This window comes from Physella acuta, unplaced genomic scaffold (genome assembly GCF_028476545.2).
Source record: "Physella acuta isolate Inbredline_101_S28 unplaced genomic scaffold, ASM2847654v3 ptg000488l, whole genome shotgun sequence".
NCBI lineage: Eukaryota > Metazoa > Mollusca > Gastropoda > Physidae > Physella > Physella acuta.
In genome coordinates this window covers 89,346-161,434 of record NW_026732007.1, presented here as the reverse complement: position 1 = coordinate 161,434, position 72,089 = coordinate 89,346, and the positions used below count along the sequence as shown (strand labels likewise).

Here is a 72,089-nt window from a genome sequence, read left to right as displayed (position 1 = left end):
AAACTTATTATTGACAAATAATCAGCATGTTTTCATCCCTTTAAACTGTTTCTATTTGTGTGTGTTATTACACGAAACACGTTTTTTGCTTAGTTTATAGATATCTTAAGAACCTAAACAAGGACACACAGACACACAGACATACACACACACACACACACACACATATATATATATATATATATGTATATATGTATAAATGTATATATATTAACACACTAAGCCACCCCCATATGACGTGTACAACACCTACACATCTATCTTCCACAGTGCCGCCAGACCCTGCACTAGCCGGCTCCAACATTCAATTAGAGGTGACGGAGACAGTGAAGGCCTTGCTCAATGAAAGTAAGGGATTTATTCATTAAAATTGTATCCGCTTATAACAGACTCTAGAACTTGAATTTTACCCACTAATAAGAGGTTCTACATTGACATTTACCGACTTATAAGAGATTCTACCACTTAAACTTGACCCATTTATAAAGGATTCTACCATTGAAATTTTATCCATTTATAAGAGATTCGACCATTGAAATTTTACCCATTTATAAAAAATTCTACAATTGAAATTTACCCACTTAAAAGATATTCTACCATTGCAATTTATCCATTTTAAGAGATTTTACCATTGAAAATTATCCATTTTAAGAGATTTTACCATTGAAATTTACCTTCATAAGAGATTCTACCATTAAAATGTACTACTTTATTACTGATTCTACCATTGAAATTTGCCCATTTATAAGAGATTTTACCATTGAAATTTGCGCCCATTTATAAGAGATTCTAGCAATTGAATTTTATGAGCTAACATGGTTGTCCATTTGCTTAGATTTAAACATATTTTAAAAATACCTTTAAGAATGCACTAACAATAGTTACTTTCCCATATTCGAAAAATGTAGGCCTACTATTCCACAATAGTCGCAACTAAATATAACTTTCAAGAGATGTATTTTACATTTGCATTGCTATTTTAATTAGAAATTAAATGAGTAGGTGCATTGACATTATTTATGTACAAAATAAAGTTGCTATCAATATTTTAGTTCTATAATTATATTCACCGTAGGCTATGAGTAAACTCTAAACTAGTTTGTAAACTTAATATTATTAAGAATCACAAAATGTGTGGTATAAAATAATGGTCTATTTTTATTGCCGTATCCAATGAACAACTAAATTTATTTAGCTTTGAGTTCATAAGCGTATGATATTGTTGTATAAGGGGTCATCCATAAATGACGTCACACTCGTAGGTGGGAAGGGGGGTCCGTAATTTTGTGTCGAATTGTGCTGAGGGGAGAGGGGGAGGGGTTCAGATGTTGCGACGTCACATTTTTGCATTATAAAAAAGCAACGTTAGAAAACGAATTTAGACTTTATTTCGCGTTTTAGATAACTGTTTTAATAAATTGTAATAGTTTAGACACGGTTTTGGAAAAATATCGATGTTTAAAAAAAATTCAACTGCAATTTTGAGGGGGGTTGTAGGTTGAGGTGTGACGTCATTTTAGTGAGGGGGGGTGGCTTATTGTTACGTCGTGTGACGGAGGGGAGGGGGGAGGTAAAAATCGTCCAAAAAAGCGTGACGTCATTTATGGATAAACCCTAATGCCCACGAATGAATTTTAGTTTCGGAATTGAAAACGGAAATAATCCACAGGATTTGATAGTATAACATGGTTTACTGTCTTTACGAAAATATACGCAAGAATAAGAGTAGAATCATTTTCAGTAAAGTACAAGTTACACTTCATACCACTTTACCAAAACAAAGCTTAATATACCCATTAACCATAAGCCACATAACCTCACACATATAAATCACCAGCTGACTTCCCTACTTATAAACCATCAACTGTGTTTCATTATTATAAGCCTTCAATCAGCATACCCACATACAAGCCCCATATCGACTTAATCTTATACACATTACAAACTGATTTTACAACATATAAGCCATTAACTGATTTCTAAAATACTTACCTCCTACTCGTGTATCAACCACCAATTGATCTTTCAACATATATATTCACCAACAGACATCCCAACATATAAAACCACCAACAGACGTACCAACATATAAAACCACCAACAGACCTCCCAACATATAAAACCACCAACAGACGTGCCAACATATAAAACCACCAACAGACGTGCCAACATATAAAACCACCAACAGACCTCCCAACATATAAAACCACCAACAGACGTGCCAACATATAAAACCACCAACAGACGTGCCAACATATAAAACCACCAACAGACCTCCCAACATATAAAACCACCAACAGACCTCCAAACATATAAAACCACCAACAGACATCCCAACATATAAATTCACCAACATACATATCGACGCATCAACCACCAATCCAACTACAGACAGATAAAACCATTATACAAATCCGTAACTTTTTCCAACACAACCTACCTACCCACATATAAAACACCAACTGACCAACCCCCAACTAAACCACCAACAGACCTCCCTACATAAAATACCACTAACTGACCTATGGACACATAAACCACCAACAGACATAGACCTTCCAATAAATAAATCACCAACCTAACCATATATATATATATATATATATATATATATATATATATATATATATATGCATAAATATGTATATATAACATAACCTGATCTACCCATATACAAACCACTAATTTCCCACTTTTGAAATTCCCACCTAACAGCTGGGTACGCTGGCTCCACCAACGACGCGAACGTCCAAGTGATCGTCAAGATGTTAATGAACGGCACGGTACCTACCGACGCTGACCTGATCCGTCTGGGCATTCTCCCCGCCCCATCTCCTTCAGCCTCTGTGGCCATTGAAACTACAAGTAAGTGTTTCGTCACAGGAGAGCACGTTCTAGAAAGTTTGTATAAGAAGGTCACTAACTATAGGTGAAGTAGAGTTCATGTGTACATCTGATCTCCACATAAAAAAAAAAAAAAAAAAAAAAACAACAACAAACAAAGAGCGTCATAGTCTGATATAAAGTAAGTTTCATGATTGCGCCTTGAAAACGACACACAGGAGAGCACGTTCTAGAAAGTTTGTATAAGAAGGTCACTAACTATAGGTGAAGTAGAGTTCATGTGTACATCTGATCTCCACATAAAAAAAAAAAAACAACAAACAAAGAGCGTCATAGTCTGATATAAAGAAAGTTTCATGATTGCGCCTTGTAAAAAATTTCGCAAAGGATTGGCAGTATGTTGAGAAGAGCCAGATGTTTCACGTGTATCAGGCACCAATGTCCACAAAGCTTATGAGCCCCAGTGAGACAGCGTCACCTATATAATCGGCATCAGCATTGTCGCAGGAACTGTCGAAAGGAAACCCAGAGTTAGTCCTCCTATCGCCTAAGGGGCTCTACACCTGTTATAGTTAGAAGTTTTCTCCCCTAGAATTATTACTACCGACCACCACACATGCGAGTGGTGGCGTTGCCTAGCGGTAGAGCGCTAGACTGCTAACCCGAGAGTCGCAAGTTTGAATCCTGGGTTCAACTCATTAGAATATCCCTTATTCCACCCAGCTCAGATGGGTACCTAACTCACGTTGGGAAAAGTAAAGGCGGCAGGGCATAATGCTGACCACAGTATCCCTTCATATGCCGAGGTCAAGAGTTATATGAATTCTACTATATCATACTTATGTATCGCTAGACCTGAAGAGATATCTTTACCTCACACGAAGTTGAATAAATTCGACCTAAACGCTCAACTCTCTATTCTCAAGCTGTTATGTTGACAGCATTAACTCTATCACTCGACCAGAGAGGGTATATGTCAAGCTGACACTCGAAATCTATAACCTATAATAAAACATTTACTTGTAGGACGGAGTGGTCGTGAGGAATGCGCACAGCATCAAATCCTAAAACTGCTAGTTCGGATCCACCCAGCTCCTATAGTTAACAAACCCATAGTGGTTAAAACAATCAGTTCTTAGAACCTTACCACGTTATCCCTTAATGGGTCGAAACGCCTGAAACAGTAACGCGCATCAAAAGTGTGATTCCTAATTGTTTCGGTTTTTTTTTATCCTACAATGAAAACGAAAAACAACGTTTTAAATTTATATTTTCCAGCCTGCTGTTTATTTAAATAAGTTCACTAGCTATACTAGCTTGCTTCAAGTACAAAGACAGCAATAAAAACAAAAAGAAAAAAAAACTTACAAAATTATGTTAAAATCATACTACAAAAATTCATCCTTATCCGTCACATACGATATATAAAAGTGATTAAAAATAATCTCATTTATTACCAAGCAGTCTACACTTTGAGTTCGGATTGTAATGTTTTTTAAATTTCTTGGTTTTAATTATTTCATTCTAATGTTTATACACACACTAGGTCGTAGTATTTCTTCTATTATATGAGCGGATTTATTCAGTTTTTTTATTCACATACCTGCCAAGTCTACAAGTAGATTATCTACTACGAGCCGACCCGCGGCATATCATACGCCTCTTTTTAGTTGTTGTTTTTCTACTTTTCAGTAATTCATAATTTGTGAATTCGACAGTACCAACGCTGCCACTGAAAATATTTCTTTAAAACACTATAAGTAGCTCGTTAAGGACGATAACCCCCCTCCGTTAAAGTAAACTCCACTTAGTTACGCCCCCTCCCTCCCCCATATGTTTAAAATCGTTTCAAACTAAATTATCTGCCCCTAATAGCCGTCACTAAACCCGGCTCTGCTTGTAAACATTTAGCGTGAACCACAGCTCACCAGACCATGTAGGGGTGGGGGTGATAGGGAGCGCGTTTACAGCTTGTTTTCTAGCGTCTCCCAGAAGATATAACTAAGGCTATATAACTTAATAATCTGACGAGTGTATGATTGCGCCTTAGATAATCAACACCACTTGTGCAGCCAGATGTTGCCCATATATCAAAACTAATATCTCCATACAGCTGATGGACCCAAGAGATATGGCTTATATATAATATATATGTATATATATATATATATATATATATATATATATATATATATATATATATATATATATATATATATATATATATATATATATATATATATATATATATATATATATATATATATATATATATATATATATGAATATATACAATTTAATATTAGCTATGTTACAGGAAGTACCCATAGGAAAGAGTTGGTAATCCTGTCGTCTAAGGGGTTCCACTCCTGTTTGTATTACGATTTATTTTTTAGAGAGGATGCTGTCTGCATCTTACAAGCCTCATCTGCCCTGAGAATTGAACTCGGAATGTTCTTCGTGTTCGTAACCTTGCGCGTTAACTCACCACCACGCCCCTCTACCCCAATCTAGCAGACTCCACCCATTTTGTGAGCTGCTATTTATCATGGAATATTTTTGTATTTCAGCCCCACCCCCGTACACCTTTCCTGTCGCCCCCGGCACAGGGACTGGCATTGATTTGATCGGTCTTGGAACTGGAGGAACTGGGTCACAAGCTATCCCCTCATGTAAGATCATCTTTACCAAACGCCAATTTGTGACGTAATAACAATCATTGATGAGTATAATGTTAACTTTATGTACACATAATAGGCCTATATACAGGTAAATGTACCATAGAATATTTGATATAGAATATTTTATTGCTTTATAAAAAGAAAATTAAAGGCGTTTTCATTCTATTTTATCACAAACTATTTCTTTTCAAAAACATAATTTTCTCATTCTAATTACCTACGCATATATACTTAATACTTAAGTAATTAGAGCACAAATTTATAGTGCTCTTATCTCTTTTGTGGAGGTATGTTTGTGATTAGTTTTCGTTTACATTTTGCATTAAACAAATTTGATCTGAATCCTTATATCTAACACGTAATTTTCTTTCTCCAGCGCCTACCCCGGCTCCATTTAACCCTATGATTCCCCCAAGTAAGTTAAACTACAACGCTTACAGACGTAATTCAAATCAATATTATACAATGTAATCTTTAGTATGTATATATAAATAGTTATTCTTTTCAATATAAATTTATATATTTTGGTATTATTTCTATAAAGATGTAGACCTATATTCTGTATCATTCCATATTACATATCTTTAGTAGTAGTTTACTCTTACATTTGTAGCGTTTTATACATATATTTATATATTATTATAAATGCACATAATAGTTTTAGATGGAATGGATGTATATGATATGGGTCATAATCAATGGCGTAAGTATAAGTCCAGTGTACCCTTTAGTTGTGCTTAAGGAGGTACATGATTCAGTGGCGTAGGCAGGGGGGGTTAGGGGGGGGGGGTCATAACCCCACCCCATAGACCCCTCGGTATAGATATATAAAGTATGACGGGGGTGTAAATCGAAAGTTTGAGGGGTGGGGTGCAAATCGAAAGTTTGAGGGGGGGGGGGGGTGCAAATCCAAAGTTTGTCCCCGGGTAAAAATTGGAACCCCCCCTTGAGACGATTCTGGCTACGCCACTGACATGATTGTTCCATTAAGAGAGAGCATCATCTCGTTAAAACCGTACCCCTCCATCACCTTAAAGATACGCCACTGATTATAATCTTTACAATATCATACCATCAAACATATTGCCTTTATTCATTTATTCAATGTATTCGCATTTAACCACAGCAAAAAGAAATTTGCTGCTGTTTGTTTCAGCCTTGTACTTTTGTTTACCCATAGATGCCACTATTTTTTCAGCTTTTAATTTCCCAAATTTCGCCCCTTTTGGAACCACTCCTAAGCCGGTAGACCCTATGGCAAACATAGCCAATCAGATGCCTTCATGTATGTTTATGTTCATGTACTCAAATATAAGAGAATTAAAGTGTACGCACGCACGCACAGACACACACACATTCACAAACACATACTATATATGTATATATATATATATATATATATATATATATATATATATATATATATATATATATATATATATAGGCCTACTTATGTAATATAAAAAAATATGAACATAAAATAAAACAAATATATAAATACATATTTATTATATATTTTGTAATGTCAAGCATTTAGATCAAGCTTGAGGTAACTGTTGCTGTCAGTCCCAAATATATACATGCATTTATGTTTTCAAATTTCTTTCTTAAGATAATTAAAGTTTCATGAAACATTGGCACACAAGTTGCTTCCTACATCGTTAACTCGTATAATTTGACATTAAATATTAATACGTTAAATAGAGTATTTAAACTACAGCATTTATTTAAATTACTAAGTTTACAATACATTGATTTAAAATTGAGCTAATATGTTTTTTTTATAAATTTAATTTTAACGCTGCAAAAATGAAATAAAAACATAATGTTAATTTATGTAAGATTTGTCAACGTATTTCAAAAAGTTGAATTAAATATTTGAATTTCAAAAATATTTGATTTTTTTTAAAAAGTATCAATATATATCTATTGTATTAATAAATAAATAAATATATAAATTTAGATATATATCTCAACATATAATATACAAGTATATATATAAATATAATATATATATATATATATATATATATATATATATATATATATATATATATATATATATATATATATATATATATATATATATATATATATATATATATATATGTGTGTGTGTGTGTGTGTGTGTGTGTGTATGTATTATTTTTTTTTATTTTTATACTCACCATACATATATATATATATCTATATATATCTATATCTATATCTATATCTATATCTATATCTATCTATATATATATATATATATATATATATATATATATATATATATATATATATATATATATATATGTGTGTGTGTGTGTGTTTGTATTATTTTTTTATATTTATACTCACCATACAGCACCCAACAACGCCTTACTGCCTAAACCCGGTAACCCCACCCTCCCACCAATGACCGACCTGATGAACATGCTAAACCCTAACGGCATGCCCGGGGGTATGCCCGGGGGTATGCAAGGCATGGGGCCGGGACCAGCCATGCCACAGACTCCATCTAATGGTGAGTATTCGATACTCTAAGGGTCAAGGTTAATTATATCGTTCCATTTTGAGTAGTGTTGTAAAGTTGTATTTCGATTAGTCGATTGCACCACTAAATATAGGTACTTAGATAATGAGTAGTTGATTATACAATAAAGGATGATTTTAGAGTAGTCGATTACACTATCAATCTACATAGTCTCTTTAAAGCATTACCAATTTACACCACAATTTACATATTCTCTTTACCCAATAATCTTAATGTACTAGCATTTAACACCACCGTTTAAAATTAAATCTTCACTAAATCTCTTTACAGCATGTCTTCATACTTGACACTTTACTACATGATCTCTTTACACCAGTACTTTACACGATCGCTTTACTACAATATCGCTTTTCACTAGCTCTTTACATGACCTCTTTAACTACACCATCTCTGAAAACGCAACTCTTTTAATCATCCCTTTACATCAAGAATTCACATGATCTCTTTACTAAATGATCTCTTTATATCAGCATGTTACGTTAACTCTTTACTACATGATCTCTTTACACCTCCAAGTTACACGATCTTTTTACTAAATCATCTATTTACAACAGACTTTACACATCTTCACACTGTGTCCAAACCTACCTGCCCGATGCTCCACTATATAAAACAACATCATTTAACCCTACAGGAATCCTCGACCAGGCTTATCAGCAACAACAACAACAGCAACATCAGCGACAACAGGGAGGCATGAACCCAATGATGATGATGATGATGTTTAACCGTAAGTTAAACCCATGATGTGTCGATATAAAATGATGTTTTATTGAATCATCATATAAAATATTTTTTAACGCAATACAAAGAGTCAATATGTATTTTAGCTGTTATAGAGTAAACTCATAATTTTGACAAAATTAAGGTAGGTAGGAATGTTTTTTAACGGTTCTTTTAAGAATAACTTTAACGGAAGGTAAAATTGTACAAAGTGGACGGCGTGGCATAGCAGTAGAGCGCTAGACTACTAAACCGAAAGTCTCGGGTTCGAATCCGGGTTCTAGTCAGTAGGACGTCCATAAGTTCACCATGCTCCGATAAGTACCTCACTCATTTTCGGGAGAGTAAAATCAGCTGGACATAGTGGTGATTACATTATCTATTCATATACTATGGTCAAGAGACATATGAACTCTACTTCATGTTCCTCGTGGATCACTAGGTCAAAAAAAAGGAATCTTTACATTTTTTTTTAAAATTTTATAAAACTATATTTTTTTTCTTCTACTTCCCTCTTAATTTTAGTGTTGAAATGATTTCCCTCCAAGACAATTAAGTATTACGTGTTAACTTGTTATGCGCCATTAAGGCCGTTGACTCCGATTTCAGCCTGCTTTTCTTTTTGGATTTGCTTCCATAGCCTTTGTCCAATCAAGAACAAATTACAAGGCAGCAGTTGTTTGAGTTTGGAGTTAAACTATTTCAATACATAGTAAAGTAAAGTTACTGTTATAATACATTTTTTTTTGTTTTCGTCTCCTAGCCGAGTTGATGGATCAAATGATGAGTGGTGAAAATCCTTTCCTGACCATGATGATGATGCAGGCTATGCAACCACGTAAGGAATTACCAACATCAACAACATCAACAACATCAACAACATCAACAACATCAACAACATCAACAGCATCAACAACATCAACAACATCAACAACATCAACAACATCAACAACATCAACAACATCAACAACATCAGCAACATTAACAACATCAACAACATCAACAACATCAACAACATCAACAACATCAACAACAACATCAACAACATCAACAACATCAACAACATCAACAATATCAACAACATCAACAACATCAACAACATCAACTACATCAACTACATCAACAACACCAACAACATCAACAACATATATAACATCAACATCATCAACGTCATTAACAGTGACTTAACTCTTACAACACACTATACAACACATCACTACTGCCATTGTACAACAATGACAGTAACGTTAAGTCAAACTACACGTCTTCATAATCAGGGGTGATCATCCCCAGTCACCACAACCCAAGATAAACATACATCACCAATAATTAAACTCTGCAGTTAAAAATTTACATTCAGAAGATATATTTAACCATCCAAACAACCAGTATCTCTGGTTTAAAAATAAAATAAGATAACTGAATATCTAATAAACAACCCGTCGTGAATAGAAGAGTTATTTCCCCTTCATCTTAAAATGCTGGCGTGTTTTATATATATATATATATATATATATATATATATATATATATATATATATATATATATATATATATATATATATATATATATATAATTTCACCTATTTTGAGTTGTTTTTTTTTAATATTAGAGAGCTGGTTGTACACCCATAGTGTTTTTCGTTTTTCCTTTTTACCGCATACTCAATTACCACATACTCAATATACGTATACAAATAAAGAGGATCATCCATATAATATGACGTCCACATGAAGGGGAAAGAGGTTCAGAAAAATTGACTTCTGTGAACAAGTGTGGATGTGGGTGTTGGAGGAATTTAGAATCCATGTGTTCGTCCACATGTTAAATTTAACATCGATGTACTAAATTTTGTTTAGGTGTAGGGGGTTTTGAAGCAGGCATTGCTAATGAAATGACAACTGTAAACATAGAGTATTGCCCCACGAGAAATGGCACTGCCATTGCCAGACTCGCATCCCGTCCGGCTGAATATTGCTCTGTTTACTTGAATTTTATTACATACCTATGTCTACCTTCGGCATTGCACTACTACTCTATGTTTACATTTGTTATATCATTATTAAAATAACTTGAAATTTCTACCTAAATGAACGAGGTAAAAGAGAGTCTGTTGCTGGTGTTTTTTAAAAAAAAAACCAGTTCAACGTGTAAACATATAGGGGAATTTATAACTAGACAAGGTTTACCCATATCATAAGCGACATCATGATTTTTAACAATTTTCACCCCCACCCCAGAGTTTCTTCCAGGCATCTCTTCGGAGCCCCCCGAAAAAAGTCTACCGCCCCCCCCCCCCCCAACGAAATGGAATTTATATAGAAAATATATACATTTAACAGTGTCCGCCACCCCCCCCCCTTGACAATTTCAAGTGCCCCCCCCCCCCCCGGAGAAAAAAGACTGGAAGAAACACTGCGCCCCCCCCCCCCCTCCAAACAGCACACATCGCAAATATCCAGGACCCAACACATAAAATGACGTCACCAGTCTACCAACACTCTCAAGACTTTTATTTTTAAGAAAATGTATAAAAATAATATTCACTCAGTACTGTCAAAATTGAATGGGACTACATTCTTTATTCTACTTTTAAAATTTAGACCTAATAACAGCTTAACAAGTCATGCTATTAAAATTGTAAATTTAACTTAAGTTTGTAGTCGTCCAAATTGGGAGGGGGTGGGTTCATCGATAGTAGACGCATTTGGACAGGGTAATTGGAGTATAAAAAAAATAATATTGAGGACGTTAAAAATAGAAGACCCTTACCTGTATTGTTGAATTCCACTTATTTCTTGGTTTTTGAATGTTCCAGAACAAAGAAGACCCCAAACACCCGTCACATCTCCCATTGGCGTCCCACCAGGTAGGTGCTGTAGAGATTATTGTTGAGGACAGGGGCGTCGCGAGGTTGGGGATGAGGGGGGTATACTATTTAGTAGGTGTAACCAAGACAAAAGCTATAATTAGGTTCTGTAGAGATTAATGTATTGTTGAGGTCAGGGGCGTCGCGAGGTTGGGGTGAGGGTGTAATACCATTTAGTAGGTGACACCAAGACAAAAGTTACGATCGGGTATCACTCAGGTGGAGCGGGGAGTGACACCATCAGGTGCCACACTAGGTGACACCCAACCTAATTATAGCTTCATGCGCTATTTTTTTTATTTACTTTGTAACCAAGCCATTATTGTGTCAATTTCCGTTTTTAACGTAATTTTGTTTAATATATTTTGAACTTTGATATTTTTTTAATAATAGACTTTAGTTTGTGTTTAGATTTAACGATACATTTTGTTTCAAATTGTTTATTAATAATATATTTGTCTAATTATTTGATTATGTCTGAAGTTTGGTTTATATTGTATCTTTACTTAGAATGAAGTTAAATCTTGACAACAATAAAAAAAAATTCAACATCTTTCTTTGCTACTGACTATTTGTGTATGCTAGCTCGAAGATAAATATCGCTAGAATTAACTCAGATCTAATTACGAATTCATGAAGTAAATATCTAACATTAGTACAACTAAACACGAATCAATGGAGTACATGTTAACATTAAGTTAGATCTAGTACAACTAATCACGAATCAATGAAGTACATGTCTAACATTAAGTTAGATGTAATACATCTAATCACGAATCAATAACTTTAAGTTGGATCTAGTTCAACACAGCACGAATAAATCAAGTGCGTGTCTAACAGTAAGTTAGATATAGTACCACTAATCTCTTCAAGCTTATCTTACAACACTAAGTCGTATCACTGAGTGTTGCTGTTACTCTTCAGGTATGGGAAATCTCGGTGGAATGCCGTCTCAGCCGTCTGCGGGATCCGGCGGTCTCATGGACTTGATGAACTCCGGCATGCCGGGAGGTATGCCACCCCCAGGGGGCGCCACGGACCTTATGAGTATGATGAGTGAGTCCCTTCATAAACCGTTGTACAAGGAGTTAGACTATAACACCTTAAGACGACATTCGTAGTATGCTTTACTAATCATTACACAAACATCGCTCTAATATCATTCATTCATCATTCATACATTACTCATTAATTTCTCATGCATCATTCACCCTTGGTCATACACCAATCATACGTCACTTTTACACCTATCACACATCATTCAAAGATGTCTCGTACATCATTTAATGATTATTCATACATCACTCATATACCAATCACACATTACTTACCATACTAACCATCACTCAAACATCACTCATGCATCATTAATAGATCACTCTTACTTATACATCATTTATGCATGACTCGTACGTGACTCATGCAACACTCTATACTACCAATAATTTAATCATACAACACTCATAGATTATTCATACATCATTCATGCATGGCATATACATCCCTTGTACATTACTAACACATCCCTTAAACATAACGCATGCATCAGTTTTTAAATCGAATAGGCCTACATACACCAAACATGATTAATACATGGCCCATGCATACCTCATGCATCATCCATAGGGGTCGGCGTGATCGAGTCGGTAAAGCTCGGTTCGCTAAACCAAAAAGTCTCGAGTTCGAACCCTCGGGAAGATGAGGCTCGTTAGCTGGGGACAGCCACTCTTCTAGGAGAGACAACTCCAAAATCGAACAACTGCTGCCTTGTAGTTTGGTCTTGGTTAGACAAAGGCTATAGAAACAAATCCAAAAAAGAAAAGCAGGCTGAAATCGGAGTCAATGGCGCATAACCAGTTGACACGTATACTTAATTGTGTTAGAGAGGATCCCTTCCAACACCCACAAAAATTAAGAACGAAGAAAAACAACATCCATAGCTAGTTATTTGTTTTTGAAATATACGTTACTTATCATTACGTTCTGATTGACCTTCTACATCATTCATACATGCCACATACATGACTCACACATCACTAACATATCACTAACACATTCCTTAAACATAACTCACACATCACTAACACATTCCTTAAACATAACTCACACATCACTAACACATTCCTTAAACATAACTCAGACATCACTAACACATTCCTTAAACATAACTCACACATCACTAACACATTCCTTAAACATAACTCACACATCACTAACACATTCCTTAAACATAACTCTTGCATTCACAGCCGGTGCAGCACCAGGTTCGGGGCCGATGACAAACATGGTCAACCCTACCCCAGGTAAGACAAATAAGACGTTGATTAAAAATAAAACATGCGTTTTACACACCCCAAATTTTAAATATAACATAAGTAATGATAAAAAATATAAACTCAAACTGCGAGTGTGCAATATAATTCAACACAGATATTTAAAAAAATACACATTTAAAAATTTCAAGAGGTTTTATACGTATATATATATATATATATATATATATATATATATATATATATATATATATATATATATATATATACATATATATATATATATATATATATATATACATATATATATATATATATATATATATATATATATATATATATATATATATATATATATATATATATATATATATATATATATATATATATATATAATATAATTACACACACATATATATATATATATATATATATATATATATATATATATATATATATATATATATATATATATATGGCTACAGGACATTACCCCCCGGAAATTACCCCCCCCCCCCCGGACATTTTCCCCCCGCATTTACCCCCCGGAGCAATTACCCCCCTGTCAATTACCCCCCTCTCAAATACCCCCCGGGGAATTTCCCCCCCCCCCCTCCCCTCTCAAGTTAGAATCCTAACTCTAACTAGAATTCTATACCTATATACTACTTTAATCCACACCTTAAGAAAAAGACCAAAACCTAAGCATTCATCTTAGCCTAAAACTTCAAACAAAACCAAAACCAACGCGAAACACAACCCTAACCCTAACCCTAGCTCTTACACTAACTCTAGCCCTAGCCCTAACCCTAACCCTAACCTTAACCCTAGCGCTAACCCTAGCCCTAGCCCTAGCCCTAACCCTAACCCTAACCCTAACCCTAACCCTAACCCTAACCCTAACCCTAACCCTAACCCTAACCCTAACCCTAACCCTAACCCTAACCCTAACCCTAACCCTAGCCCTAGCCTTAACCCTAGCCCTAGCCTTAGCCCTAACCCTAACCCTAGCCCTAGCCCTAGCCCTAGCCCTAGCCCTAGCCCTAGCCCTAGCCCTAGCCCTAACCCTAACCCTAACCCTAACCCTAGCCCTAACCCTAACCCTAACCCTAACCCTAGCCCTAAACCTAGCCCTAACCCTAACCCCAACCCTAACCCTAACTCTGCCCCTGTCCGGGGGGGGGGGGGGGTAATGTCCTACTGGGCGGGGGGTAATTGACAGGGGGTAATTGACAGGGGGGGGGTAATTGCTCCGGGGGGTAAATACGGGGGGGGGGAAATATCCGGGGGGTAATTGACGGGGGGGTAATGTCCTGTTCCCATATATATATATATATATATATATATATATATATATATATATATATATATATATATATATATATATATATATATATATATATATATATATATATATATATATATATTCATTATATATATATATAACAAATAACATCAATATGCCATTTCAATTTAAAATATTGCTTTCAAAACACCGCGGGAAAACGCTATTCAAAAGCCACCTAAAATATAACCTTCCTGCTGCATAACATCTAGACTACATCGTTTTCAAATTGTAAATAATTTAAACAAAATATTTCTTCTTACATTACATCAAAATTAAAATATTTTCCTGTAAATTCATAGTCCTATGACATTTATAATTTTAATTGTTCCTATAATAAATAAAAACAAAGTTATTGTTTTTTTTATCCACAGGTGGTTTCCCCGCCCCCGCACCAGGAGGTAGGTCTATGTTAGGTCTTTGCTTTAGGTCATTGCTTTAGGTCATTGCTTTAGGTCTTCTTAAATCAAACTATTTGAATACGTATGTTAACAGTGGGAATTTATTCTAACATAGGCCTACTTTATTTTACATGTGAATGTGAACATGTTTCTAAAATTAATGGGGTAGGCACCGGTAAAAAAAACACAACTTTTTTTTAATATCGTAAGGAAACATTTATTTGTCTATAGCTTTTTAAAGGTATATCCCAATATGTGTTTCCATTAAAAATGTTTGGAAAATTTTGGTAACTGTGACAAAGGAAGCCACATTGAAACATCAACCTATTTGTAGGATTTTCACCATTTATAAAGTGTTATATTCTAAGCCCAATAAAAAAATGGATTCACAATCTTCTACCATAATTTGTGTACTCAGCTAAAGATTTTAAGTGCAGATCTATAAACTAATTTATTATGAATATTCAGATTTCGGGTCCGGTAAAAATACATTAAATTTTGGGGAATTTTTGGGTTTTAAATTTTAAAAATAATTAAACACTGAAATCACTGTTTATTGGTAAGTGTATTTGTGTACGGGAGTGTTAATTAAATAAAGACATGAACCTTTTTATTTGTCCCCATAAACGGTGGCGTAGCGAGGTCGGATGTCACCCGGTGCGGCACTTAATGGTGTCACCCCCAGAGGCGAAGCGACCCTTCCCGGGGACAAACTTTCAATTTTCGATTTGCACCCCCCTCAAACTTTCGATTTGCCCCCCCCCCCCCCCCCCCGTTCTAACTTTCGATTTGCACCTCTTAAAAGACAATTTTAATCTCGAATTAATCACTTAATTAAGTGGAATTATCATTTTTCTCTATATCCTTTGCTATTTTTTGCCTTGGTGTCACCCCTTAAATGGTGTCACCCGGTGCGGTCCACACCCCCCCCCCCCTCCGCTAAGCCTCTATCCATAACTAACATGTATCAGAAGAAAAACATTTTTTTTTGTGATTTATTCTATGGTGTTGTCTTTCTGTTTCCTGTAGGTCCCATGCCTGATCTAACCCAGTTACTCAACTCAATGGGACCTGCGCCATCAGCTGCAGGCACTGGTGCACCAACAGGTGGTCTAGGTGAGTACATGACCGACCGCATGTATTGTTGTTGATGTGGGTGCGTGAGTACACAGGTTGGCTTGTTGTGTACGTGTACAAACAGGTGTAGTGGCTGAGTACATGTACACACAGGTGGGTTAGATGTTAATATGTACACACAGAAGTTATGTGTAGATGTGTATATATATATTCACTGGTGGGGTATATTAATTATTTACACACACGGTCTGTCTAGATGTGTACATATACACACTGGTGGCTGTATAAGTACATTTACACATGGTCGTAACTGAGTACATTTACACAGGTTGGCTTGATGTGTACATATATACAACAGTTTTCTAGGTGAGTACAGGCATAAAAAGTCGGTATAGGTGATAAGTACATGTACACAGAGGTAGGCTAGATATGTGCATGTACACAGAGGTGGGCTAGATATGTGCATGTAGACAGAGGTGGGCTAAATATAAACATGTACACAGAGGTGGGCTAGATATGTACATGTACACAGAGGTGGGCTAGATATGTACATGTACACAGAGGTGAGCTAAACATGTTCATGTACACAGATAGGCTAGATATGTACTTGAACATAAAATGGGCTAAATATGTACATGTACACAGAGAAGGGCTATATATGTACATGTACACAGAGGTGGGCTAGATATGTACATGTACACAGAGGTGGGCTATATATGTACACGTACACAGATAGGCTAAATATGTAATTTTACACATAGGTGTACGCTTTTCATGTATTTCGCTTAACATAATGAATACAACATACACAGTATACGTTTTTTTTAGATATGTACACTTTTATTAACATAATGAATATAAAGTACATATTATACATATTTTTTCCAGATATGTCTGCATTCCTTAATATGGTTAACCCACAACCTGGTTAGTACACATTCATTTAACTTGAATTAGCAACAACACAACAACACAGAACTGAGGACTGACAATAAGGGGAAGTAACAATATTAAACAGGGGACTTAACTATATTTAACAGGGGACTTAACTATTATAAGCAGATGACTGAGCTACAACAAGCTGTGTACTTAGCTATACTAAACAGGGGGGATTAACTATATTAAACAGGGGACTACAACAAGCAGGGCGCTTAGCTATATTAATAAGGGGGATTAACTATATTACACAAGGGGTTTAACTATACTACGAAGGGGACATAACTAAATTGTAAAATTTGCTGACAAAACTATAACAAACGTGGGACCTAACTATATAAGAAAATAATTATCAATAAAAAAGTTTTTAAAAACCCACGTTTTCTGATTGAACTAAAAAGTTGACTCTCTACAAGCTCCCTAATAAAAGTCAATAGTATTATCTAATCAATAGTAATATAACTTTTACTTCGGCGCCCCACGTTTTTCATCGCTTATAGTAGAGTGATCGCTTGCATTATTGTGATGTATAGCATTTATTTTCTACTTTTTAGTTCAATCAGAAAACGTGGGTTTTTTTTTAACTTTTTATATATATATATATATATATATATATATATATATATATATATATATATATATATATATATATATATATATATATATATAGTCTTAGATATATCTATAATAATGTTCGTGTTGATATAAAGATATATTAACTTAAAAGATAGTTAATAGTTGTTTATCAAGCCCAGTGGTTCTTACATGAGACTGGCTCACCGAATTTCTGGGGTTCGATTGAACCCAGATTAAGATTAAAGGTCTTGCCTTACGGTCTTGCTCTGTAGACAGACGACTTTATTTAGATTTTTTTTTTCGTTTTATCTAAGATGACTCTTTTTAAATAGTTAGAATTTTATCGTCTAGTTATGAGGACAGAGACTTACTTTATAACGTTTTTTTTTGTTTTATCAAAGGTTGACTTTTTAAACAGTTAGGATTCGATAGTTTATTTATGAGGACAGAGACTAACTATATAAAGATAATTTTTGTTTTAATTGCGTGTAAAGTGAGACTAGATTTATGAAGAACAATTTCCTTTTGCAGCTGTTGGTCCAACGCCAACAATGACAGATCCTTTTGCCACAGGAACAATGGGATAGGTGGGTTAAACAGGTGGGTTAAACCTGTGGGTTAAACAGGTGAGCTTTACATGTGGATTAGGTGGGTTAAACAGTTGAAATAAAGCGGTGAGTTAAACAGTTGAGTTAAACCTGTGGGCTAAACAGGTGATTTTAACGTATGGGTTAAACTAAACCTGTGAGTTAAACCGGCGTTAAACATGTAAGAAGGTGAATTATACAGGTGGGTAAGGTTAGTTAAACCGGCGGGTTCATAAGATAAGTTAAACAGGTTAGTTAAACATGTGTTAGGTCGGCTAAACAGGTATGTAATGTGAGTTAACCTGGTTGGTTAAAAAGATGATTTAGCTAAGTGATAAAAAATGAAAAAAAAAATTGCAACGGAAATTTACGTAAAAATGATTCAAGAATACCAAGAAGTTTAGCAAAGTATGACAACTTCTATAACTAAATAAGCCTACTTCATTATAATGAGTCTGTATTTGAACACTTTTATGTTTTCGATATTTGTTTTCGCATTCATTGCGTATATTTCTAGAAACCGTCACTTATAAACCAAAAAGATATTTCATTAACACCATTCAATATTAATATTATTTCTACCTTTTCCTAGGTTTTCCTCCATCTAACGTAGTTTGAAGCCCAGGGATTCTCAAACAAATTTTTTTATGGCATCACACAGTCAGAAAGCAGTCCACCAACCCCTGATTAAATCTTATTATACCCTTATCATTGTCAGCCCTGTATTTTTACTGTCCGTATTACGTTGCGAAATAAATTATTTTAAAGGTTTAAATTGTGTCTGTTATATTTTTGTAACAATTATTGTGTATGACAGAATGCACAAGGTGAATAATTTCTATCGAGGCTATATATCATAGCCCTCAACTGACCCAGTGATACATTTTTATTACATTTGCCGTTGTCACAAACAGTAACGAATAGTCAAAGCTTAGCGCAAAGTATCACACTTTGCCACAGTGTATCTACATAGCAAAATTATAGCAAAATTTAAAACAATAATTGATACACTTAGTCACCGTATATACAATTTGTCACTTGAAACATGAACTGGAATAATCAGACAGAACCAACCACAGAATTACTGTTTCGAAATACAATAACAGCTGGGAAAATACGTCAAAAATGAATACCCAACCACAACACAAAACCGTCAATAAAAATGTTGTTAATTAGCCGCTCTGAAATATGTGCATTTCACGTTGCAAAGAATGATATGAGTGCAGAAATAAATTGCAGCCAGCCGCAAATTGTCACATCGCAAAAAAAAAACAAAAAACGGCATTCGGGCAATTGTCATTTGGGAATTTGTCGTAGACCCAGGGGCGTAGCGATGTGGTACGGAGATGCGGACCGCACCGGGTAACACCATTTAGGGGAGTGACACCAAGGCAAAAAATAGCAAAATATATACAGGAAAATGATAATTACATTTAAATAATTGGTTAATTAGAGTGTTAAATAATCTCTTAGTAGCAAATTTGACAAATCCCGACAAGGTGGAGGGGGGGGGGGGGGGTGACACCATGACGTAAACCTGCTAATGATAGAGAAAACATGCTACATTAAGCACTGTTTAAAGCAATCGCCGTGGGAGGAGGGGGTTAGTGGGGGGGGGGGGGTTACATTAACTCAACGTTGCAAAATATGCCTGACGTAAACTGTTTGAGTATCGTAATGACTTATATGTTAATCCATGTATGGGGGGAAGGTAAAAATTAAATACATTAAAAAATATGTGAATACATACACATGCGTATATACATACTTACTTATAGAAATTCAAATTTGCCTTGTGGCAATAGAACTTACCGGGGCATTATATGAGCTATATTACACGAGAGTCAAGTTTTGCCATATGAACGGGTTGTTATAGTATGCAGGCTTGGGAGTTCGGACTAGGGAGAATGTAAAAGATATTCCGTGTAATGCCAATATCAAGAATAGTTTTATGTTTATTTATACGAGAATAGTAGTTGAATAAATAGTCAACAAGAAAATAATTGGCGTAGTGTCAAGCAATTATCGCCTGTATCGTGGTGTATCGTGGTGATATGAATGCACATGGTAGTGGTATTCCTTAAATGGTAGTAGTTCGCGTAGGTCAAACACGACCCTCTCACAGTAGCCCTAACAATCACGAATAAAGGTGTCATGTAGTCCATAAAGAGATCTTTGTGCTAAAATTTCTCTTTGCGCATTTTTCGGTGTGCACACTTTTCTGTGTATGCTTTTTTCTGTTTGCGTTTTTTTTCTTTTTTGCGCTTTTTTTTGCACTGCGCGTTTTTCCGTTGCGCTTTTTTTTTGTTTGCGCTGTTTTCTGTGTGCGCTATTTTCTGTTTCCGCTTTTTTCTGTTTGCGCTTTTTTCTCTGTGCGCTTTTTTCTGTTTGCGCTTTTTCCGTTTGCGCTTTTTTCTGTTTGCGCTTTTTTCTGTTTGGCTTTTTTCTGTTTGCGCTTTTTTCTGTGTGCGCTTTTTTCTCTGTGCGCTTTTTTCTGTTTGCGCTTTTTCCGTTTGCGCTTTTTCTGTTTGCGCTTTTTTCTGTTTGGGCTTTTTTCTGTGTGCGCTTTTTTCCGTTGCGCTTTTTTTCAGTTGCGCTTATTTCCGGTCACTATTTGATCGTCACTAGGTCGAGTTAGGTTAGGGGTCATCAATTTTTTTATGACGTCCACAAAAATTTCGGATTTTAGACATAGAAATATTTTCGATAATGTTTATTATTAGGTCAAAATATTTAATGTAGAATGTAACCCGCGGAGAGAAAAATTAGTATGGTTCAAACGACAAAGTGTAACTTTTTTTTTTTTAAATTGTAAGGATTTTCCCCACTATCGACACAGTATAGGCCCCTAATTCTCTGTACTCGTTACATAGTATTAATTTCTGTACTCGTTGAATGCATTTCTTCTTCCCCCCCCCCCCCCCCCCTCCCCACACACACACCCGTGTGAACGTCATAAATGGATGACCCCTTATGAACGAAATTCACTCAGACACCTCGTGAAACTTATTACTGAATAGCATCGTTTGATGGTTCTTTCGATTACTTGTTTCTGCGACTACTATAAAAACATACATTTTACAGATACTCCATGGAACGAATATATATAATCGTCCATATACAAGCCGATCCAAATGGACGATTACGATATTTGGTAGAGTTACAACTGATTTGAAACACATAGTATTAGATTTAGATCTAGATCTAGAAACAGTTAGATCTAGAATGGTAGGCGTGCCAACCACAGTTTCAGAAAAAAAAGTGTTGTAAGGTCAAGAAAAAAGTGAGTCTTTAGTTCTTCTTTAATTCCTTTTAACTAGTTGTACTCATATTTTATTTTTATTTTCAAATATTTTGCCTTAACCATAATTTTAATTTATGAAGGACTAACTCTCTAGTTCTTGCAGTACAGTAATAATTAATAATTAGATATCTAGATCTAGATCTATATTAAATTAATAAGCTAGGTAGGCCTAATTAATTTATTTTAGGCTTAAATCCATATCCTATTATTCTAGATAGCTAGTCACAACTATAATTATTATAGTATAATGAACTATAATGGTGTAGATTGGGTCCAAATTTACATCTGTAACAGCTGGTATCATTATCATGATTTTATTTTTTGTGTGTATGTAGATCTATTACTTGTACAAAATTAATTAGAATCTATAGCCTTGCTCAGAGCCTTGGAAATAGTACTAGTTTCTGGTGCAGTAGGTTGTATTGTATTTAGACTTAAGTAAAGTTCGGCTAGTTCTATTTGTTCTTTAGTGAATCTTTACAATATTTTTTTAAATTTAAATGCACATACAAAACGGCGCTCTGGTGACCTGGTTTCTCTTGTTCATCTAATCTAGAGTAGTCTAGACATATGTGTTGTCTTTGATGGGACAGTGATTAACCAGTGCCAGTATTTCTTCCAGACTTTTTTTTCTCCAAGGAGGGGAGGGGGCACTTAAAATTTTCGGGGGGGGGGGGGGGGGGGGGGGGACACTGTTAAAAGTATATAGATCTAGATCTATTAAAATCTATTTTCTTTTTAAATTTCATTTCGTTTGGTGGGGCGGGACGGGGGGAGGCGAAGAGGTGCATGGGAGAAACAGTCATTAACTAGGCCAGATTCTGTAAGGCCAGTATACAAACAATTGAAATTTCATCTTTTTTTTAAAAAAACTGATTTAAAAATTTGCAAAGTGAGATGTATTGTAGTTTGGCCAATTACGCTGAGATTAATCAAATCTTTTACATTTCATGTAGGCCTACTTTATTGATTTCACCTGTATGATTCAGGGAATAACAAGTTGAGGATGGTAATACTTTTTCTATGATATATTCTTTTTAATATTAGCCATTGCAGTAAAATGTAGCCAATTTAATTAAGAGTAATTAACCTAGATAAGATTGTTTTATTGCAGCCAGTTTGGTACTGGAAGTAGATTTCAATATATTTTATATGCCAATCAGGATACTACTACAGATGTTCTAGATCTAGATGCAGAGACAGGAGAACTCGTACCCGCACACCAAATTTTGGTAAACTATGGTAAAGATTAGTTTTATTCTTCAATTTTAAAGCTATGATACTTAAATACTAATGGTTAACTGTTTGTAATAGTTATAATCTGCCTTTTCAGTATTGAATGTCCATAGACATACTATTTGGCCTAGCATATTGGTTATTGGTATGTCTGATTTACACAGCAATGTAAATATATTTATTCCAGCACTGAAATTCACACAATTTTAATTTCTCTTATTGAGTCCATTTTACCCTAAAACTCGTAGTTATATTCTTTCTGGTGAATCAGTGTATGGGGAATATATTTGTTACATGTTTAGTCTACTAGTTTTTACCCACATCTGCCTACTTAAACTTAAACCACCCATTTACATTTTCTTTTATATAGTAGTTGTCTTGATATCAATCTGTAGGTTGGCTAATTAGACCAAGATTAATCAAATCTTTTATATTTCATGTACTTCATTGATTTCACCTGCTTGATTCAGGAAATAATTTGATGACGGTAATACTTTCTCAAATATATATTCTTTTTATTTTAATGTTAGCAATTGCATTAAAAATGTAGCCAATATAATTAAGAGTAATTAACCTAGATAAGATTGTTTTATTGCAGCCAGTTTGGTACTGGAAGTAGATTTCAATATATTTTATATGCCAATCAGGATACTACTACAGATGTTCTAGATCTAGATGCAGAGACAGGAGAACTCGTACCCGCACACCAAATTTTGGTAAACTATGGTAAAGATTAGTTTTATTCTTCAATTTTAAAGCTATGATACTTAAATACTAATGGTTAACTGTTTGTAATAGTTATAATCTGCCTTTTCAGTATTGAATGTCCATAGACATACTATTTGGCCTAGCATATTGGTTATTGGTATGTCTGATTTACACAGTATACTATATAGGCATAAGTAAAAACATTCATTCCAGCCCTGAAATTCACAATTTTAAATTCTCTTATTTAGTCCATTTTACCCTAAAACTCGTAGTTATATTCTTTCTGGTGAATCGGTGTATGGGGAATATATTTGTTACATGTTTAGTCTACTACAGTTTTTACCCACATAGAGCCTACTTAAAGCACCCATTTACATTTTCTTTTATATAGTAGTTTTGATATCAGTAGTTTCGCTAATTATACAGATATTAGTCAAATCTTTTACATTTTATGGACTTCCAAAATTTAACCTTTTACAGATACTGTGGAAATGAAGGTAATTCTTTTTTCAACAAGGAATACTTTTTTGGATATTTAGTACTGAGCAAAAATTTAGAGTAATAAACCACGATAAGATTTTTTCATTGTAACTGTAAGTAGATTTTATTTTTTTAAAATTATTTTTCAGAAATTCCAAACCCCAGAACCTGACCTGATGTTAAATAGTCTACTTAGAGTTTTAAATTTATATAGCACAGTAGTTAAAAAAGTTACACATTTAAAAATAGACCTTCAAAATTACCACACTGAAGGTTCAACTATGACTTGGTTTCAATGTTTTAAATCAATTGAGAACAGTATAAATTTTGAATGCGAGACAAATCCTTATGAAGAAACAGGTCAACCAAACTTCAGAGAAGTTTTATGCCTTGCATGTGTGTTTTCTGCATGTAATAAAAGTCTTCTTGGACTACTAAAGTCCTCTAGTTCACATACACTTGAAAGGGTAAAGTATTGCATTATAACTTTGTACACAGGAATTATTTTAGACTTTAACTGCAAAGCTGACTTAATGCCAGTTTTAAACAGCTTTATAATGCCTTAAACTCCTATCATGAATTTTACTTTTGTAATTTGGGTACTAGTTTTTTAATGGACCCTGTAAGTGAAGTAAAAATCTCTTATAATTTTAACTTTAAATTTTAAATAAAAGTATGTACTGATTTTTAAAAAAATACATTTATTTCTACAGACCACGCTCCTATTCCTTGTGGAGAAAATGTCAGATGCATTGGACACATTCCTGATGTGTATCCCTTGGGATGATTCATGGAAGGTAATGCTACTGACTCAGTTGCCATCACTGGAAAATGCACTCATGAAGTTCATGAACTCTTTCACAGAACAGTTCTTGCTAGATCAACTTATCATCTATGACATAGACATTTTATGTTCGCTATTGTGTTTGCGCCAAAAGTTTGCAGAAAGTCTGAAAAAAATCACCACAGAGTGGTGGTTCCACCAAGAACAAACATATCATATTCTTGGTTGGTTGAAGAATTTTAAAGAGTTATTCCAGTCAGACAATGTATTTTATGACATGGGCTTTTGTGAAAGCAAAGCAAAATGGATGGCTCAAAGATTACCAATAAGCAATTGGATTCTGCAGACTCCATACTACTGGGTGAAATCCCACATAATAAGTACATATTCCAATCATCCCCTTTTGGCAGTTTCTAAAGATTTTCCTTATGAACCTGTATTTCAACCAGCCACTTACCCGTACCCAAGTCAGAATACAGTTTTTGATACAAGAGTTGATTTACTAAGTCCCAGACAAGAAGGTACTGCCATAATTAAAGTCATTAATGCAATCAGTTCCTGTTGTCAGGCAACTCAAAATGTTATCGACAGTTTTCTAAGCCAACATGCCTTAAGTGACCAAGATTTTTTTTACCATGGCACGAACCATAAATCAGCTGTCAACATTATACAGTGTGGGTTACAGCCAACTGCTGGAAGGTCAAGCCAAGATTTCTCGAGCCGTGATGGAGTATATTTTTCGGAATCATTTTTAGATGCCAAAGAATGGGCTTCACAGAGATTTGCTAAACCTGCAGTAATGATATTTCAAGTCCCAATAGTCATGCTCTTTGAATCTGTTAACAATGGACGAGACCTAACACCAGAAACACAAGAAAATCACCAAGAATGGGTTCAGACTGTAAATTTCTGCAGAAATAAATACAGGAAGAAGCAAGAAGAACCAGCCAATTTCAGATCATACAATTTTATCAGGGGTGCGATGTGCCGAAACCCACATCAAGTAAGACGGAACCTTGCACCGATAAAAAGTCGTAGAATGCAATTGTGCATCAGAAACATTGATTATGCTAGCCATTTTGGAAGTTTAAATAATCTTTTGGTAGTTGTTTTCTACAAAAATATCTACTAGTCATTTTTTTGACATAAAACCATGTTCCTGACTTGAAATTTCATGTTACTGTAGCTCTTTTTTTTGTTCCAATTAAAAACATTAACAGATTAAAGTATTGTTATGTTAAGAATGTTGTCTATATGATAAATAATTCTAACCAAATCACTTCTATGGTATAATTGGCCATCTTACACTTCTTGGGAGGCTTTAAGACCAATGTTATATGCCAACAATGTAAATAGAAAAATATGTTGCTTCGAGTTACAATTTTTTGAACAATATTCTTAGTCTTTTAGAAAAATATCTGAAACTAGTGATTTTTTTAATACATAAAACAATGTTCCTGACTTGAAATTTCATGTAGCTCTTTTTTTTGTTCAAAATTAAAAAAGCTAACCAATTAAAGTATTATGTTAAGAATGTTGTCTATATGATAAATAAAAGTCTAACCAAATCACTTCTATGGTATTATTGTCCATCTTACACTTCTTGGGAGGCTTTAAGTAAGACCAATACTATATGCCAACAATGTTTAATAGAAAAACATGATAAATACAAGTCTTACCAAATCAATGGATGATAAATTCGAAATAAAAAGTAGAGTTCAAACCCTCTAGCAGATAAGGCTTGATCCCTTCCTACACTAAAAATTAAGAATTGAGAATACATACAACACTCATCCCGGAAGCATGTTGACCCCCCCCCCCCCCCCACACACACACAGAAACTTTAAAAGAAACACTGCAGGGATCCACTATACATTAAAAATAGTATAGTTGTTACACCACTACACCAATATTATAATGAAATGTTGGTTGTGGGTTGTTTTTTTTTTAGCAGACAGCCTGAAGTTAGAGTTTGTGTTAAACTAAAGGAAATTGTAAAATAGATACCCAAAAAGTTATTTTTAAGGGGAGATCTACGAAAAAAATTTAAACCTGCAATCTATAGGCCTATAAATGTATAGCCTAATAAACAGGTTTTGAATGCAGTTTGGAATGTACAAAAGTGAATTTCAGACTTTAACCCTAAATTGCATGAAACATTTGTTTTAGTTGGTAAAATTTAAAAAAATTTTTGACTTCATATCTCTACAGCAAATAGCCTAACTTGAGATTTAGGAAAATTTTGAATAGATAAATATCACAACAATTTTGGTTGTTGCAATTCTGCAACTATGCGCAACTGTCAAACTTTTTTTCCATAAGAAAAAATCATTTATATAGAATTGTTTATAGAAATGTATATAACGTGTACACAGGATTGGAGAGTAACTATAGTAAAAAAAACAACTGAAAAATCACATGCGGGTTTATAGTAAAATATTCACATTTTGATTTGTTTGCTATACGACAAATAAAAACTTCAGTGCCTTGTTGGTGCAGGACAACCTGCAACTAAATGATGAACCAATTGTCAATGTAAAGCTTGATCCTAACATATTGGGGAACACTCTGAAATAATGTCCGCTCAATATTAGCAACAGCACCAATGTCCTCTCGTCCTTTTGTAGCTTTACCTGCATGCACTTCAAAAGCTTGGATTATACAACAGTTGTTGGACACAACAAAAACTTTGGAACTCATCTATATGGCTTTTTATGGTTGTAGGTTTGACTGCTTTTGCCCTCGATACGTGAATGGGTAGATTTGCTCATCAATACTTATCTCAGTTGGCATGGGGTTTGATAAGCACAGAATTCCAATATTGGTCAACTTCTTCTGCCCTTTGAACATTGTTTGACAGGTGTAGCTTATTCTTAATCCACTTGAATCTATTGATGGATATGTCTGTGACAGTAACACATTAGGTGGCAAGGCACCAATATCTTTGGGATCTAGAATGATTTTTACAATGTTTATGTAAAACACATTTTTCAGGAAATTTTTTCGTATTTATGCAGTACTAGTGGATTGTTTATGTCCTGCTGAGGACATAATTTGACAGGTGCGGATTATTCTTAATCCATTGAATCCGTTGTAGGTCATGACTTATGTTACCGTAATAGTTAGTAATACACTTGGTGGCATGGCTCCAATACACTCGACATCTTGGAGTTTTTAGAATCTTTATGTAATACACACAATTCCTAGGAAATGTTTTAGTTGGTTCTTATCCAGTGCTAATGGATTGTTTGTCCTGTTCAGGACATTGTTTGACAGGTGTAGATTATTCTTAATCCGCTTGAATCTTTTGATGGTCATGAAGTCTGTAACCATAGTACATTTGGTGGCAAGGCAACAAAACATTCAGCGTATAGGAAATATTTATATTGTTTATGTAAAATCCAATTTCCAGGAATAATCTTTATTGACTGCTTAAGGACTGTTGATGTTATGTTAGAGGACAGTACAGGTTGGATTCATACACAATTGTCTGAACACAGATTATCTATAAAGATGACGTTGAAATAATCCAATTGCCGCTTCTGAGGTTTGGCTTCTCTCCTAGGATCAGTAAATGGTGGAACATTTGCTGTTTACTGGTACTGATCATTCTGTTGAAGCTAAAGACGACCTTGATGTAGACAATTGAGAAGGTCCTGAGGAGTTTCATCATTTTTCGCTGTAGAAATAAATTTAGAGAACATTATTTGGTAATAAATTACGCAATAATTGTATACAAATAATAAATGCTTTACTAATCTACAAGCAAAGAATTAAAGTATGCATTAGGGAATAATAATGTTACCTTCAACTACGTCAGACAAATCTTCATCAACAACATCTGATAGGTCCCGGGTAATGTTCACGTTCTCTATTAATCGTCATTGGACAACTCACTATCTTCAGAGTCAAAAGGAGTAGCTCAGCTTAGATCCATGGTTACGAATATGTGAAAGCCTAAAATAAAAACAAAAGGTTATTCACAACTGTGATTCATTAGCACCAAGCCTAGCTCTAACTAAACTCTAGAGCTAGATCTAGATATAGATCTAAATAATAATAGCGTGTATTTCGAAAATTGAAAATTCGTTATTTTCGGGAGGAAAAGATACCGATCGACGCGTAATTTTTTTTACTGAAACTACTTTTTATACTGTGTGTGTGTCTAGCAAAGTTTATTTAGCATATTTCGATTTTAAAATTTTTGTGTTTATAAAAAATTTGGATTAATCTGCCACCATTATTTTTCCTCTTACATTAACTCTTTACAATTCTCAGGTTTAGTAGAAAAATATTGGAGTACACTGGTCTCAATTGTAAAATGTCCACTAGACATTATTAAACAAGGGAAGTATATAGTGTTATGCACCATTCTTTAGGTAATTGAATAGAGAATCAGCAGAGATTAAAAAATCCAATGTAGCAGGTATGGCCTTGAGGGCACAATTAATTAATTAATTAAATTTGATTTTACTTTTTTAAAAACAATTACATGAAAAACACCAAGAACAAAAAAAATAAGCCAAGTCCTATAATGAAACAAAGTAATGTTTATTGGATAGATAAATCATTTCTGCATTTAAAAAAGGTGATGTGATGCAGTTAGGAAAAGAACTAAAAAAAAAAAAACAATAACATGACCTGTGTAAGGGGAAATAAGTAAAAAATTTATAAAAAAGTAATCTGCAAAGAAATTAATATAAAATAGGATAAGGTTATTGATAACAAAATAAAAACAATAAGATTCAAGAAGATTCATGAAATTATAACAAACATTTACTCTTTTTGTGAATACAGATATGTATCACAAGTGCGACACTTAGTGCTGACCCCCCCCCCCAATATTTATTACTTATAATCCTGAATACTAATTGCTTGATCAACATACAACTGTGTATAATTACTTCCTACCTATGTTCTGCTGTTTACCTTTACTGAACCATTAGCTGTCTTAAAGCTTGACACCACAGACTGTTTTATTATCGCGCCACTCAACTGTTACAATGTTACCCTCGCTAAACCATAGCATGTCACCTCTTTTTTGCAACTTTTTCAAAAGACCTATCTTTTAGGGCAATAAGAAAACCTTTGCTATTTTTATAATTGTGCCACAAACACCAATTCCACATTTAAAAGATCTTTAAATAGTTTAAGTTTAGTGTACAAGTTGTCAAAAAATAAAAGATATACCTCACGCAAGACTGATTGTGACAATATGGTAACTACATCATAAAATAAGCCAGAGGTGGAAGTCTGTGGTGTCTTGTCTTCAAACATCAGCAAACCTAAAAAAAGAACTTATTTATAGATCTATAGTTAAATTTGACCACCTTTTGGAAATAGGTCTTGTAAGTCCACAGTGTGCTGCATAATGGTTGGTATACATAACAATTGTCTTCACCATATCCACTGTAAAGTACAGCTTGACGAAATGACACAGAGCTCAGGGATTCCCTAGCAGCTCTTTTAGTTAAAATGTCCCCATTGACTAAGATGTGTTCCATGTTTCTTAGCAGGTTGGAATTTAGGATCTGGAGGTCCACCATCTATATGTTGACTTCATGACTTGGCTAGATGATTTATTATAAATAATTTAGCATGTATTTCGAAAATTAAAATGTGTTATTTTCGGGAGGAAAAGATACCGATCGACGCGTAATTTTTTACTGAAACTACTTTTTATACTCTGTGTGTGTCTAGCAAAAGTTTATTTAGCCTATTTCGATTTTAAAATTTTTGTGTTTATAAAAAATTTGGATTAACCTGCCACCATTATTTTTCCTCTTACATTAAAAAAAAAGTGTCTCCGATATTGGTAGTACACAACTTGATGACGTCATACTCGTCAAATTATATTTTCGGATTTTTCGTCATTTTACTATAAATTGTTAATGTAGTATTTTATTATGAGTTTGACTTATCAAAATTATATTTACTATACACAACTAGGCCTATTAATAATTAGGCCTATTATCAAAGGCGTAGCGACCCTTCCCGGCGCCAAGCTTACGATTTGCACCCCCCCCTCAAACTTTCAATTTGTTTTTCCAACCCATTTTGGCGCCCCCCCCCCCCCCCCCCCGCCTACGGACAGCGCACTAGGCGACATCCTAGTTCGCCTTATAGGTACGCCGGTCCTGTCCATAAATGACGTCATACTTTTCCCGATGAATTCCCTTTCCCCCAATCGTCACTAAAAGCAAGATGATGATTTAATATCATATCGCAGTTCTACTATACCCGAACGCGTAATCACAATTTCTAATGAAAACGAATATATTCTTCATCATTTTTAAACAAAAATATTTTACCCCGTCCTATATTTTGAGTCCAACGTTATTTATGAAGAATATGGACGACCTAATAATTGACAAGTTTATCAGTACAAAAGGGTTTAATAAATGATGGACCTCCCAAAATTTTGTGAGATCTTGGATGTACATACATATACATTACATACTATGTAGCCTTCATTTCAATTGAAATTAAAGATAAGAAGATGGCCCTATGTCCTACTTATATTAAACAAGATAACTATGTTTATTAAACAACAAAGTCAACACAATATAATATATTGTGTTGACTTTGTTGTTTAATATATTGAATATATACTAATATATAGTTTTACTGCCTATTTAAGTATTAGGCCTATATTATTATATTTTGTAAAATTTGACTTAAATATACTTATTTAAACAAATATATTCATCAGTTACCTCTCCCGCACATTACTACTGCAGCCGAATTGATTACGCTAAAACGATAGATTACCATGATTAATTTCATGGTGGGGCAATTTAATTAAAAATGTTAAGTCTTAAAAACTTAACATTGAAAAAAAAAAAGTTGTCAACTCACCGATGACATTCCCTTGTATTGATATTGCCTTGTATGTTGTGTTGAGTTATTAACTGAGATATTTCCCAAATCATCGTTTGAATCTTCGAATTCTGTTTCCACAATATCTTCATCAGACGATTCATCACAAAATCTTATATCACTTGCGGTGTTAAACATTTTATTTTCATTTAATTCGAAGAGTCTGTCTCAAATCGACTTCACTAAAAATCCAAAATGGCGAAAGTAAGGCATGCTCGGTTCAAGCGTTTTCTTTCGCTTTTTACTTTCTCGTATATAGATCTACGAAGTATAGAGAAAGTATTGTAATCGTGAAAAAAAATCGAGATTTTTACAAATCTCGACGTTTTACACCTCACTGATACGGAAAAACATAATTTTGCAATCTTGTCCGTATGTCTGTGTGTGTGTCTGTCTGTCTGTCTGTGTGTAAACACGATTACTTGAGTACCGTTACAGCTAGGTTGATGAAATTTCATATATAAGTATTATATCAAAATCGTAGATCCGTATCAACTTTTGAGCGATTTCCGACAACCGGAAGTGGTACTTGTCTACTTTGAATTTTTCAAAAGCCTATAACTTGAGTACTAATTCAGATAGATAAATGAAATTTCACAGGTAAGTAAAAGATCTAATTCTCTACCTTCTATCAAATTTTGAGTAATTTCCGTTGACCGGAAGTACTAATTTACGCTATTTCCGATTTCTCAAAAAACGCAAGTAAATTTATAAAGTACTAATAATATTGCGCACTATTACGCACATTTGGTTTTGGTGCTCGCTTGGTGCGCAATTTTTTTCTACTAGATTTTATTCTATTTTTAAAAGTTTAAGTAAACAAAAATCATGTCTATATTCCGAGTTGACATCCCACGTAGTGTTATATTAGGCCTAGAATATTCGAGAAAGTTTAGGGGAGATCACTCCCGGTTTATTTCATAATAAGAAAATAAGTTTCGCATTTGATGTGTGTTTTTACTTTCTCGTATATACGAAGTAATCGTGCAAAAAAAAAATCGAGATTTTTGCAAATCTCGACGTTTTACACCTCACTGATACGGAAAAACATAATTTTGCAATCTTGTCCGTATGTCAGTGTGTCTGTCTGTCTGTCTGTCTGTGTGTGTGTCTGTGTGTAAACACGATAACTTGACCCCTGGCCTAGGTAGACAAACCTAAGAAGACTTTTAACTTTTCACGCCACTGAGTCTATCATTATCATTGTTTACGATTAAAAATAACAGCGGAAGCAATTGCTCTATTTACTTTTTACCGATTTAATAAAATATTCACATTTGGTTCGAAAAAAAAAAACGCTAGGTTTTGAGCCCCTAGCTGGCAAGTACCAAAACGAGAACTTGACCTACTTTTATAACTTTTTAGGCGAAGCCAAGCTACAAGTCCTAGAGCAACGATTAGGATTAAAATTAATAAAAAGGTAACTTATTGATATGCGTGTTATAAATTAATTTACGCTTTTGATTTTTGTTAAATTTAGTCTGTAGGCCTATAGGAAATATAGGTAATCTATCGTGCGTAAAATCGGCCGCGGCTTGATCTCTAGATAATCTAGATCCTAGATCTAGATCTAGATTTTAGTAAGTAATGTACGAAAAAGTTATCTTATTTTAATATTTTCGGTAAAATCTTAGTTTAGCGTCGTAAATTCGGCCAAAACTAGATCTAGTAATGTAGGAGAGAGTGAATTAATGAATATGTCATTAAATATGAGTATATTTTCGTATATTTTGATAAAATATTATAGATAATTGAATAATAGATCACCATTTAATCATTTAATATGGTTAAATCAATTTAGGCCTAGGCCCTATATAAAATATATCCTGAAATTAATTTTTATCAACCCTGTTCGTGATAAGATCTAGTAAATTTGCTATTAAAAACAGCAGCCATCTTAAGAAAATGTTATTTAGAGTAGCTTTCATTTCTATTCGTATGAAAATGTATTTAAATATGATTGTCTTGTTGTATGTATAGTCCGTATTATAAAGCATTTTTTTTTAAAATTCTGCCCTTTAAAAACTGAATTTCCTAACAAACAACTTTATTAATTCTAGAAGCATTGTTGTGAGATGCAACTTGTATCCATGTATTAGGGCCTAAGTAAATCACGTTTTTTTTTACTAATGTTTATAAGATCTTACTATTACTATATAGTTTGAGTTTTTTCTTATTGTTTGAATGTTCCCTATTTTCATTTCAGGTTTTTCTTTTCATCAATTAGTGATTCTATTGTAACTTATGACATTTTTTTTACTTCTCTTTACCTTAATTAAACCCCAACCTCCGTCATATTTTTGTTGTCAATGTCACAACAAGTCATAATGTAAAAAAATACGCTTCACTATGCCTTATCTAAGATCTCTACCATAATTTTGACAATAAATGTTAGTCATCATTTATATATACAGAGAGACAAAATGTAGTATCCACCAGCTTCCCTCTAAAACATCTAAAACAATGAGCCAATCCACCCCTTAAGTGCGTGTTGTCATTATGGTCGATCGCAAGTCTCCACCTGCCAGACACATTTTGGTTATCCTTTGTTGTCAAAATGTCAATATCAAGCACCCAAGTGAGTGATATGGGGTTGTCCATAAATGATGTCACATATGATTTGCTACGGGAGTGAGTGAAGATTTGTGACGTCAACTCAGGCGGCTCAGCAATTTATGACGTGTGGGTCTCATGAAAGGAGGTGAACGGGGAAAAATACCTCTATAATGCTTTTTTCAATCAAAATAACGATGAATAAGCATTAGTATACGTATAACTTCCTTAAAACGAATCATCACAAATGTTGCAAGCCTGCTAGTTTAAGACATTTGGCAAAACGGCCTCAACACATTATCCCCGTCAAAAAGGCTTGCCACCAAATGCCTGCCGACGAATAAGCCGCGTCTAATGCGGGGCGTTAGGAATACGGCCATTAGCATAGGCCGCGTTAGAGCGCCAGTAGGCTATCGCGCTTTGTAAGATGATGTAAATACTTAAATTCAATTTCGCTAAACTGCGCGAAAATTTAGTAATGTTCCATCGTTTGAGGAAATTTATTTTCTTGGACTATCATGTTGACTGTCTGGCTCTTAATTTCCGAATATCACTTTTAATGTTTCAAGATTCAGAACTATAATTTACTTCAATATAAGTGTCATCTTATCGTTTATTGTGCTTTTTATAAAGCGCAGAGCAGCTTCAAAATCGGACGGCCATCCTGTTTTCACCAAGCTTCTTTTGGAGCTTATTGGGTAGTCTAATTCTATACAGTGGGAGCTTAATACATTTTTAAAGGGCCGAAAGTCTCAAGACAGCAAGCTTGCAGAAATAACTACGTACGTTTAAATGGACGGGTGATAGATGTGTTAGGGGCTGTTAAATGAACACCAACTTATGTAATCAAATTAAATGTTGCATAAGCGTCAAAAAGGCAGTGCTTGTTTTTTTTTTCTATAAAATTAGCCTAACGGTCGGCAGTACGTGTACATGACGTCACGCGCGAGCTTTAACTCGGTGACGATGTGCTAAGTGGGGGAATGAAAAAGGTGGGGTTCAAGAAATGCGACTCAGCAAGCTTTTTACATTTCTTGACCCTTCTTAATAGTTCTATCGTCCCTACTGAAAAAATGGATCACCAATGAATGACGCGTCATACTTCTACAGCTGGTCTTTCTCCCACAACCATCCCCTGTTTTCACGAAAAGAAAAAAAACCTGACCCGTCTCCAAAATCTCATCGCTGAGTTCTACTCAACCTCTCCCCACCACAAATCACAATTTCTATCTGAAACAATATATTCATATGTTTGTTCTGTAATATTGCACGCTGTTATTACTATCTAATATTGATTTGCTTACTGCAAATAAAGTGTTCAAAAGTTCGATCTCCCAACAATTGTTGTGGTCTTGGATGCACACTATTAAGTCTGGAAAGGTATATTAGTCATTCATGTCAACTATATTGAAATAAAAAGAAACATTACTATTCAGGGGGTCATCCATAAATGATGTCACGCTTTTTTTGACGATTTTTACTCCCCCCCCCCCTCCCCTCCATCACACGTCTGTCACAAAAAGCCAGACCCCCTCCCTAAAGTGACGTCACACCTCAGCCTACAACCTCCACCCCCCCCCCCCAAAATTGCAGTTGAATTTTTTAAAACAGCTATATTTTTCCAAAATCTTGTCTGAACTCTGTCAAAATAGAGTATTTTAATCAAATGTTATTACAATGACTGTATTAAAACAATTTTCTAAAACGCAAAATAACGTCTAAAATTCGTTTTCTAACATTGCTTTTTTATAATGCAAAAGTGTGAGGTCGCACCATCTGAACCCCCTCCCCACACACCGTCACAAAATTACGCCCCCTCCCCCTACGCGTGTGACGTCATTTAAGGACGACCCCCAGGCATTTATTAAAACAATACAAAACAGTCATATTAAACCACAAAATCAACACCAAAGACATGCGAATAGACAATTTTTCAAGGGAAACTACTCTATTATTGTTTTTGAAACATGGCAGCTGCTTGTATTTACTCATTGTTGTCTCGAACGGGGTAGTTTAAAGTTTATTCCAGGATGTTTATGACTGGTTTGGTCTTGGATTGTGATTTGTTATTCAATTATCTGTTATATTATGTAAAATATGACATAAATATGGCCAAATGAAAGAAATATTCATTAGTTACCTTCATCGCACATTACTAGCTACGTTGGAATTTATGACGCTAAACTAAGATTTTACCTTATTTTCAAGGCATTATTAGGTTAGCCTAATTAATATTTTAGGTAATCTATCGTTTTAGGTACGTAAAATCGCCCGCGACTTGTAATGTGAAAAACAGGTGACTTCATAAATTTTAATAATTATTTCACATTTTGAGGAGGATTTATGTTTTTTAAAATACAAAAATGTTTCCTTGTTTCATTTATGTACCTGGTTTTAAACAGTTGAATTAAAACTTTTCAGTAGGCCTAATAAATGAAGGTAAAACCTTAGTTTAGCGTCGGAAATTATCGGGTAATGTTTGTTGAGTTTTGGTAACTAGAGTTACGGTAAACCATGGTTCATTTGACATTGAAATATAAATAAATTGAAAGTCGATTGTAGTAAATTAATGTTTAATGTTTAAATTGTTTAAGTTTAATCGACAAAAGGAAACCAGAATAAATATAATATTAGATTAAAATTAGTAGATCTAAAAATAATAAAAAACATATATAGGGCCTAAATAATGAAGTCAAATGTAATAATTTAATGTTTTTGTCTTGCAGCGGATTTGCGACCATTAATTAATTAGAGGTCTAGATCTAGCTAGCTGCTAGGCCAAGTAAAAAAAATCTAGTTATAACTAGTTATATAAAATGAGTATTAAAGCAGTATTTAACACGCAATTAAAATAAATCTATCCATATTTTAAACATTCTGTATTAAAAATAAAAGATGACGCCAAATAAAGTATGGTTTACAGTACTTCCGGTGGATACCGGAACTGTGTGACAGACTTTGCCATTGTTTTACTGTTTTTTACTGCTATGCGATTCCGGAATAATAACCGACGTTAAACTAAGGTTTTACCTAAATGAAGACTAGCGATGATTCCAACAGATGCAACCATGCTCATTTACTATAGCAGCCATCTTGTTTAAGTTTTATTTTTATAGACATAGTAAATTTTGCCTAATTATCTCAGAATGATAAAACACACATAATATTGAAGGCCATGAACTGCCATTTAATAAACCACTAAATTTATCACTGTAGGCCCAGTATATTTTTTTTTTATGAATTTTTAAAGTTTTAGGTTAAACAGCTTATATTTTATTGTAAAGTTGCAAAATATTTAGTGTCCTTCTTTGGGTTCATATAGTGTTGTTGTTATTTAACATGTTATGATAAAACTTTGCGTATTGATACTAGAAAGTACAGGCTACAGGAATATGCAATTAAAATAAAGATCAGTAAAGTGAAAGCCAAAAATAATTTAGACTAATTAACGGACATGGCGTTTTTATATAGATTGTGCAATAAGCCAAATAGTACATCTTTTATTTTTTGTGTTTGTACATACTTGACAACAGACAGCTAAAAAGTTAATTACTTACTTTAGTAGAACATATTTGTCCCCTCCTCCTTTCTCATCCTGGACTTGGGACCAGGCAATGGTGGAGTTAAACAAATTAATGAATAATCAATTATCCAATCAGCAAGGTTATGTGCCAAATAGAGGGTACAAACAATGAAAAAGAAACAATCAGTGTAATAGAGGGCTAGCTATGATTTGTGTTATGGAACATAAACCATACTACTTTTCTCTGGCAATATAACTTACCAGGATGTATCTATATGTAGAATGGTTAAAAATGACTCATTGCAACTTATCTCCAACATTTTTTTACTAGGAAACATGTCAGGACTATTATATGTTGTTTGAAAATTGCATTTAATATATTAAAATAATGTAACAAGCATTTGCAATACTTCTTGAAATGAAATCCAAACAACTTCTCTCCGACATTTTTTTTTACAGCTAACAACATGCCAGGATTGTTCTATGTTGAATGGGTATTTGGCTCTAACTCATATGAATAAAATAATTTGAATGAGTTCATTAAAATTTAAGATTGCATTTTATTCACAAATGTATAAATACCAAACAACTTATCTCTGACAGTTATTTATAACATGTCAGGCTTGTTGAATGATGAATTATCTGAAAATTATATAGAGTTAATAAATACCAAACAACTTATCTCTGACACTTTACTAATAGGATATAGCCACCAAGAAACATTTGGAATAAATTACATCATCAGAAGTTTACATTATGTACAAACTTTACAATATGCATATGCATATATAATTTGTTTACAAACTGATGTGAGATTTTCACAGGGGTGCCATATAACATGGACATCAAAGCAAAACTTGGAGTCTGTCAGTCAACAAAACTTAAGTCACCTAACAGTAAATCTTTCACAGTTGCTGTCATTGTCATGTCATAATCGTCACTGTCCGTTTTTTCACTCGTCCAGTCCCCAGTAGGAAATGATTGCTAATTTTAATCTTTTATTGCTGTTAATTAATTGATTTGTTGATTTCCTGTTTATGGCACATTTGGTGCAGTCTTTTCTTAAATCTTTTGATGATGTTGGGGATGTTATAGCATCAAGTACCACATGGGGAGGAATTTTAGGTGATATTTTTTCAGTATCCTTTGTTGTTGGGAAGTTATATGGTTCTTCAACAAACTGCACAATCCAATGATCCTTTGGGTGCACTTTCTTAATTTTTTAAATAATAGTATTCATTGAAGTATGCAGAGATAATGGATTATAATTCACACCTTTGATTTTGACTATATTTTCAAATTTTTTAAATGATGTGTTTAATTGCCTCTTATTTTGTTGCTACAAACAGATTAGATGACCATTTTTAATTACATTTGTTACCTCTGCATCACTATAAGTAGCAATTAGATCATTGACATCTTTGGCTGTGTGCTTTACTTTCAAATTGCTTCCAGTTTCTTCTGCCATGCTGGAAAATATCAATAACAAAACTATTAATATTAACTTCAATTTCAAACACTATGTAAATGTATGCTGCAGTATGATGTTTTAATTTTTTAAAATTTAATATTACAATAGTTAAAAGTAGTTTAATATTACCATCCACTTCATTAATCTATAACAAATTAAAGTTAAAAATAAACCACTAAAAAGCTTATAAATACATAAATCATACCATCTCTGCCACCCCACATCAAATATTTCAACATTAAACGCATTATTAAAAATTCTGCCATCATTCATAATATGCTTCTTAGTAATTGAATATGCGTGTTTTCCATATCGATAATAGGTAACCTTACCGCCCCCTATCGCCCTGTTACAAAATTGTGTCGGCGGGCACCACCTAGATCTAGATTTACCAATGCTTTTTAAGCATGTTCCAATCAAAATATCTCTACGAAACTGCTATTTTTATTCTTAAAACTGGTTAGGATCCTCCTTAAAACTAATGTCTATGTCTTTAAACTTACTTTCTTGCTGAAATCTATATACTACTAAAAGTCAAGTTTGTTTACATGTTTGAATATTTATTTTTTTGTTTGTCCGATCGAGTATTGTGACATGTTCTACTCTATCTGGAGAGCTGTAAAATAGTATGTAGGTAGAGAATAATTTTTTAATGCAGACAGACTGTTAATCACAAATTTATTTAAAGACGTTAATTAATTAAAACAGAGGGTCATTTAAACGCGGATTTTAGGGTACTTAAACTCAGTATATCTGGCTAATGTTTGGCATATTCTTAGGTAAATGGCTTGACCTTTAGGGAAAGCTGTCGGTTTGACTCAAAGCCCTCGACGAGGGCTAAAAAGTGACCGCAAGTAAAATTCTCTTTATATGAGCTCTATTACGAAAAAAATTTCCTCCGACGACCCCCCTTGAAATTTTGTGAGGTGGTAGGAGAACGCCTTGGGGTGTCATAAAAAACTCGGCATATCTGGGAAAATTTCGTAAAGGGGTCAAATCTGACCAGTTTTATTTCCCTATATAATCTTTGTATTTTATGGGAAAACAGGGTAATTTGAAAACGAATTTTAGGGCACTTACCCTATTTACATCTGGCTAATTTTTGGCATGCTTATAGGTAAATGGCTTGACCATAGGGAAAACCTGTCGGTTTTACTCAAAGCCCTTGACGAGGGCTAAAAAGTGTCCGCGAGTGAAATTCTCTTTATATGAGCTCTATTACCAAAAAAAATTTTCCTCCGACGACCCCCCTTGAAATTTTGTGAGGTAGTAGAAGATTGCCTTGGGGTGTCACAAAAAACTTGCCATGTCCGGGAAAAACCGAGAAATGGGTCAAAACTGACCAGTCGTATTTCCCTATATAAACTTTGTATTTTATGGGGAAAACAGGGTAATTTTTACACACATTTTAGGGTACTTACTCTTTGTATAACTGGCTAATTTTTTGCATACACCTCTATAGATGACTGGGCCGTATGGAAAAACTGTTGGTCAGCATCAAAGCCCTCGAAGAGGGCTAAAATGACTGCAAGTGAAATTCTCATTATACGAGATTTGGTTATTTGGTCCATGAACAGGGGAGGTAACTTTTTAATGTAACAATTTTTTTAATATTTTGTATACTCTTTTTAAGAAAAAACAAAAATCATAAAGTATAGCATTGTTTTGAATGGATTTTTTGTTATAAATTAAGTTTTGTATTGTATTGAAATTGTAAAATTAATTGCAAAAGTAATTTAATATAATATTTGATTGATCATTTTTATGAAAGCCCTTTCAGTTCTAATAACCTTGCGAGTAATAAGTTTGCGAATATTCCATCAATTTTTGGGTACAATAAAAGTACCCCACTGTATAAATTTAGGCCCTAAGCATTTAACATAACAGCCAATCACCTATTAATTAATCATTCAATTTCTCAACTTTTATAAAACCTAAGCGAAGCTAGGCAATATGCCTAGTGTTATATAAGAATACTCGAGAAAGTTTAGGGGAGATCACTACTGGTTTTTTTAACATAGGATTTCCAAAACTTCTGTTACAGCTGTTTTATTACATGTTGAAAGAAATCTGTGCCAATTTCTGAATAATTGACTACATGTAATGACATTTTACTATGTTATTCCCCATTTTTTATTAAAATAATACTAATAGCTTTATTATTCACTCTTTTATGTATATAAACAGTATAAATAACATTCTATATAAAGTTTCGCTGTCTGTCAAGAACGCTCTGTCTGACAAGAACGCTCTAGAGAAAACACAAGCAAAATAAAAACATGCACAGTAATTCGAAAAACGAAATATGACGTCGACACATTTAGCGTAGAGTAGAACATAATCTCAAACCAGAGAGTGCACACAGTAATATGACGTCATTGATTATCGCGTAAACATTGAAAAAAAGGAAATGTTGTCTAATCTAAATGGTTTGCGTGAAGAGTTTCTTGCATACAATTCTTCGGGTAGGGGCGAAGCCCCACCCCCCGCGTAAGAACGTCTGAGCCCCCCCCCCCCCCTCCCCAACTCAAAAGAAATTTCTTCATCGATACTCTATAATAAAATTACCGCCTAATTAATGTGTCTAATCTAAAAAGTGGTTTTCTTGCAATGGGACGGTAGACATGTTTTTTTTTTTTTGGGGGGGGGGTGGGGTGGGGGGGGGGTGGGGTGGGGGGGGGGGTGTGTGTGGGGGGGGGGTGGTGTGTGGGGGTGGGGGGGGGTGGTGTGTGGGGGGGTGGGTTGGTTTCAGTGTTTCTTTCAGACTTTTTCCTCCCCGGAGAGGGGTGGGGGTACTTGAAATTTTCGGGGGCGGGGGTATAATTTTCTGGGAGGGGGCGGACACTGGAAAAAGTATATAATTATATTTCGTTGAATGGGACGGTAGACATGTTTTTTTTTGGGGGTGGGGGTGGTGGAGGGGTGGGGGGGGGTGGTGGTGTGTGGGGGGGGGGGTGGGGGTGGGGGGGGTGGGGGGGGGTGGGGGGTGGTGTGTGGGGGGGTGGTGTGTGGGGGGTGGGTTGGTTTCAGTGTTTCTTTCAGACTTTTTCCTCCCCGGAGAGGGGTGGGGGTACTTGAAATTTTCGGGGGCGGGGGTAGAATTTTCTGGGAGGGGGCGGACACTGGAAAAAGTATATAATTATATTTCGTTGAATGGGACGGTAGACATGATTTTTTTGGGAGTGGGGGGTGGGGGGTGGGGGGTGGGTGGCGGGGGTGGTGGTGGGGGGGGGGGGTGGCGGGTGGTGTGTGGGGGGTGGGGGTGGGGGGGTGTGTGTGGGGGTGGGTGGTGTGTGGAGGTGTGGGGGTGGGGTGGGGTGGTTTCCTCATCGATACTCTATAATAAAATTACCACCTAATTAATGTGTCTAATCTAAAAAGTGGTTTTCTCGCAATTTCTTTAATGCAATTCTTCGCGTAGTGGCTAAGCGCGACACCAGTGTTTCTTTCAGACTTTTTCCTCCCCGGAGAGGGGCAGGGGGTACTTGAGGTTTTCGGGGGCGGGGGTAGAATTTTCGGGAAGGGGGCGGACACTGGAAAAAGTATATAATTATATTTCGTTGAATGGGACGGTAGACATGTTTTTTTGGGGGGTGGGGTTGGGTGGGTGGGGGTGGGTGGGGGGAGGTGTGTGGGGGGGGGGTGGGGGTGGGTGGTGTGTGGGGGGTGGAGGTGGGGGTGGGGGTGGTGTGTGTGGGGTGGGGTGGGGGTGGGGGTGTGTGGGGGGGGGGGGTGGGATGGTTTTAGTTTAGAGAAAAGAGACAGCACTATCAGCCTAGCGCCCGTTGTACCCTTCCTCAACGGGCCATTTATCTAGTTCTATATAATAGTTTTGCTGTCTGTCTATGTATCTATCTATCTATCTATGTATCTGACAAGAACGCTCTAGAGAAAACACAAGCAATTTAAAAACTTTCACAGTGAAACGAAAACGAAATGTGATGACATTTAGCATAGAGTAGAAAATAATATCAAGCAGGAGAGTGCACACAGTAATATGACGTCATTGATTCTCGAGTAAACATTGAATAAAAAGGCAATTTTGTCTAATCTAAGTGGTTTGCGTGAAGAGTTTCTTTCATACAATTCTTCGGGTAGGGGCGAAGCCCCACCCCCGCGTAAGAACGTCTGAGCCCCCCCCCCCCTCCCCAACTCAAAAGAAATTTCTTCATCGATACTCTATAATAAAATTACCGTTTAATTAATGAGTCTAATCTAAAAAGTGGTTTTCTTGCAATTTCTTTAATGCAGTTCTTCGGGTAGTGGCTAAGCGCGACACCAGTGTTTCTTTCAGACTTTTTCCTCCTCGGAGGGGGGAACTTTTTCTAATCTAAAAAGTGTTTAGCGTGCAGTTTTTTTTTCAAGCAATCTCTTCCGGTAGGGGCGAAGCCCCGGCCAGATTCTTCCTTTAGTTTGTATGATCTACAAATGCGACCAGTGTTTCTTTCAGACTTTTTCCTCCCCGGAGAGGGGTGGGGGTACTTGAAATTTTCTGGGAGGGGGCGGACACTGGAAAAAAGTATATAATTATATTTCGTTGAATGGGACGGTAGACACGTTTTGGAGTGTGTGTGTGGAGGGGGGGGGGAAGGGGGGGGGGGCGAAGCCCCCTCCTCCCAAGTAGAGTTGCCTGAAAGAAACTCTAAATGCGACTTTTGTCATGAATGAGATTAGGTGCATGGTTTAGGGATATGCCTATGTCTATATTTTGTATAAATTAATGTACCGAGAAAATAGACAGCACTATCAACCTAGCGCCGTTGTATCCTTCCTCAACGTGCCATTTTTCTCGTAGAGAATAATTTAGGAAGTTATCTTCTGATTACGGTTTGTCGCGTTTTTGCGACATCTAGCAACAATACATAAAATTGTACCCGGGTGCCAGCCAAATTATCATTTCTTCAAGTTTGATCATAAATAAGTAAAGGATTTACAATATAGTCTTCACCTATATATAAAAGTACACCTTAGAACATTACGGTCCATGGGATAGGTGAAGTAGTGTTCACCTGTTTCATTGACATTGGCTTATGTAGAGAGAAGGATGCTGGAATAATGTGATCATGTTACTGGGTACAATATAACGAATTTAGCTTTAAAATAGAATTTGTAGAAAATTAGGAGAACATAAAAAAATAAATAGACAACAGGAAGTGAGGTGGTGGACCACTAGAAAGAAAGTTCTTCACAGTTACCTTGACAATAATAACACTGAGCATAGACCTACACCTCTTAATAAATACAGTTAAGTTTTATACTGACTTCTTCTTCTTTGTTCTTAATTGAGAATATGGTGGAGGATTTAGACAAGTCCAACTTCATGAATGAACCGGACTGTGGTCTCCAGATCAGCAGGTGCCCGGCGCATAACCAGTTGACACGTAACGTTTAATTGTGTTAATTAAAGGCGTGGTCGAGTCGGCAAAAAGCTCATGGTTGATAAATTCGAAAAAGTCTCGAGTTCAAACCCACTGGCAGATAAATCTCGATCCCCTTCAACACTAATAATTAAGAATGAAGAAGAAGCAGGTGCCCCATATAATTTTTCCCTGAGTGGGGTGAGCAGGGGCCAGTGTCTGACTTACGCCTGGATATATAAAGAACATTCCTGAAGGATGTGCTCCGTATTTTCCGGGGCCTTTCCACAAGGGCATATTTCGCCACACCCAATTTTCGTTTTTTATGCATGTGTTGATTTAGTCTGTTGTGGCCTGTTCGAAAGATTATGTATTGTTGTTTTCGTGTCAATTTGTAATATCCATCATCTTTATTGTAGTGTGTAATTATTAGCGTTGAAGGGGATCGAGATTTATCTGCCAGTTACGGGATCTGGCAGTGGCCCGGGATCCACTGCAGCACAATTCAGGTATTTTTAGCCTTTTTAGTGCTGTCCTAAGTGATTGAGTATAGGACTCTGGATTTTTTAGGGATTGCAGGACAGATTTAGCATCTGTAGGAAATACTATCTGACTATTTGGAGATTCAGGGTGTTCTGACAGGAGGTTTGCTGCATGCTCTAAAGCTTCTTTCTCTGCTCTAAAATTGTCGGACAGGCTGCCTGTGGCTATTGACTTTTCCAGGCTTTCTCTGCTTGGAGTCAATAAGGACGCCAGCCCCGCCTTTTTTTTGTGGCAACATCAGCTGAGCCATCTGTGAATACTCTAATCCAGGTATTGCTGGGGTACTGATCCTTAATGTGCTTATTTGTTATTTTCTGTATTTCTTCATGATCATAGTCAGATTTTTTTTTCTATGGTGTTTATTGAGTCACGAATGGTTAAATGACAGTGGGAGATCCAAGGCAGGGAGAGGTATGAGTTTTGATTTTTTCAGGAATGATGTTTGTGATTTCATATTTCTTTTTTAGATTCTTTGCTTCTTTTATGAAACTTGTTCTTTGAAGTCTGTTTGATGGACTGGGCTTCTGGAGTTTGTGTTTTAGGTTATAGTTTTCCAGTGCCTCTAGCTTTGTGTATTGAGTGAGGATTTTTGATTCTCTTCTTTCTTCTATTGAGCTAAGAGTGGCTATTTATTCCATTGTTATTATAGGCGTTTTCATGGCTCCTGTCATTATTCTCAAACCAATGTTCTGAACTTTGTCAATTTTGCTAATGTTTGTTTTGGCTGCTGAGCCCCAAGCCGAAGCACCATATTCTAACGTAGGTCTCATATAGCTGGTGTAGGTTTTTTTCAGGATGTGATGATTTGCTCCCCATTCTGTTCCTGCCAGTTTCCTCATTAGATTAAGTCTTTTAATCCCATTACTTTGTGTGTTTTCTATTTGTTTTCTCCAGGTAAGTCTTGTATCAAAAGTGACTCCTAGGTATTTGGGGTGGTCATTTTTTTCTAGCTCTTGGTTTTCTAGGGTTAGTTTCATTTTTTGATGTTTAATTGATAGGGAGAAGATTGAATAGGTTGTTTTCTTGGTATGAATAGATAAGCCCCAGTTTTTGGTCCATTTGCTGAGCTTGTCAAGTGTTTCCTGAAGACGAAATTTTGAAATACCAATATATTCCTCTGTGCTGATTAGTGAAAGGTCGTCTGCAAACATGCTTCTTTTTACTCTCCTTGGCATGTTTTCATTTAAGTCATTTATATAGATGAGAATGAGAGTAGGAGACAAGACTCCTCCTTTAGGGACTCCATTTTTTATAGTTACAGTATGGCTTCTTTTTCTTTGCATGGAGACTGATGCTTTTCGGTTGTTTAGGTAACCTTTGATCCAGTTTAGCATGTTATGAGATACTTGATGGTTTGGTCTTCAGTAGATCTGCACTTCCTGAAGCCTGCCTGTCCGTCTGCTAGTAGATTGTTCGATTTACGAAACCAGGTTAGTCTGTTGTTTACTACTCTTTGTTCCTGGGTTTTCCTATCTTGAGAACAGGTATCATGATTTCTTTTTTCCAACTATTTGAGATTTTCCCAGATTTCCAGCTTGCATTAAATATTTGGAGCCATTTTTTCTTAGCAATGGGGCCCAGGTGCAAGAACATATCATTTGAGATTTTGTCAGGGCCTGGAGCTTGCTTAAGTTTGAGAAGCTTCATTGCTTCTCCAAGCTCCTTCATGCTAATTTGAGCTACCATTCCAGTGGAGGAGGGGGGAGAGACTTTCTGTAGTTTTTCTTTAACTTCAGTTTGTTTTTTTAACCTCTTTTGTGGCTGATATTTATTTGTCCCATTTTGCTGAAGTGGAATATAAATTCTTTAGCAGCATCCTTTTCCGTTTTGATCGTGTTTTCTATGTCGATGACTATGGGAGTAGCTCTGTTTTCTGCTTGGTTTAGCTGTTTTGCAAAACTCCAGAGTTTTTTACCATCTCTATCCACAATGAGGTGTTCTGTTATTTTATGCCAGCTTTTCCTTAATGCAGTTAGATACTTTTTTCTAAATACTGTGTTTGCTGATTTTAATTTTATGTTATTTTCTACAGTGGGATTTTTTTCAACAGCGTTTCTAGCGTCATGGATTTTCTGGAGGTCTGGAGTCCAGTTTGGGGTGTAATTTTTTCTTGCTTCCCTTGTAATAGATTTTTTGGCTGCTAACAGAACTGCTTTTGAGAAGGCGGTGTATGACTTGTTCACTTGTTTTGTTTGGCAGTTGATTGGTCTTGTGTAGGAGTCTGTGAGGGAAGAGAAGAGCTCCCAATTTGCTTTTTTATAGTTCCATCTAGGCAACTTTTCTTTTGCATTTTTTGGATATGCCATTTGTAGCAAAAGCTAGGTCAGGGGTAGATGAGGTTAACCATGACTTTGAGTAAAAAGATGGTTTGTCATCAGGTTTATTTAGAAGGATGAGCCTATTTTCTGCTTGCCATTCTTCAATTTCCTCTCCTTTAGCATTGAGGTCAGGGTAACCCCAGCTCTGGGAGTGACTGTTCATGTCTCCCGCAACCAGGCAATCTTAGCTGTTTGGCAGGGAGATGCGGCCCAGTTCCAAGTCCTTATTAGGTGGACAGTAGCAATTGAAGATATTTAGGTTACCTTCTGCGAGTATGAGTTTAGTGCCCATTATCTCAGATGCTTTTGAGTTTGGTATTACGATACCTGTTGTTGGTATGTCATTTTTTATGAGGGTGAGGATACCTCCTTTAGGTCTGTTTTCCCTGTCCTGCCTGTCTCTACTTTATTTTCATGTAGGAATACTTTTAAGGCTTCCTTTTTTTGAATACTCCCTCTGCATTCCACTGCAGGAGAACAAGTGATTTGTTGTTTTTCTCACTATTTTGGCTAGTAGAATTTACCTTCTCTTCCTTGCCCCTGGCTTTCCAGGCAAGAATCAAGGAACCACCAGCTTGCTTTTGTGGGCTCCTTCGAGGCGGAGAGCCCGTCCCCCTATCTGCGCGGCGGGATTCCACAGGCAGGACACCACTTCTGTTAGTTCTGTTGCTTTCCTCCATCATAAAATTAAGCTGACAAAAATACCCTTTGCAGTGCTAATGAATACCCACATTAGTGGCAGTATACTGGCATTTAGTAGGTATTCTAAATGAGCCGAAAAATTTAAGCCGGTTTTTTTAAATTTTGGTCGCGTTGCGGCATCGCGTGGCGGTCCGACCCCATAACACATACGCAATTAGAAACCACTGATTTAGAAAGAAGAATGGTAGCTCTGTAAGATGGTATAACTTTACCAGCTGTATAATATAATTAAATGCTAAAAATGTTCAATTTAAAATTTTAAAATGTTTTTTTTCCATGAAAAAATAATTTTACAGCCGCCAAAGTTGTATATTCCGAAAGGGCATCCAATTTGCCATAAAACTGTTACGATTTAATGAACACTCCATGTATAGGGTCGGACCGCAGTAAATGAAACCAATGTATACAAATCGCGACGACCCGCATCTAAATTTCGCCGGCTTGAGTCAAGATTTTGTTGAATTCCGGAACACCCGACCTCGATTCAGAGCAAGATTTTGTGTTTATTCGTTGATTACAGTGGATTTAAAAGCACGTGCAGGTAAGTTGAATGCACATTATATTACTAGCTATATTCTATTTATTTATAATTAACTGCTGCTTTAATACATTTGAATATTAGTGTCCGCTTATCGGTAATTGCTCCACGCTTAAAAAAATTTTTTCCAAAAAATTATCTAGCCTTTTTTAAAAGTCCATTGTATTTAATTTATGGTCACTGAAATAAAAAAGGAATGCACAATTAAATCAAAAAGATGTTTAAAAGGATGATAGAATTTAATTTGGTTTAGTAAATTATGTTAGTTAATAACATCGGCCGATTAAACTATCCACATTTTGTCGATATTTCAAGCCGATTGTCCGCCATGTTTTTTTTTTACTTTCTCGTTGTGTTGGGTTCAACTATTATATTACCGCAGCGGTTAACAGCATACTTTCAATTTATTGTAGCATTGTTTTTTTTGTCTTTCATAGTTTATTAGTTAACTATTCTATATATGTGCAGTAGTTACATTAAATTTTAGAATATTACGATCTTTTACATTTTTAATCTCTAGATTTATTGTACAGACGATAAAAATAAAATAAAATGTAGCCCCCCTTCCATAATAGTTTAGTCCAAAGTGGTTTCTAGATTTAGTCTAGATTCTAGATCTACTTAGATTAGTTAGATTCACCATTGCTTTCATGTTAATATTTAGTAGTAGAACTATCTATAGTGCTTACATTTAATATCTAAAAAGCATTGAGCAGCCTTACTTTTAAAATTATTATTCTATTTACAGAGCAAGATAGCATAAAAGAAAGTGGAAACTGAAAGGCCTGCCAAAAAATATGTATTGTTTGTGTAAGCACCAACAGGACTCCTGAATACTTTTGAAGGAAATCATATGTCAAATGTTAGTATTGTATGCACTTTGCTTATTATTTATAATGATGTAATGTTACATGATTGATATCTAAGTTGGTATAAAGATATACAGGCCTGCTATATAAGTCAGTATATTTGAAATGCTAATTAATTGTTTTTATTCACAGACATTTTCTCTACTCTGGACCAATGGAAGGATCCCTTACTAGTTTCCATAATTTGATGTGTGCTGCCATTTCACAATCATTTATTACAATGCTACTCCAAACCGTGAAGAAGACAAACTCAACCAGGATATTTACTATTAATTACAATGCTACCCAACCTCATAGAGAACTTTCCCAATCAGGATATTGACCTGTCTTTTTGAACCTGCTCTAAGATTTCTGATAATTGTATAAGTTAGGACCTAGACATTTCCAGAAGTTGACTTTGATTAATAACTAACTAGAAGAAATAAATATACTAGTAACAAGTAAATTTATGCTAAACAAGTCATGATTAGGAACCAGAGTAACAAAACTAGATGAACATCACAACTCTATTAGTTATCTTACTTCGTCAGTTTTTAAAATGCATGGAATTTCTTATTATTATAGTATATAAGTAAAGTAATAGTATAGTTATTTAGTTTTTTTATAACAAATTAATGCTAACATGTATCCTACACAATTTATATTACTTTCTTAAAAGTAAGAACACTTTTTGCAAGATGTTAGGTAATGAAAATTCTTGATTTTGGGCGTTAAGGAAGGATGCCTTGTATTGTTTTGCAGAAGGATTATTTTATGTTTCTGTGTTTATTATATATTAAGAACATCTTATGCTTTATGTTGGTGTAAGATTTATTAAGATACCTTACTTAAATATTTTTAAATCATTTTTTGAAAAAGGATGAAATTTCAAATTTTTATAAACTGACCTTGCTGAATCTGGTCTCGCTAATTACTTTCTTTACTAATTCTTTACCTGCTTGTTTCATATTAACATGCTTTGAATTTCCTTTCTTAGAACATTTATATTATTAATGTGGCTTAATTAGTTGATTTTCTATGATTTTTTAAAAATGACTGTAAATTAACTTTTTGTCTCCCTTTTCATACTTCGTTAAAATTGTGCTTTGGCTCATTTTTATGTGAATAAATTTTCTATTTATATCGGTCTGACTACCTTGAAAAAAATTGGGTTTGCTACTTGTATTACTGGCTGTGTGTGCAAGAAATTTGAGAGTTCTAACTTAGTTATTGTAGAAGTTAGTAGGGGTCTCAAATAGACCCTTTACTGCTCAAAAAGCGAACGCATTTTTTGAGTTTTAAAAAATTCATAACTTTTTTAAAAATGGACATACACCAATAAATTTGGTGTTTCTGTTCTGATGAAAACAGTCTCTATCAGGTGGAAGTGTTAAATTTTATTTAATTTCATTATAAAAATTTCATTTTGAATACCTACATTTAGTAATGACAGCAGTGTTATTGAGTAACCACATCTTCAGCACTGAGTACCAACATCAGTGACACTGAGCAGTTTCAGCACTAAGCACTCACAGTGATACTGAGTACCCACTGTTAAGGCAAAGTACCCACAGCATCGATTACCAACAGCTCCAGCGCTGAGTACCCACAGCATTGACACCAAGAACCGACTGCAGTAACAGTGAGTACCCACAGCTTCTTCAGCACTGAATATCCATACAAGTGGCAATATGTAGCTACAGCACTGTTATTGGTAATCAGTATCAGTATCATTCAAGTACAACAGCGTAGTATGAAGAACCGAAATTGGAAAATGACACTAAGTACTCACAGTAGCGGCATTGAGCATGAAAGAATATACAACGGCTGAACACTGTCATTTAGGACAGTATTTGTTCACATGCTTTGTGTGTATAGCAAATATAGGTCAAATGAGAAATATTCGTCTTTATTAGTTGACCTTGATTAGGAGTTGACAAAAAGGGCGTAACCAGGGACAACTACGGCTATACAAATTGAGGAAGTTATTTCATGTGTAGTGTGTTACTGTAGTGTAGTAGAACCACGACAGCAATGTTTCAAAGTACCTATTCATAAGAGGTATACAGTGAGCTGGTGCAGCAGAGTTATGTAAGTCAATGCCCGCACAACTAAAACTATAGTTTTCATGTCCATATGTGTATGTTGTGATATTCTATTGTTTGTGCGTGGATATTTAGAGAAACGTGTCAGTAAAAATAGTAAAATGACCGGACTAAAAAATATTTAATTACTGTTTGGTCAATTAGTGCCGGATGTCACAAATTCGCGACATACCATAATTAGCATAAAAAGTCCAAATTTCAAAACAACTATATACCTCAAGTATGATGAGAGAAAATCAGCACAAGTAATTTGTTACACGCCTGGAACATAATTCCAGCATTAAGGGGTTAAAGATATCTTGCTCAAAATTAGCCAAGATGTGGACAACATCAAAATTATTTGCCAGACATGATACATAAATCGACAAGAACACTTTGTACGATGAAGTTTATCTAAAAACTAGCAAATCCACAACGAGAATCCATTTGTTGCTATACCTGCTAATGCCGCCGACTAATTGAAAATTTTAACTCTGCCAATGCTGAATACGTCAGCCAATAGAATTTTACATTGCTACCGGGGCATGGAAGAGTTGGAAATTTTCATTTATGTAGGTCAAAATCTGTAAAAAGTGTATGGTTTGAATACTCAAAATTAAAAACTCAAATTTACTATCTAAAACTATGTCAAAGCTCACTATTGACGCTGGACACCCAACCACTCACAATAAGGTACTGCACCTAGCCTTAGTCACTAATCAGTGTGGCATTTAATATGGTGTTGCGTTGACGAATAATGTATATAATTTTTAAAAAAAATTTCTTATAGTTATTGGTAGCCGAAGTTAAATTTATGATCGTTTACTAAGTTGAATCATGTTGTTTTACCGGCGTCCCGGCAGGGTGCTATTTGGCGCACCGGCTAGAATTTGCGTTTATGTTTGCATTTTTAAGTTGTGTTTATGTTATGCATGTTGTATTATGTGTTTGCGGTTTTGTTTGCGTTAATGTTTTGGTTTGTGTCTTTTTGCGTTTGCATTGTTTTTTTTTGTTTGTTTGCATGTTGCATTTGTGTTTTTGTTTGTGTTTTTTCACATTTGCATTGTTTTTGTGTTTGCATTTTCTTTTGTTTGTATTTGTGTGTGTTGTGTTTTCTTTTGTGTTTGTGTTTAGTTTTGTTCTGTTCCTAAGTTGGTACCTCTAATAAAGATTCACTGTGGCCGAGCATGGGTATGCAGCTAGTAAATATTTAAATAGGCATAGATAGATTTTAAATTTTCTAAAAAAAAAAAGCACATTACAGTGCTTTGCTGTGTGTAGTATATTCTAGGAATTGTGTAAGAATCCCATGACTGGCTATGCACAAACACATATATTACTACCAGTTTTTGTCCAGATTTAGTTCAGTCTGGCATGTGAGTAACCAGATCTTCTGACCAACACATTTTTTGCCTAATTACGTAACGATGAGGCTGGATAGACTTGTCTGCCAACCCGATGAAACATATCAGACGAATATTATGTAATTTTAGAGACAACAGTCAGGCAAGATTTCCTGATCCATGCCCGAGGGTTCGGGTTAGTAACATCAACCACCGCAAGCTGATTGAATACCGTACGAAAATTATACATCAAAGGCCACGACCGCCAGCTTGTAGCGTCACTGACTAGTTGGGGCGGGGTGAGGCTTACATAGGCTTCGGGTGTTATAGTGTTGAATGGTCTGTAGCTCAGATTGCCCAACCCCACCTCCCATCCCTTTTTTTTTTCAATTTGGCGAGCTAGTATCTTTCATGTCAAGCGTATTTAAATGTGTAGCCAAACTAAAATAAAAGAGCCCAGGCTAAATTTATTTTTAAAGCCATTTTTACGAAAAAGAAATAATCTAGTTATAAATGAAATTACGTTGCGTGAAACACATAATTGTTTGATCTGACAGTAGACATCTGGATTTATTTCAAAACCATATTAAACGATTAACCCTGACCCGTAAATATTAGACTTTTTGTCCCGTTTAAATGGGTAAGAACAAAATAATGAAACATTCTTGTCTGCTTATATATAAAACAGATCAGAAATATCTGCAGACTCACGGTAACACTCCTCTTTTAAAAAGGTAAAAAGCCTCCCCCTAATCTGCATGTCCCCGCAGGGATAAAAAATGCAACTCAACCTGTTACTTTTTTAACATCTGAAATAATTTTGAAATTAAAGGTATACAGTTTAAAAGGTTATTCTATTACGAACAGAATAATGTATAACATGTTAATATAAATACAATTAAATGTATAACATGTTAATATAAATACAATTAAAGCATGCAAAAATAGTGTTGAACATGCAGGGAGTAGGATTAGTCAGATTTTCTCTGCAATGGCATTGGCTAATGGTCCATTTGTAACCTAAACAATTATCATATACAGCGATGTGATTTGTCAAAATGTTCCGTGGGAATCCGATAATTCTGTTCAAACTGCAATTTGCCTCAGCTTATTTTATTTTCTCCTATTTTTTTCTGCTGATATTGCAATATTGCAGAATTGTTACGAGTTTTTAAAGTCAGATAAAAACAACCTGGAAATGACTCCTACGGAAACATCCGGCATGTGCATTCCACACACTTTTATTTGGTCTACTGTTATTAGAACTCAGACAGGATTATATATACTATTCTTTTCTTTGTTTGTTACCATATTCTAAAGGATGATCAAATACCTGCATTTCTTTTCTATGGGAAGAGTAAGTTGGATGTGACCTATACTAGAATAAGATTAAATCTAGGTCAAGATTAATCAGGGATGTGGCTGTTTAAATTTCGGCAGAATACCAAATTTTTCCAAAATTTTAGTTCACTTTAGCATTTTATTCACCCTGTTTTTTTAATTTTTTGCAAAAACATTTTTACAAGTATTAATTCCAAAATAAATAGTAGACCTTTTCTTATTTCAACTGATCTGGTTTATTTTATTTTCCATAACATGACCTGAAAGTTTAAAACTACAATTATGCTCTTTACTGTTAATGCCCTTCTTTCAGAATATAACGCTTTATTTAAAGCTGAAAACAAGAGTGCAACTAGATCATTACAGTTTAAATTAGCTCATCATTAAAATCCAATTTGATTTCAATTTTCACTAAATTTCACAAAATTTAATATTAAAAAAAATCATTTAACTGAAATTAGACAGGAGTTTCATTTTATTAATTTCACTTTTGAATTATTAGCTATTGATATTCAAAAATTTGAGATACCGTTAAACATACTCACACCTTTGTTTTTCTTTTAAGGCAATATGACTCAACAAAGCAGAAATGAATCTATCCAACTGTTTACCAAACTTTTGAAACTCTATTCGTCCATCATCAACAAACTAAATGATGAACAAGGTTTGGTGCTTGAAGATTTCCACAAATATGAAGGAGCTGGTTCTCAGTGGTTTGATAGTATAAAATCAAGTGAGGCGGCCAAGTATTTAAACAGTAAATGTCATAGTGAAAACAAAGTCACTTCAGCATTTAAGGAAGTCACTGGGACTTTGAAAATGATTGAATTCATAAAACTTGCAAGTCTGGTCTTAGCTTACAACAACAGTCTGACTGTGGCTTTTGGGAAGAAAAACAGTGTAAATGACAAGGTATTGTACCGACTTTGTTTCTTTTTTGTTGACATTAGTCAAATTAGTTTATACATGACTAATATGTAGCTTAACACATTTAGTATCCTAATATATAAAAGTCCATGTGCGCACCTCTCTCTCTCGCTCTCTCGGGGCTGTCTACTTGTACGGTTTTGCCCGTAACTTTACGATTTTAACACCCAGGTTACGATTTTACAATTATGCTACCACTGTTACGGTTTCGCCGACCATTAAAATATTAAAACCGATTTACCGGGATTTACCGTTTTTCCGTAGCGTGATAGGCCTAGTCATTTTTTATTCTCAACTTTGAAAGGGAGATAACAACTAGAATCTATATTTGCGCACGCGTGAGACTGGGCCTATGCTCTATTATTATTTCCTTTTCCGTATTAATGGATTGAATACTATATGAATTTTTGTGTATTAGTCAAGAAAAATGAAGCTAAACTGTTGAATTTCTATACTCTTGTCTGAATGACCATTCAGTGTCATCTATGGAAGCTGAACAATTTTACAAGAATATTCTAAATTTGTTTGATACCAGTTGTTTTTACATTTTAAAAAAAATACCTTTTGCTGATCCTCTTAAAACATATTGAAATTTTGGATCCAGGTTTGCAGACACAAGCTGAATCCTGTTCTGTCAGATATTTTTTAGATCGTTTTCCTATCCTATGTAAGGATGTAAAAAAAGAAGACATTCTGTCTGAATTCATTACCTACAAGGCCACTGATCTTTCGACTGTCTTAAAACCTACAGTTCATGCAACATGGCAGGCACTTTTCTCTCTGAAAGACGAAGAGGGTCAGCAGCTGTTTAAACACCTACCAAACCTAATGCTTTATTTGTCAATGCAACTATCCCACATAGCTCAGCTCACTGTGAAAGAATATTCAGCTGTGTTAGACAAAATAAAACTGACCAGAGAGCTTCTCTTGGTGCTGACACTTTAGAAGCTCTAACTCAAAGCAAGTGTCAAAGCAAGTGGCAACAAGAAAGTACTGGATACTAATCTTCTAAGAAGGCTCAAATCATGCTACAGTATTTTATTAAAAAAATAACTTGTTTCAAAACTGTACATAGTGTGTATAAATTAAAACTGATGTGCATTGTAAAAAAGCATTTCCTTGTGTAAATAAAGACATTGCCATTTGACTACTGCTCCGTGAGTATACTATACTGTTAATAATTTAATATAAGCATGCATTTAAAAGGTTTTCAATGTGCGCAAAATTGGTTACTGATAAAAAGGCTTGGTTACTGAAAAGTATGGCTTTGGTTACTGAAAGAAAATTTTTGAGGTAGGCAGCCCTGCTCTCTCTCTCTCTTTTTAAATGTATGAACTAAATTTTATTTAAAGAAGGAAATAAAATTAAAGACATATTCAAATGTAGAAACACATTTTAAATTATGCAACCAGAAAAGGGATTATGATTGTGACAAGATCGCAAATAACAATGACTTCACATGTTTAGGAAAGTACACATAATTAATAGCGTCATCTTTCAATTTTAGAATATGAAGAAATATTTCATTCAAATGTGATTTAGATCTATGATTCTACTTATTAGGATGTAGGATATGAAAGGTATACATTTTTCTCGGCCAAAAGTAATACAAATTACTTTAAAAAGGAACATAAATACCATTGAACAGCCTGGTTTTTAATGTAATTATTAAGTCTCTTAATCAGTGTGTGCATTTAATATGGTGTTGTGTTGACTAATAATGTATATAACTTTGTTTTTCTAATAGGTATTCGTTATTTTAAATGTGTTATTAAGTTATTTCTTTGCTTTGTCACTAACATCAAGCGTTTTGACCAATAACTATTTTATAAAATATTTTTCTCAAACAAGTATAACATTTAAATATATAGGACTATAATTATCATGTAACTAGTACCGACGGCTAGTATAGACATATCAAATATTCAGAGAAGTAACTTTTCCGCTTTTTTTTTCTGGAAAGCTGTTTTTTTTTCGCTTTTAAAATTTTTTCCACTAAACACATTCTAAAAAGCAAAATAATAATAATAAAAAGGGAAATTTATAATTATTTAAAGACTTATTGTATTTAACAAAATTTTGCCGGACATGTGCAATTCCCATCAATATAAGCTTACACTTGTGTTAATTTTTATCTATCAATAATTTTTCATCGTTTATTAAAGTTTATTATTAACTGTATTATTTTTTGCCAGTTTAAGTAACTGTCTACTCTATTAATTTATTAAAATAAAAAGAATGTCTTTAAATTAAAGTATAAAATTTGTAGACAGACAAAATAATGGATTACCACTTGAAGACCTGGATAAGGGAATTAAAAAAATTGTTTTTAAATGGTTCTGGTTAGAAGAATAAGACTGGGTGATTTTCTTTCTATGTTCGAAAAATTGAAGAGCCACGTTATGCTTGGTGTTTTTTACTGCAAAGACGAAATCGAATATGGTTCTGCATGAAAAAGAGCATTAAAATCTTATGCTAATTCTAAACAGCATAATTAAGACAACATTAAACACTTGAGTAGAAAGATGAAGAGAGAACCTCACTTTCTTCCTTTAGAATTATGTTCTCCTTAGGCGCCATAACCTCCTCAGTCAAAGACTTGGAGCAGCAGGAAACTTCCTGATTTGTAGATTGCTTTGCTTGGTTACCTTCCTTTGATGCTTTTACAGCTTTCTCTGCAGCCCCTGCCTTCAATCTTTCATGGCATTCTTGCGAAATAAGGCTCTCCCCATATAAGCTCTTTTGATTGCCTTACCACGGCCAGCATTTGTGTTTTTTGTCCCTGAGCAGCAGTGGTAAAATCTTTTTTTAATATAAAACAATCCTTTATTGAGTCTTTATTATTGACTGCTGGTGTTTCAGCAGGTGGCATATCAGGCTGAGATAATAGCCCGTTTAGGCTCCAGTGTAAAACCTCTTTCATCAACATCATAGATCCTCTCAAGGCTTATCAAAGGTTATTTACCACCAGTATCTCCTTTAAAAGCTTGAACCATTCTTTATAAGTGGTTTTGTTTGCTGATGTTTTTGCACAAGTTTTCTTTAGCTGTTCAGTGATGCGCCATGTTAGATCTGGGTGCCTTTTGAGGAAGCCAGACAGCCATTTAGATTCTGGCAGGTCAGCAGTCAAAGGGTTTATACCCAAGGCATTGAACAAATTCACCTACTATCTCCTGGGTCTCAAAATGCGTGAGGCTGAATCCCCATCTGCCCAGGATTACTAACCATCTGGCAAATTCAGTTTCTTCATCAGCTGTTAGTGTTGAATTTCAGCCAGCTCCTATCTTACTGTAGCGTCCTCTGACTTGAGCCCTAATGATTCCTTTTTTTAGGTCATAGTGGTTTGGAGCTTTCTGGAAGCCCATTTTACCACTAATGACCTTTTAAACTGCAACTTTCATTGCTTCCTTGTCTTAGGCCAAAGTTTTTCATTTAAAATTGCAGGCCATTCTGAAATGAGAACAAAATTAAATGTTAATACTACTATGTAATGCTTATATTATAAGGTAATGACTATTGTGTTTATGGGAGATGTTTGAATGAAAATATCGCATCTATAATTATATAAGTTTTGCAGTCTGTCTATCTGTGTATCTATCTATCTATCTGACAAGAATGCTATAGAGAAAACATAAGCAGAGTAAAAACATGAATTGTTATTCAAAAAACGAAACGTGACTTCACATGGAGCATAAAGTAGGAAAGAGTCGAAAGCTGGGAGAGTACACACAATAATATGACGTCATTGATTCTCAAGTAAACAATGAATTAAAAAGCCAATTTTGTCTAATCTTAAAAGTGGTTTGCATGCAGAGTTTCTTTCATGCAATTTTTACGTCTAAGCCGCCGCCCCCCCCCCCCCCAACTCAAAAGAAATGACGTCATCGATACTCTATAATAAAAAGACTGACATTTAGGCATAATTAATGCGTCTAATCTTATAAGCGTTTTGCGTTTAGAGTTTCTTTCATACAATTCTTCGGGTAGTGGCTAAGCGCGACACCAGTGTTTCTTTCAGATTTTTTCCTTCCCGTAAGGGGGAGCTTGACATTTTCTAATCTAAAAAGTGTTTTTCGTTCACATTTTTTTCCATGCATCTTTTCCGGTAGGAGCTTAGCACCTCCCAGGCTCTTCCTTTAGTTTGTACTAGCCATCGGTACCCGTTTCAGTTGAATTATAGGCCTATATATTTTAAAATGTTGTACTTGTTTGAGAAAATAATTTATGAAATAGTTATTGTTCAAAACGCAATGTACACACTGAACGATATTACTGACAAAGCAAAGAAATAACTTATTAGCTAAAAATCTGACACATTTAACATAACACAGGCACACACTGATTAAGTGACTTAAATGATTCAGTTAAAAATCTGGCTATTCAATGGTCATTGTGTTGTTTTGAGTAATTTGTATGAGTTTGACCGATAAAATTGTATATATTTCATAGCGTACGTCTTGATGAGTAGATCTATAGATCTAGATCTAAATCAAATTTGAATGAAGTAGTTCCTTTCTTTTTAGTCTAAAATCGGCAGATTCACATATAAAAAAAAATATTAATTTTGACTTGGTGTGTCTTGATCCCGCACCACATCATTAGTTAATGTATAAACATTAGTGACGTCATTGTTTCATGGGTTCTTTTTCACAACTATAAACGCTTCTCCTGTTGCATAATTAGAACTGTTTTTCTACATTCGAATACGCCTTTATTTTTTATTTTTCTTCTTTAAATAAAATGTTGGTTATACATTTAAAAAATCTATCACATTATTTTCAACCAAAGTCCGTATCAAGTTCTTTATATATCACTGCAGATTCTGATGTGATATCCGGCAAAAATATTTTGCGGACAGAGAGAGAGAGAGAGAGAGAAGTGCGCACATGGGCTTTTATATATCAGGATGATCTACAAATGCGCCCAGTGTTACTTTCAGACTTTTTCCTCCCCGGAGAGGAGTGGGGGTGCTTGAAATTTTCGGGGGCGGGTGGAATTTTTTGTGAGGGGCGGACACTGGAAAAAGTATATAATTATATTTAGTAGACGTGCTTTGGTGTGTGTGGGGGGTGACAGTGCGGAGTCCCCTCCTTCCAAGTAGAGTTGCCTGAAAGAAACTCTAAATGCGCCTTTTGTTATGATTGCGATTAGGTGCATGGTTTAGGGGTACGGCTGCAACTATATTTAGTATAAATGCGCGATAACTATGTGTAGATCAAGCTTAAATCCTATTAAAATGCAGATTATGGATAAAAATCCGTTTTCAATGTCATTTTTTGTTTCCGGTTCAATTTGAGGTCAGGATGGTTGCATTTTTTTTATTAATGAAAAGAGACAACACTATCAACCTAGTGCCCGTTGTATCCTTCCTTAATGGGCCATTTATCTTGTAAATAATATAGGGACAGTAAAAATAATAATAGATGTGGCAATTTTTACTAAATTTTTACAAATAAATACTGTATACTTTATTTTTATAATCAAATAATGAATTACTACAACCAGAGTAAATAATCCTAATAGCAAAATCCTCTTTAGAGTATAAAAAGCAACTTCCCCACACCTACTATTGAAATAAACTATGCTTTTCTGTTCTAAATTATCAGCTAAATCTAGCATCATTAATTGTTACTATTAACAAAAATTATTCAGCTTCTATAAAATCAATAAATAATTTCCTCTCCCTCCTCTCCCCCCCCCCCCTCCCAATAAAATATATTTCTTTATTTTTTTTTTTGGGTCTAATCATTTGCTCTAACGTTTTTCAAGCTTACCTAACTAGTAACATTGTCTTCTTTAATCGCTGGGTTAAAGTCTTAAATTAGTTTTAATTTACTGTCCAAAGTATTAACATTTGTAGAACTAAAAACTAAAAATGTTATTTCAGGAACAGAGTTTGCCAAAAAACTTGACAGCCCTTGTGGAGAAAATGTCCAGAGCTATTGAAACTTTTCTGGCCTTCATACCATGGGACTACACTTCTTGTGAGAAGGAGTTGCAGGACTCTCTGCCTTCTTTGGAAACTGATATAAATGATTATGCATTAACATTGTACGGTGAAGAACTCGTATCTTTAGACTTAAAACAACAGCTGGTTGTTTATGATGTTGATGTTTTATGTGCAGTGCTAGGTTTAAGGATGGAGTTTGGAAACTTTCTAAAGCAGATCAAATCAGAGTGGTGGTTTTACCAAGTAGAGACCTACCATATTCTTAACTGGCTAAAGAACTTTAAAGCTATGCACCAGACCAACAATGTGTTTTACAACATGGGGTTTACTGAAAAGAAAGCAACATCCATCTCAAATCAGATTCCTTTATCTCTGTATAACCTCCAATCACCTTTTTATTGGGCTGAATCGTACATTGAAAGCATGTTCCAATGTCATCCTCTTTTAGGAGATTCTAAAGATTTCCCCAATGTTTCAGAACATATTGATTGCCCTGATACACCAGAAAACACCCCATTTGAGGCATGTGTTGATGTAGCTAACCCAGATCAATGTGATAAGGGGAAATTTAGTATTATAAATGGATCAGATATAGATTGTCTTAAGGTTCAGTCGTTAATTGATGATTACATAAGTCAGCTTTCCTTAGATGGGCATACTCTGTTTTTTCATGGAACTTCGCATATGTCTGCAGCCTCTATTTTCAAATGGGGAATTAATCTCACAGAAGGTAGCGAGAGACAGGATTTCTCACATAAAGAAAGTTTTAGCCTGTATTATTCTTACCAAAATGCTAAAGAATGGGCCAAGGCACGGAACTTTGATTCTGCTGTGGTTGTGTTTCAAATTCCTGATATACTGCTTAAAGAAACTGACAACAATGGTCGTGATTTGACTGCTGACAACCCAGAAAACAGACAAGAGTGGGAAGAAATAGTAAAGTACAGCCGGAAAGGATATACAGGGAATGAGCCTGCAAGATTCAAATCCTACTCCTTCATTAAAGGCCACTTGTGTGCTAATCCTAATGATGTGAAGAAAGGAAGTACACCATTAAAGCTTTCTGATACCAATCTACAATTTTGTTTGAAAAAGCAAAACTATGCAGCTGTATTTGGAAATACAAAGCATATTTTATGTGCTGTATTCTACAAGAACAAATGCAATTGTAAAGGCAGACGTTTTTGCCCATAATATAGTAGAATGTTGTAATGTATTGTCATTTGTACTAGTACAAATATGCATTGATGTTTTTTAAACTGTCTTTTTAATATTTTGATGTAAGTTATTTTTTAATACAAATAATGACTTATGTTGTCTTTTTTTAATGAAAATTCTTCAATAGCAAGTGCATTAAGTCTGGTACATGGTTTCCACAAAGTTGTGGAAACATGAGCTCAAATAGAATATCATAAAAATTCCTTAAAAAGCAAATCGTTTTTTTTTAGCAAAATATGTTTTCTTTTTAAATCTTTTTTTTCAGTTGGTCCAGTGTTCTCATATGACAGTGTTCATATTCATACAAACATTAATAGCTTGATCAGAATGATTTGCTTACAGTTACAAACACCTATTTTTTATTTTTAAAAATAAAATTTTAAAACATTGTTTAAGGTTAGAAATAATTATAAAGTGTTATATCTGATAAAAGTGATAGCTACCGTGTTTATAATGGTGTATAACAAGATTTAAAAAGAATGGAACTCTTGATAATGAAAAATAAAAATTTAATTGAAGTCTTCTTTTTTGTTAAAATGTACGTTCTTCATCTATTTTAAAAGTTTGTTTAGTTTTCTGGTTTACTTTTAGTTCCATATCTAAGTAACATTTTTTATATATCATGTTCGGAAAATAAACTATAATTGACTACTCTTGAAAATAAAATTAATATTAATTTTTTTTTAAATAACAGGCTTTATTAGATGTGTCAAACTGAATTTTTAAAATGGTCCCAGAGCTTTTTGAAAGTTGCTATGTCAAGATCTAATATATAAAGCTCAGTTCTGTAACGTGTGGCAAAAAAAAAGTTTGTCGTTGACAGTTCTACGGATTTAAGTGTTAGATTTTTTTATCGTGCTCACAGTCTAAATGTACGAGTCAAAAAAATACCATTGAAAGTCTTTAAAAACAATGTTCACTCTATTTACTTAGAAGAATAATTTTCAATTATGAACGCGACATAAAATTTTTAAAAAGTGTATCGACGTTTATAAAATTTCTAAAATTGTGTCGGAAATGTATTGACTGCACAGTTACTTCCCTTTAATAAAAAAAATTCTTAAGAAGAAAGAATTTACATTTTATTACTTTGTTTTTGGTGTTAAGAAATAAAAAAAAAATTACATAATTAGCGGGGATTGATTAAGTGCAATGTCGTTAGGTATTTTTAACACTGCCTTTTATTTATTCTATACACTGAACATACTGTTCAATAATTATTTTTTTTTAAATCAATAACATTTAATAAGCCAGGTCCTACAAATCCTATATGTTTATTTCTTTCCATTTACGGATAAGCTTGGAGTATTATCATTTTTGTTCACTAAATTGAAACAGGCGCGTCCGCCGGCGCCCTTGCACGGTTCGATTTGGCACCCTGGGCTATCATGTGAGCGCTATGCTGCATAGTTTTGTTTTTAACAGTGCGATAGACTATGGGTAAGAAAGGTTACTATAGTCTTTAAGTGAATCAAATCCGGGCGTCCTCCGGCACCCCGACAGGGTGCTATTTGGCGCCCCGGGCCTTCCGGTGTACGCTATGGTATATACGTTCGCGTGAGTTCAAAAGACTATGAATAAGTTATGTACTATAGTCGTTTACTAAGTTCAATCAGGCGGTGACGTCATGGTGCGTCCTCTGGCGCCCAGACAGGGTGCTATTTGGGGTCCCGGGCCTCCCGTGTTCGGTTTCGCGCCTACGTTCATTAAAGTGAGTGCAAAAGACTATGAATAAGTTGGGGTACTATAGTCGTTTATTAGGCTGAAACAGGCGATTCCGCCCCGGGCTAGACTCTGAGCACTGTGCGTTTATGTTCGCGTTAGTGTTTTCTTTGTGTTTAGGTTGGGTTTGCGTTAGTGGTTGCGTTTTGATTTGGTTCGTTTTTGTTCTTTCTTTTTTCGTTTTCGTTTGTGTTTTATCTTCTTTGCGTTTGTATTTGTGTTTGTGGTTGGTTTTGCGTTTGTATTTGGTTTGTTTTCGTTTGTTTTTTCGTTTGTGTTTTTTCTTTGGGTTTGTGGTTGGTTTTGCATTTGGATTTGGTTTGTTTTCGTTTGCTTTTTCGTTTTTTTTTTCTTTGTGTTCGTATTGGTGGTTGTGGTTGGGTTAGTTGTTAGGTTTTTGTTTTCGTTTGTATTTGTAATTGTGTTAGCGTTATGTTTGCGTTTTGTTGTTTTGGTTTTGGTTTGGGTGTGCAATGCCGGGTTTATGATGATTACTAAACACACAGGTAATGGTCTTTAACAGAAAGGTTTTTCACAGAAGCCAGAGCAGGGCCTGGCCGGGACGGCTAGTAGTGGGTAAAAAACTTATGACATTTTAAAATGTTGGTTTTAACTTTTTACTTTCTCATATACAAAGTATAGAGAAAGTATTGTAATTGTGCAAAAAAACAAGACAACAGATTTTTCTCTTTCTCTCTCCTTCTCTCTCTCTCTCTTTTTTTTTCTCTCTCTTTTTCTCTTTCTCTCTCGTTCTCTTTCTCTATCTCTCTTTGGTTATTACCGTTTTCTCATATGGACTAATATTCTAGGTCTTTAATATTTTTTTTTAACTTTCTCGTAATCCAAGTAATCTTATAGATGAAGAAATGTAATCATGCAAAATATCGAAATTTTGGCATTTCTTGAAGAGCCTGTAAAAAAACTTGATTTTTCCAATTTTGTATTATACAAAATGTGTAGATCTAGTTCTGTTTAAAAGTTTGAGTGATTTCCAGTAACCGGATGTGGTAATTACTCTACTACTAGTAGGTACTCCAAATCGATTTTTCAAATCAGTCACACAATAATGGCTTTGGTTTTTCTGCATAGTACTAATAATTCTAAGAACGTGGATACCAACTTTATGTCTGTAGGACAATTAGAAAAAAAGTTATGCGCTTAAGAAACGCTTTTTTTTTTTACCTTTTTCCAGAGTTTCTTCCAGGCATCTCTTCGGGGGGGCGAAGCCCCCCCGAAAATTTTTTACCGCCCCCCCGAACGAAATGAAATTTATATAATTTATATAGAAAATATATACTTTTAACAGTGTCCGCCCCCCCCCCGAAGAAAGTTTACCGCCCCCCCGAAGATTTCAAGTGCCCCCCCGGAGAAAAAAGTCTGGAAGAAACACTGCCTTTTTCGGCCTCATGAGGACCCGACTTTAGCACCGATTATCTCAAAATCTATAGTAGCTATACCCATTCTCTATTTAAATTCCAATAAAAGAGTAGATCAATTGAAGTCTCATTTTTTTTCAAACTAGTATAACAAGTCAAAGATAAACGTTTTTTGTCTTAGAAATCGTACTATACCATATTTACCAAACATTTGACAGGATGAAAAAAAATCTCAAAATTCACCAACTTTCACAACACCACTAGAATTCTTCTATTGCATGCACAATTATCACCTTTATATCGATTTAAAGGGGGAAATGTCACCTAATTATGTACATTAAATTGAATGCTATAAATCATGCAGTTAAATGTCCAGATTTAAGAAAATAAGGTGGGGGTGAACATTTTACGCCTCAACACGGCTTTATAAGTGAGTATTTCAAAATTGACAAAAAATTACTAAAACTACGGATTTATAGAAAAAGTTATTTATTTGTAACTACAGTTAATCCACAGTTAAAAAGAAATATTCTCGGTAAAATAATTTAGTGTTAGATCGCTGAAAAACGTTAATAAAAATGCACCATTTCAGGATTAAAATCGGGCCGAGTTTAAAAATAGAGACCTATTTTAGACTTTTTTTTAGCAAATTACGACCCCTAAATGAAGAAAAAAGAAATATCGGGTGATAAAGTATACCCATAACTGTATAGACTACTCGTATTATATATTTAGCAGACAGTTTGGACATTTTAAATCAGATAATCAGTTCTTATTAGTGTTTTTATCGCAATTTTCTGTACTTTTCTCTCGAAACGTTGCCGGTCGAAAAACTAGGTCAGCGTGACATTTTACTAAATATATTCAAATTTTACAGATAAACTTTAGTTTTAAATTATAAATACTTAAATATTTTCATATTTTATTGTATTCTCTTTAATATTGAACTGTTTTTATTATGATATAATGCGTAAGAAAAAATAGATTTCTTTCAAACACGTCAGGGGTCTGATCCGGGCCGGGCTTATATTTTCTTTGTAAAAAATTTCGTGATCGCGTCGGCGAACGGGAGTTTCACATGATTTCGTTATCGCGCTTTGCCATTCGCGCCATCTTTGACATTGTAAAGATATTTTCACATTTAAATAGAAAAATGGACGATCTTTCCTACCATTCTAGTAGAAAATTAGTATTTGTAGTGGATTTTGGTGAAAATTCAATTTTTTGTAGAAAATTTGAGAATTAAACCGTTTTTACTAAAATAATTTAACATTTTATACGAGACTAAAGGTCATTCAATCCTGCGTACGATAAGCTATGTTTAGAATTCATACGTCACGTGGCGCCGAAGCGCAAAGCGTCAGAATGCGATAGGGGTAAAAACGGGTCTGTCATTTTGCCGATAAAAATTGTTGCGGTGATGTTTTTCAAGCTACAAAAACATGTATTCTTCCTTTACCAATATAAAAACAAACAACACATTATTGTAGAGCTTAAGTTTAGCGTTCTAACCATACCATTTTTATTAGTATACGCTTAATTTTTATGGGAGAACTTTGTGATGGAAAGTTGTGAAAAAGTAAAGAAAATGAGTAGAAACCTCGATTTTCGGCAGTGGCTTCTTTCTACCGGCTTCTTGAAGCCGCTTACTTTAGTATGATTTAAGTGAAGGAGTCACCCAGTTATGTCGTCGACAAAAGAAATTTGGATTTAGATCCCCACCGCCCTCAGTCAAACCTAGTAAATTTCAAAATTTAAATACGATCATATGTCATTTCATTCTCTCTATTTCAGTTAGTACTCTGTATATATAAGAATAACATCTGTTCTCTCGATTTCAAATAGTTTTGGTTGACGAAAAACCTGTCTATAAAAGACTAACAAATTTCATTGTGAAACTTTGGACCAAACATAAATTATATTTGGAGTGGATGTAAACTGTTTTATAAATAAACCGGGAGTGATCTCCCCTAAACTTTCTCGAATATTCTTATATAACACTACGGAGGATGGCAACTCGGGATATAGACATGATTTTTAATTACTTAAACTTTTAAAAATAGGATAGAAGAATCTCGTACAAAAAGAATTGCACACTAAGTAGGTAGTCCAAAAAGTGCGTTTTAGGGTTTTCAAAAACAAAATTTCACTACTTCTAGTTGTCCTATACGATTAAAAATTATATGTCAATAAAATTTAAGTCTTAATCTGTCGTAATCAGGTATTTTTATATCTGTAACACATGTTTCAAAGTTTTATATTTGTTTGAAAAGTATCAGTTACGTCAATAAATTTTACCGTTTTGGGGGTCATCCATTTATGACGTCCACAATTTTTTTGGGATTCACAAAAGTCAGTTTTTTTCGGACCCCCCCCCCCCCCCGCGTGTGGATGTCATAAATGGATGACCCCTTGCGAGTACCGATCGACCCCACACTGTTTCATTTGGTTGCGGCTTCGCGACGAAGCATCGTAGAAGCATAATCTTAATGTCCTTTTAAAGAGCGAATTCTAGTCTATCGTTTGATGTATAAATTGAAATAAGCCGGGAGTGATATCCCCTAAACTTTCTCGAATATTGTTATATAAAACAACAGGGGATGGGAACTCGGGATATAGATCTAGTTATGATTTTTAATCCATTTTAAATACTTAGACTTTTTAAAATAGAATAGAATATCATAAAAAAAAGTATTGCGCACCAAGCGAACGCCGAATAAAGATGTTCATAATGGTGCGCAATATTATTAGTACTTTATAAATTTAGATGCGTTTTTGAGAAATCGGAAATATCGTAAATTAGTACTTCCCGTCAACGGAAATTACTCAAAATTTAACAGAAGGTAGAGAATTAGATCTTTTACTTACAGGTGAAATTTCATTCCTCTATCTGAAATAGTACTCAAGTTATAGGCTTTTGAAAAATTCAAAGTAGAAAAAGTACCACTTCCGGTTATCGGAAATTGCTCAAAAGTTGATACGGATCTACGGATCCGTCAACGGAAATTACTCAAAATTTAACAGAAGGTAGAGAATTAGATCTTTTACTTACAGGTGAAATTTCATTCCTCTATCTGAAATAGTACTCAAGTTATAGGCTTTTGAAAAATTCAAAGTAGAAAAAGTACCACTTCCGGTTATCGGAAATTGCTCAAAAGTTGATACGGATCTACGATTTTGATAAAATACTTATATATGAAATTTCATCAACCTAACTTTAACGGTACTCAAGTTATCGTTTTTACACACACACAGACATACGGACAAGATTGCAAAATTATGTTTTTCCGTATCAGTGAGGTGTAAAACGTCGAGATTTGTAAAAATCTCGATTTTTTTTTGCACGATTACAATACTTTCTCTATACTACGTATATACGAGAAAGTAAAAATAACTTGCTTATTTCATTTGAAAAAAATCAGTTTTTAAACTTTAAATGACAATATATACACGAAAACAAACTAATTCTGTTTCAATTTTTACACCGATGTAAAGTTCACTTTTATAACTACTTTGTGTTGTAATTTCAAGTATTTCTGATTTACGGTCGCGAAGCCGTGCCCTCAATATCAATAAACATTTAACCCTCAAGTCAACTTTCAGCCCCGGGTGAGTAGCTCGCCGAACGGTTTTAAAGGTTGACGACCGATGACGCTAAACTGATTTTACCCTTGCTAGAACTATTAATCATGAAATAAACTATTTATTCCATAGCTGGAGACATTTATGGTGGCCTATCCAGAACTTTCCTTCCAAGGGAAGGGGAGAAGGCCAAGCCCCCCCCCCCCCCTACAGTTCCCAAAACATCACTTACTCTTGATGCTCCACTAGATCAAGGTTGAGGGAAACAAGACATACAAAGATGTGGATTTGTCGTTTTAAAAACTGTTCCCCCAAAGCAGTTATCAACCCGATAGGTTTGAATGTAGCATCAACTGCTGCATCAATTGTAGGCATCACGTCTTTATTAGATTACATTACATTACATTACATTACATTACATTACTCCACTAAATTTTGATTGTTTCTTCTGCACTAGATAACTGTGGCATTTTTTTTAAATATTTTAACTCATGTGATTTTTGAAAATAATGAACACATTCTTCCTGTTAATGTTACCAACACAATAGTTTTAGAGTTATTCTATGTCCAAAGTGACCAAAGTGACCAATAAAAGTGACCAAAACGCATTTTTGTCATTTTCAATTATTTTTTTTTACCTTAGAAAGACTCATTTTAAATGACTGGAAAAAATTGGGCATATATATTACAAACTTTGCAGTAACTTTACCAATTTCCACACTTCTATGTTATTTAGTTTAGAAAATATGGGTTCTCAAAAATTGCACTTTTTGAAAATCAGTTTGTTACCAAATTTTACTTTTTTAAAAATCGCATAACTTTTTTATTTATTGAGATATTTTTATAAAATTTGTGGCATAGAGCTTACAATTAAAGGTTCTTTCATGACATACTCACTGCAGAAATCTGCAATCAATAGTTAATTTCAGTTTGGACTACCTACACTAAGTGAACGCGAACGAAAATGTGTATAATAGTGCGGAATATTATTATTACTTTATAAATTCACATGCGTTTTTTTTGAGAAATCGGAAATAGCGAAAATTACTATTCCGGTCAACGGAAATAACTCACAATTTGACAGTAGGCAGAGACTTAGATCTTTTACTTGCATGTGAAATTTCATTCATCTATCTCAGTAGTTCCCAACTTTTTTCGAGTGGCGACCCCCTTTTATAAAAAGTAAGTGATCCGCGACCCCCATAGAATTAAAAAGCCGAAATTAGTATGGAAATTAATAAGCACTAAAATAAGATTTTCTAGTAGACTTTCAATATGAACTACTCTCGATAACTGTTTTAATAGCATGAGTAAAATTGCATACTATTCACTAAACCTTCGTGGTTAATTTTTTAATTAAAAATTTTTTTGTTAACGCCAACCTATGTCATTATAATTATCTTAATTTTGTTTTTAATCGAAGAATAGTGTTGAAAATATATTCTCGAAAAGTCAATCAATTTTACGTTTGGGTATGAATGGTGATTACTACACCAACATTGTGTCTGCAGTTTTTCATCTTACTCGGAATCATTCTGCAAATCAAAGAATTCATTTTGTAATTCATCGGGAATGCTAGCAACATCAAGGGAAGAAGAGAATGAGTAATGCATAAATGCAGATTCTTCTTTTTTCAGCTCAAAGAAATAGCGATGTAGTTTGTTTTCAAGAGATTCAAGATGCCCAGAAATCGCTTCTTTCAAAATTTTAATTATCTTACAATCAGATTCATCTACCACACCGCAGAGTTTCTCAAATTTACAATATTTCCTAGATTTATATTCTTTACCGATTTTGCAGCTTTGATAAAATGCCCCGAGATTATCATGGAAAGTTATAATATTCGTTCATTTTCCCTGAAGCTTCAGGTTAAGCTTATCTTGACGTTCGAACACATCTGCTAAGTATGATACTCTCTCCAACCACTCTATGTCGTTTTAAGTATACCAAAAAGTTTTGTTTCCTTTGCACTTCCAAGAACTATTTGATTTCAGATTTCAATTCAAAAACACAATTTACAACATTTCGTTTGACAGCCAGCGTACTGTAGTGTAGAAGAGCAGAACCACGTGATCTATATTAATGTTTTTGCTCAGTTCTTGAAGGCTCCAGATTTTATATAATTTACGACTTAATGACTATACTAGCAATGGACTCTTGATGTCGATTGGTTAGGGCAGTGGTTAGGGAGCTAAATCTTTTCTGTTTTCTGAAAGCCCGATTTTGAGCTAAACATAGATGGCGCACCATCCGTACAAATCCCCACAGCCGTTTTAACCCGTTTTAATCACCCAGTTTCAAAAAATGTATTTATTTTCTCCATGCTATCTTCATAAAAGAACAACTCTTGTTTGCTATAATCCGCATGAATATAGACACAGACCAGCAACTGCGAACACGAACTCACGTCTGTTGATTTATCAACTTGAAAAGCAAACAATGGTGAAAGCTTA

General features: G+C 34.7%; 2 protein-coding genes and 1 long non-coding RNA gene across 5 annotated transcripts; 2 read left to right on the top strand and 1 right to left on the bottom strand.

The window, feature by feature from the left end:
- Window positions 1-21,456: 21,456 nt before the first annotated feature.
- LOC131944315 (uncharacterized) lies at window positions 21,457-26,919 on the top strand. Of its 2 annotated transcripts, XM_059304871.1 has the most exons (9): window positions 21,457-21,487; window positions 21,934-22,132; window positions 23,110-23,162; window positions 23,317-23,395; window positions 23,860-23,876; window positions 24,037-24,115; window positions 24,578-24,594; window positions 24,727-25,044; window positions 25,291-26,919. In XM_059304871.1, exons 3-9 carry the CDS (start codon window positions 23,160-23,162, stop codon window positions 26,491-26,493), a joined length of 1,716 nt encoding a protein of 571 aa, XP_059160854.1. In that variant the 5' UTR covers window positions 21,457-21,487; window positions 21,934-22,132; window positions 23,110-23,159; the 3' UTR covers window positions 26,494-26,919. The 2 variants fall into 2 exon arrangements, with proteins under 2 accessions (XP_059160854.1, XP_059160855.1); XM_059304872.1 differs by lacking the exons at window positions 21,457-21,487; window positions 24,727-25,044 and having other exon boundaries at window positions 21,873-22,132.
- Window positions 26,920-26,990: 71 nt separating this feature from the next.
- Window positions 26,991-32,649, bottom strand: LOC131944316 (uncharacterized). Of its 2 annotated transcripts, XR_009387007.1 has the most exons (4): window positions 32,220-32,649; window positions 30,552-30,646; window positions 29,167-29,318; window positions 26,991-29,040 (listed from the first exon to the last, which is right to left on the bottom strand). It is a non-coding gene; the product is annotated as an uncharacterized LOC131944316 (long non-coding RNA). The 2 variants fall into 2 exon arrangements; XR_009387008.1 differs by lacking the exon at window positions 30,552-30,646 and having other exon boundaries at window positions 32,220-32,641.
- A 905-nt stretch (window positions 32,650-33,554) lies between these two features.
- Window positions 33,555-63,999, top strand: LOC131944305 (uncharacterized). The gene is made up of 3 exons (XM_059304858.1): window positions 33,555-33,660; window positions 55,427-55,773; window positions 61,676-63,999. The coding sequence occupies exons 2-3, from the start codon at window positions 55,432-55,434 to the stop codon at window positions 62,930-62,932; spliced, it is 1,599 nt and encodes a 532-aa protein (XP_059160841.1). The 5' UTR covers window positions 33,555-33,660; window positions 55,427-55,431; the 3' UTR covers window positions 62,933-63,999.
- Window positions 64,000-72,089: the final 8,090 nt, after the last annotated feature.

Excerpts from the sequence above, each read along its gene's own strand:
- LOC131944315 (XM_059304871.1), top strand. Across the intron at positions 25,045-25,290 it reads GTTCACATACACTTGAAAGG|ACCACGCTCCTATTCCTTGT; the intron begins GTAAAGTATTGC and ends TTATTTCTACAG.
- LOC131944305 (XM_059304858.1), top strand. The coding sequence starts at position 55,432 with ATGACTCAACAAAGCAGAAATGAATCTATCCAACTGTTTACCAAACTT. Across the intron at positions 55,774-61,675 it reads AAAACAGTGTAAATGACAAG|GAACAGAGTTTGCCAAAAAA; the intron begins GTATTGTACCGA and ends ATGTTATTTCAG.